Below are 60,948 nucleotides of genomic sequence, written 5' to 3' on the forward strand. Positions count from 1 at the left end.
TCCCCCCAGGCCCCATAAGCCACTAATCTGTCTTTCTGTCTCTGTGAATTTACCTATTCTGTATATTTCATATAAATGGAATCATACCACACCATTTTGTGTCTGGCTTCTTTCATTTAGCATGATGTTTTCAAGGTTCATTCATGTTGTGGCATATATCAGGACTTTCTTCCTTTCTATGTCTGAATAAAGTCATTTTGCTGGATATAGAATTGTTGATGGACAGGTTTTTTTCTTTCAGCATTTAGAATATGTCTTCCCACTGCCTTCTGGCCTCCATGGTTTCTGATGAGAAATAACCTGTTAATTTTATTGAGGATCTCTTGTACAGGATGAGACATTTCTCTCTTGCTGCTTTCAAGATTCTCTTTGTCTTTGCCTTTCAATGCTTTGATTATTATGCATCTAAGTGTGGATCTTTTTGAGTTTATCCTACTTGGAATTTGTTGAGCTTCTGGATGTGCAACTTAACACTTTCACCAAATTTTGGAAGTTTTGGTCCATTGTTTCTTCAAATATTCTTTCTGCCCCTTTCCATCCCTCCTTTCCTTCTGACACCCCCCTTATGCCTATGTTTGTATGCTTAATGATGTTCCACAAGTCTCTGAGGCTCTGTGAATCTTTCTTCATTCTTTTTTTTTCTGTTCCTCGGACTGGATCATCTCAGTGGACCCATCTTCAATTTTTGCTGATTCTTTCTTCTGCCTGCTCAAATCTGCTATTGGACTCGCTAGTGAAATTTTCGTTCCAGTTATTGTACTTTTCAACTCCAGAATTTCTATATGGTTCCTTTTTATAATTTCTGTCTCTTTATTGATATTCTCTATTTGGTGAGGTATCGTTTTCATACTTTTCTTTAGTTCTTCAGATAAGATTTCCTTTATCTTGTTGAACATATTAAAACCAGCTGATTTAAAGTCTTTGTCTAGCAAGTCCAACATGTGGGCTTTCTCGGACACAGTTTCTATTTTTTGCTTTTTTTCCTGTGCGTGGGTAATACTTCCTTGTTTCTTTGTATGTCTTATAATTTTTTTGTTGAAAACTAGACATTTCAAATAATATAATATGGCAACTATAGAAATCAGATTCTCCTTCCTCCTAAAGGTTTGTTGTTGCTACTGTTTGTTGTAGTTGGGTTTTTTTGTTTATTGAGTGACTTTTCTGAACTAATTCTGTAAAATCTATATTCTCTGTCATGTATGGCCACTAAAATTTCTACTTAGTTAGCTTAGTGGTTACTTAATGATTGGACAGAGATTTCCTTGAATGCCTGAAACTAAAAGTCTCTCCATCTTTGCCACGAGTCTCTGTGTGTTTCGACGCTACTTTAACGCTCAGCTGGGAAGTTTGCAACTCTGCCTTAGCCTTCACTTTCTGCTTTCATAAAGCCTCCAAGTCAGCCAGAAGTGAGAGCTTAGCACCTTCTCAGATCTTTCCTAGGCATACACACAGCCCTACGCATGCACGTGGCCTTCCAGATTCCCAGGAATATGTCAGGACTTTTCAAAACCCCTAAGGACATCTATTCCCTAACTTTTCCTTTTAAGACTTTTGGTTAGGCTATTTATTTTCCCCAACTGTTATCCATTGCCTCAGGCAGCTGTGATGTTAAAACATTTGACAAGTGCTCCCTGGGGAGAGGCTTTTTAAGGGCTCCAGCTCTGTTCCTGTCCCTCCAGTAAGAGGAATGTAAGCTGTTATTTTTCAAGACTACTTCTGAGTTGGAGAGTGGAGGGTGGGACTAGGGTAAGTTAAAATTCCACTGATCTTGCTGTTCTATATTGAAATTCAGCCATTTTTCTTGACTAAATGCTGCCTGAATTACTGTCAGCTTTTGGTTGATTTCCAGGTTTCTAAAAATGTCGATTCTGACAAATTTTGCAGTTTTTAAGTTGCTTCTATGGAAAAGCAAAAGTTTTCTGCAATTTTTGCTGACGTTCATTTTTTTTTTTCTTTCTTTCTTTCTTTTTTTAAATGCTTAAACTGTCTTTGATTTGCCCAGTGGAAGCCTTTCATGCCGGCTTCTGTGTTCTTTCGACATGTGCCCGTTAGTTTTTGCTGATGAGTTTCCCTTCCTGTTCATTTGCAACTCCAGGAACTTCCTGGGTGAAATCTGAAACTGGCATCCATACACAGAGGGCAAGAAGAGAAGGAAGAAAGAGGCAGACCACTCCAGGTGGCAGGGTTAATAAGCAAGGGAACTTACTTATGAGGCTTGTCTTGGGCAGCTGCAAGATGCGTAGACCTCCGCCCCTGCCTGCCAGAATCTTAAAAGTTCTTATAGAGGCCTTAGCTAGGTTCAGTCATGCACACCGTCCAGATAGTCTTAACAACACATTGCTCTCTCAAGGCTTCATCCTTGAAAACGGCTCCCACTGTGGGAATGGTGGGCATAACGTACATTCTAAGGATAGGGGAGGGAGTGAGGAGCCTCCAATTGCCCGGGTCCAGCTCATAGGTCAACTGGTGGTCACAGCCTCTCAATGACCTGCTCCAACACTTTTGTTCTGGTCCAACTAGATGTTCCAGGCTTTCCCTGTCCTAACTCTGGAATCTGTCATTTTTCCAAAGAGCCCTAGTTGCTTTTGTGTGTGTGTGTGTGAGGAAGATTAGCCCTGAGCTAACATCCACTGCCAATCCTCCTCTTTTTGCTGAGGAAGACTGGCCCTGGGCTAACATCCGTGCCCATCATCCTCTACTTTATATGTGGGACGCTGCCACAGCATGGCTTGATAAGCGGTGTGTAGGTCCGCACCTGGGATCTGAACCCACGAACTCCAGGCCACCAAAGCAGAGCGAGCAGACTTAACCGCTATGCCACCAGGGCTGGCCCCACCCCCAGTTGCTTTTAAGTGGAGAATGGCATTCAGAAACCAAGACATGGGGGTTAAGTGTGCTCATTATTATTGGGGTATCACTGGTCCCAAGACCTCTCAATAGACAAATGGGAACACACATACACACACACATTTATTTGTCTATATATTTTGAAAACCATGAATTCATACCAACACATCCAATTAAATATAACAGGATTCATTATAGTTTTCTCCCCCTTCATCTTTGTAATGCTCTTCTCTGATGGTAGGAAACCCAGTTCCCATTATCCTGAATATATTTATTTATTTCATCAATCCCTATCCGTATGACCAATCTCCTTTTTCCACCACCATTCCCTACCCTGGGCAACGCCCTCCTCACTGTACTTGGATACTGACTACTCTCACCAGCCAGACAGACCCCCGTGTTGTCCTTCTTACCTCATTTGGGCTCTGACATCCCATACCAGGCCACCCCTCCACATGGATGCTCTCCTCACCAGGTTTAGGCACCAACGCTCTAGTGGCCACCATTTTGAACCCTTACTCTTGTCATCCGGGAACTGGCTGATTCACTCCGCCCCCTAAACATTTCTCCATCCATGCAAGCCCACCCATCCCAAAGCTGTTGTCTGCCTGGCCCCTAGTGTGTAGCTGCTGCTGCTCTTGGATCACTTGTGAAGGGCTCATTTTATCCCTGAAATCCAGCTCATCAAGGCTTCCCTGCCTCCACCACTCTTAACTAGCCCTATTGAAAAGTATAGGTTTTTCTGGTTGTCACCACGGAAGTGAGGGTCTTTTGGCTTCTTCTACATTCTAACCAGAAGTAGAAATTCTAGCAGCATTTCTTGAGCACTTAGTTTTTGCTAAATTCTTTTTAGACTTGACCTCAGTTAATCCCCGTAACACAGCTGTTATTGTTCCCATTTTGCCTATGAGCAAACAGAGGCTCAGAGATTTTCTCTCCTGCCCACAGTCCATCAGCTTATAAACGCCAGAGCTGCCGTTCGAACCATGAAAGCCCATCAATTTCATTCACCTCTGTGCCCCCAATTCAAACCAGCTCAAAAGAAAGGGAACGGGGTTGATAATGTTTCCTCTCTTAATTGAAAAGTCCGAGAGAGAGAGGAGAGGGCCAGATTCAGGCTTGAAATTTGTGTATCTGTCCATCATCTGTCTCCCCCAGAAGGTAACCTTCTAGACCAAAGGTTGGCAAACATTTTCTGAAAAGGGCCAGATGGCAAATTTTTTTTTGGCCGTGTGGGCCATACAGTCTCTGCTGCAGCTGCATAACTCTGCCACTATAACGCAAAAGCACCACAGACAATATGTCAGTGAATGGGCAGGGCTGTGTTTCACTACCTTATCTATAAAAATAGCCAGGGCCAGCTGTTCAGAGGGAAGACGTCGAGTCTATTTTCTTCACTGCTACATTCCCAATGTCAAGAACAATGCCTGGCACACAGGCACTCCATCAATGTTAAATGAATGACTAAGTGAATTGTTGTTGCTTGTATGTTCTTGGTGGAGAAGTGGCGACATCACCAGCGTGCCTGGTGCTGTTGGAATGGTTGGACAGAGCGTGGGAGATCCAACCCAAGAACACGTTCAAGGTCTTTTGGAGGAGTTTTTGTTCCTTAAGGAAAGGGGGAGGGAAATGACTTTTATTAGGCAACTCTTTGGAACCAAGAGTCCTGTTCTTTCTCATGACAGACCTGTGACGTAGGTTTGTGCCACAGATTGAATGTTTGTGTCCCCCCAAAATCCCTAGGTTGAAACCTAATCCCAAATACGATGGTGTTTGGAGGTGGGGCATTTGGGAAGTGATTAGGTCATGAATGGCATTAGTGCCCTTATAAAAGAGGCCCCAGAGAGCTCCCTTGCCCCTTCCACCGTGTGAGGACGCAACAAGAAGATGGCCGTCTATGAACCTGGAAGCAGACTTTCACCAGACATGGAATCTGCCAGCGCCTTGATCTTGGACTTTCCAGCCTCCAGAACTGTGCAAAGTACATGTTGGTTTTTTAAGCCACCTGGTCTATGGTATTCTGTTACAGCACCCCGAATGGGATAAGACAGCCTGTGTCCCCATTTCACATATGGGGAAAACTGAGGCCCAGAGAGTCGAGGAGACATGATCATGGCCACCCAGCTCGAGGCAGAGCTGGGGTCCAAAGCCAGATCTGCGCGGTTTGGCATGCTCTCCGTGCCTGGCTGGACTTCCTGAGGAAGTGGTGGCTTTCCCATCTCTGGAGACACATCAGCAGAGCTGGAAATTCAACCCCTCAGGAAGGCCAAACAAAATACTCTCTCTTGGGTGGGCTATTCCTACCATGTACATTATTAACACTTCTGCGTGGTGTTCAATGTCTCGTGATCAGACCCCGGACTAGCCGTCCAGTTTTCCCTGCTGGGGCTCTAGAGTCCTGCTGAAAAACTTTCAGTTCCTCCAGGAAGTCACATTCGCTTTCACTTCCTGATCTTTTACGCTGATCCTTCTAGGAGTGAAAACACTCCTTCTTCCACACCCATGTGCTCTCTGCTCCAACACATCTTTCTTCAGAATGTAACCTTTCCCCTAGAAGGTAACCTCCTTCTGGAAGCTCTTGAGGGTACACCTTCTACATCACCAAGCAGTTCCCCAATTCTTCACTGGATGTGCTACAAATTGAACTCAATTCTGACATTATCAACCCGGAGATAGTGTCTGGTCTGCTAAAAAATAGGATTCAACTGAGTAAATTTTAAAGATCTTACTGGCTTTATTCAATGATTCATGAAATCGGGCAGCATCCAATCTAGCAGATAGACAGGAGCTCTGAAGAGCTGTACAAGGCAAGAGATTTAACAGGCAGAAGGGAGCAGGAACAAGGAAGTTATACTAGGCAAACAAGCGGGTTGGTTATTACAAGGTTATCTTCCCTGTAGGGGTTGGCAGGGGTCTACCAGGGAGATCACCTAACTAGTGCTGATCAAGAGACTTCTGATTGGCTGGTTTAAGATTCCACTCCCGAAACTGTAATTAAGTTAAGTCTTGGTTTGGTGACACGGGGCTTAGTATAAGTGACTCCATTTGGAGTCTGTCTGATCCCACAAGTTAAGGGCTCAGTCCCACAAGGCTCTCCCCCTACTTCAGACACCAATTGCAAGTCCAGGCCACCCATACTTCTGACCAACCTGCAATAAATCGGGGGTTCCCACAACCCTCTCCTCAGGTCCAATAATATTAGAATGACTCACAAAATTTAGGGAAACATTTGCTGGTTTATTATAAAGGACACAAATGAGCAGCCAGATGAAGAGGTGCACAGGACGAGGTCCAGAAGGGTATCGGATACAGAAGCTTCGGTCCCCTGTGGAAGTGGGGTGCACCACCCTCTCACATGTGGACGTCTCACCAGCCAGGAAGCTCAGCAAATCTCATTGTTCAAGAGTTTTTACAGAGCTTAATCTCCAGCCCCACAAGTTCCAACCCTCGTCTTTCTGGTGACCAGACCCATCCTGAGGTTATAGAGAGGCCCCACCCTAAGTCATCTCCTTAGCATAAAGTCAAGTGTGATCAAAAGGGGCTCTTTACGAATGACAAAAGGCACTCTTATTCCTCAGGAGATTAGAAGGGTTTTAGAAGCTCTGTGCCAGGAACTGGGGACAAAGATCCATTTTTTCCTTATTTTATCACAGAAGCCAACCTAGACTCCCCCCACGCTGGGTCGGGTGCCTCCTGTGGGCCCTTCCAACCTCTACTTCACATACCATACAGAAATCCCTGCTTTCAGATCTGTCTCCCCCTCTAGACTGTTAGTTCCACACATGGAGACTGTGTCTTTGGCTTGAAGTAGGTATTCAGTAAAAATCTAGTGAACAAATGAAGTGGGTGAGCAAATGATCACTCCACTACCCAGTCCAAATTCTACACCACACATAGACGCACACAGCTGCCAGTCCTACCTTCTCACTCATATTCTCATCTGTCTCTTCCACTGACAAATCTCATCATCTTTTAATACCACCTCCTCCAGGAAGCCTTCCTTCTCTACCCACTTGGAGCCCCTCCCCAAACTAGTTGGGCTGCACAGACTGTCACACCCTGTAAGCTTTGATCTGACAGCAGGAGGTTTTCCCTAAAGATCTGCCCCAGGTCAGAACCCACTTACCTCCCTGATTCTCAGATGAGCGCCACCTGCTGTGTTAGACGCCTCCGTCTCCTCTTCTTTGAAATGTGGGCCAAGCTGGGCTGGCCTCTCAGAAACTTGCCAGGAAGGGAATTCCAGAACCTCAGCTGACATCCACAGACCAGGAGGAGACCACTGTGGGCTGTGGGCAGAAATCAGCAGCAAATGGGCAGCCTGCTGGGTTTCTTGCCAGGCTGAACAGCATCACCCAGTGTTCAAAGCGGCTTCAACACAGATTTACGGAACAGACACAACATCTTGCTGCCTCCCTGCCTTTGCTTCGGTTGGGCCCTCTGTCTGGTCTTCCTCCATCTCTCCAACACTTTATGTGTCCTTGAGAGTGATGACACAACCCTCCAGGCTTGCTCATTTTCCTCACCTTGAGCCTCAGCCTCTCCTGGGCACTGCTGCCCTCAAGAGCCCCGGGAAGGAGGGCCTGTCCCACCACAGTGTTCTGCCCCGCAGTCAAATCCGCTCCAGGGTCAGCTATGGTGCAGCCCCAAAGTCTCCATTCTTGGTGATGCAAATGAGCTGTGCCTCGTGTCTTGGAATAGGGAAACTTCTAGGAATGTAGACATGTGTCTCCCATCTTGGGGAAAAAACCTCCTCAGTCCTCTAGGTGTCACCATGCTTCTTGGGAAAGGGTTGTCCTCTCTCCTGCCTTCACCTCCTTCCTCTTACCTTCTCTTGGCTGCCCTACCTTGCACCACTCCCCAAAAATGATCAATGCCAGTCTCTACCTTCCTCTTGAGTAAATCAACAGACCCATTTTCGTCTTGGTCCCACCCACACTTTGAGTGGCCACTCCCTCCCTCCTGCTTGAAACCCCACTCTGCCAGGTCTTCCCTGATGGTTCTCCTCCTTCCTCCCTGGCTGCTCCTGCGCCATCTCCTTCACAGGCTCTTTATCTTCTGCCTGACCTTGAAATGTGCCTGTCACTCACGAGTCTTTGCAATCCAAATCCCCTTCTGCTGTTGGGAGGACAAGGAAGGAATGCTGCCAGGGATAGACTGGTTGTCCAGTTTCTCCAGGATTGCAGCCAGTCTGAGGCTGAAACAGGGCAGCAAAGTCAGAGTGAGGCGCCAAGGCTAGAACTGAGTGAGAATCCACCTGAGGTCCAAGATGCCAAATGTGAAAGTCCACCTGGTCATAGAAACCAAATGGCCACGAGCTGGGGTATAAGGAGAGCAGGGTGAGGCTATAAACCGTCTTGGCCTGGTGCTGTTTTAGGTACTAGATCTTTAATTACCTTTCTTTCCAATGTCTCCTATGATGCTTAGTCTGTTCAGGTTTCCAATTCTTTTGGGGTCCCTTTGCATAGCTTGTATCACTCCGTGATTTATTTCTGAATTGTTCATTCATTTGTTTGTTCCAGCTCTGGCTCCCCCCACATAGAAGTTATCTATTACTGCATAACCAATTGCCACAAACGGAATGGATTAAAACAGCACACATTATTATCCCAAGTTTTTGTGGGTCATAAATCTAGATGGGACTTAGGGGATCCTTTGCCTAGCCTCTCTCATGAGGCTGCAATCAAGGGGATGGCTGGGACTCGGGTTTCATCTGGTGGCTCAACAGGGGAAGGATTCACTTCCAAGGTGGCTCACAGAGTTTTTGGCTAGATTCAGTTCCTCTTGGGCTGTTGGACTCAGACCCTCAGTTCCTAGCTGGCTGTTGGCCAAAGGATGCCTTCAGGTTTTTTTGCCACGTGAGTTTCTCCATTATGGCAACTTGCTTCATCAAAGTCAGCAAGGGAGAAAGTCTTCGGGAGAGACAGAATTCAGAATCTTTTGTAATCTGATCACAGAAGTGACATTTCTTCAATGATGAGGTATTCTATTGGTTAGAAGCAAATTATTCATTGGTAGAGGATTATACAAGGTCCTAAATACCAGGAAGTGGGGACCATTGGAGACCATTTTAGAAACTGCCTACCATACCCTACCTAGATATAAATTCTATTAGCGCAGGGACACTATTGTTCATGTTAACTGTCATTTCTCCAGTGTTTTGAAGAGTGAATGGCATACAGTAGATGTTCAATTAATATTTGTAAAATGAAAGACTGCATGGAGTAAGCCATATTGTCTAAGAGTGGAATAGCTAGGGATCGCTTCACTTCAACATTTCTTTTATTCTGTCCAGGGGTTCTGTTCATGGGTTGTCAAGGAGACTAGTCAAGGAGCAGTGGGATAGGTAGAGTTGTCATGCAGATAAAACCAGGGGTGATGGAGAGTGGGGTGAACATAGACAGGGAGGTGTCACTGGATTACAGAGGCCATGGGTCTGCTCACTTGCATCACCTCATAGGGCTCCAGGGAGTGATCAGCTGATATTAGGCTTCATGAGTGCTATATATCTGCCAAGATGTATCAATTAGCTATTGCTGCATAACAAACTGCCCCCCAAATTAATGATTCATAATGAAAGCAATTTATTTAGTTCACAATTGTGTGATTCAGAAATTCAGGTCAGGCTCAGTTGGAAAGTTCTGCTGAGCACAGCTGGGTTCATTCATGCATCTGGGCAGCTGTTGGGTTGGCTAAGTCTGTCTACTCTTGGATGATGTGGCATTTAAAAACTTAACTGGAAATATTTTGACAATGCTCCCATCAAGAGATGAGGTCTATATCCCCTTGAATCTGAGCAAGCTTGGACTGCTTCGACCAATAGAGTACAGTGGAAGCACTATTATATGACCTCCAATGCTAGAATCATAAAAGACCATGCAAGCTTCTGCCTTGTTTGCTGGAAGACTCACTTCCAGAAACTTGAGACACCATGGAAGAAATCCAACCACGCTGAGGCTGCCATGCTGGAGATGTCATGTGGAGGGACCACATGGAGACTCTGAGACTACGGAGAGATCCCCCCATGAGGCTTCAATCATTTGAGTCATCCCAGCCCAGGAACCAGACATGTGAATGAAGACACCCCCAGATAATCCCAACACCCAGCTACTCTAGGTACCCCAGAATAGAAAACTGGAACAGACGACCTCACTCATAGCTAAAATTTGACTGGCTGGTGGTTGGGGGCACAGGGTGACTGAGTCATGTGCTGCTCATCACCCAGGCTAGCTCGAGCTAAATGGCAGAGTAGGCAGCTCTCATCAACCCCCAACAGAAACATCAAAAAACAAGCAGAAACTGACATAACCAAATTTCTCAAAACTCTGGAAAACAAAGGTTTACAGCAACCAAGCAAACACTGAGTATAAAAAATATTTTTTAACTTAAAAAGGCAACTTCAGAATGGTAGGGAAGCTTTGTTATTTTTACTTGCCCTTGTTCCACCTTCCCCCAGTGTGGTAGTGGTCTCAAAAAGGTAAGCCTACGTTCCCACTGTGAGACCTTGGTCACTGGTTCTGGAGGGAGCACAGCAGACTTTATTCAAAAATTATAGTGTATGTCTGCTCTAACTTGTTTGGGAGCCACCTGAAGGACTGACACAAGGCACTCATCTCTGTTTTTCCTTACTTGGAACTCAGGCTGAAAAAGCAGTGGGCACTGCTCAAAAACCCTGCAAGCTGAACTAACAACCTATAGGCGTCTGGGGCAAAGATTTATTCAAAATATACAATAGACTGCCTAAGGCTCAGGATCAAAAGCTGGAAGAATGTTTTTGGAAAATCAGGACATTCAGAAGTACCTATGTATACAGTGGCATTAAGAAAGAGAGGTGCATGCCCAGGGCAAAATATGCTTAAAAAAGTCCTGAGAAGACCCTAAGCTTTACCTCAGGCTGATCCCTAGTCTCACTACAAACTGGCTAAGTGCTGAAGGAGGGCTATGGCACAGAGCCAATTTGCAGAGACTGAGAGAGCTGGGACTTGTTTGTTTTGTTTGCTTGTTTGTTTGTTTTAGCTCCTGGTGTTCAAGAATATGTCTTTCAAAACACTACCTGAACACAAGCTAAGGAACAGAGATTTCAGTGACCACACACATGAAGGAATACAGTCTTTGCCAAAAATAGTTTGGGAAAGTCACTGACCAAATGCACTACTACCACCTTCCACAATCCAAAACGAACAACAACAAGAACAACAACCACAAAACCCAGCAAACCCTGGGGCACAGGAAGAATCTGATATCCAATTACCACATTATAAATATTCATATGTCCAGTTTTCAACAAAAAAAGTCATAAGGCATACAAAGAAACAGGAAAGTGTGGCCCATTCAAAGGGAAAAACAAATTGACAGAAACCATCACTGAGGAAGTCCAAATATTAGACTCACTAAACAAAGACTTTAAAACAACTATCTTAAATATGCTCAAAGAGCTAAATTAAAATATGAACAAAGATCTAAAGGAAACCACGAAAATGATGTATGAATAAAATGAGAATATCAATAAAGAGATAGAAATTATAGAAAAGGGACCAGACAGAAATTCTTGAGTTGAAAAGTACAATAACTGAAATTAAAATTCACTAGCAATGTTCAACAGCTTATTTGAGCAGGCAGAAGAAAGAATCAGAGAGCTTGAAGATAGAGCAATTGAAATAATCAAATCTGAGATGCTGAAAGAACAAAGAATAAAGAAAAGTAAACAGAGCCTAAGAGACCTTTGAGATACCATCAAGTGGGCCAATATACACATTATAGAAGTCCTAGAAGGAGAAAAGACAGAGACAGAAGTAGAAAGACCACTTGAAAAAATAATGGCTGAAAACACCAAATTTGGTGAAATACATGAATCTACAAATCCAAGAAGCTCAACGAACTCCAAATAAGATAAACTCAAAGAGACACACAATCATACTGTCAAAAGAAGACAAAGTGAAAATCTTGAGAACAACAAGAGAAGTAACTCATCATTTCCAAATGATATTCAATAATATTAAGAGCCGATTTCTTATCAGAAACCGTGGAGACCAGAAGAGAATGCGATAACATATTTAAAGTGCTGAAAGAGAAAAACTGTCAACCAAGAATTTTATATCTGGCAAAACTGTCCTTCAAAGATGAGGAAGCAATTAAGACATTCCCAGATAAACAAATGCTGAGAGAGTTCATGACCACTAGACCTGCTCTGCCAGCAGTCTGAAGACAGTCCTTTAGGTTGATATGAAAGGGCACTAGACAGTAAGTCAAAGTTATATAAAGAAATAAAAACCTATAGTGAAGGTAAATTCATGGGAAAATATAAACTCAGTATTATTGTATTTTTTGGGTTGTAACTCCACTTTTTATTTCCTACAGGATTTGACAGACAACGCCTTAAAAATTACAAATACATGTTATTGGGCTTACAATATATAAAGAGGTAATTTGTGACAACAACATAAGAGGTAGGGGAGGATGGACCTGTATATGACCAGAGTTTTTCTAAGGTATTGAAGTTAAGTTGGTATAAATTTGAATCAGATTGTTTGAATTCCCAAAGGAAATGAGAAGGGAATCAAAACAGGTCACTGAAAAAAAATCAACTAAACACGAAAGAAAGCAGTAATGGAGGAAATGAGGACCAAAAAGAAGTTTAAGACATATAGAAAACAAATAGCAAATAAGAGTGAGGCCTTCTTTATCAATAATTTCTTTACATTTAAATGCTCCAATCAAAAGGCAGAGATTGGCAGAATGGATTAAAAAAAAATGTGATCTATGTTCTCTTTACAAAAAGACTCGTTTTAGATCCAAAGACACAAATAGGTTGAAAGTAAAATGATAGAAGGTATTACATGCATATAGTAACCAAAAGAGCTGGAATGCCAATACTAATATCAGACAAAATAGACTTTAAGTCAAAAACTGCTACAAGAGAAAAGAACGACATTATATATTGATAAAAGGGTCACTTCATCAAGAGGATATAACAATTATAAACATATATACACCAAACAACAGAGCGCCAAAATATATGAAGCAAACATCAATGGAACTGAAGGGAGAAATAGACAGTTCTACAATAACAGTTGGAGACTTCAGTTGTACCACTTTCAATAGCGGATAGAACATCTAGACAGAAGATCAATATGGAAATAGAGCATTTGAATAACACTATCAACCAACTATACATAACAGACATATATAGAACATTCCACCCGATTAAAACAGAATACACATTATTCTCAAGTGCACATGGAACATTCTCCAAGATAGATCATACATTAGGCCACTAAATAAGCCTCAATAAATTTTTTAAAAACTGGAATTGTATAAAGTAATCTTTTCTGACCACAATGGAATAAAGCTAAAAATCAGTAAAAGAAGGAAAACCAGAAAATTTATAAATATATAGAAATTAAACAACACATTCTTAAACAAGCAATGGGTTAAGGAAGAAATCACAAGGAAAATTAGGAAATACTAGAGATGAATGAAAAGGAAAACAAAACACACTAAAACTTATGGGATGCAGCAAAGGCAACACACAGAGGGAAATATGGCTACCTTAAAAAAAGGAGATCTCAGGGTCCGGCCCAGTGGCACAAGCAGTTAAGTGCGTGCACTCCACTGCAGCAGCCCGGGGTTTGCTGGTTCGGATCCCGGGCGCGCACCGACACACCGCTTGGCAAGCCACACTGTGGCGGCGTCCCATATAAAGTGGAGGAAGATGAGCACGGATGTTAGCCCAGGGCCAGTCTTCATCAGCAAAAAGAGGAGGATTGGCAGATGTTAGCTCAGGGCCGATCTTCCTCACAAAAAAAAAAAAAAAAGGAGATCTCAAATCAGTGACCTAACTTTACATCTTCAGGATTTAGAAAAAGGAGAGCAGGGCCAGCCCCATGGCTTAGCGGCTAAGTGCATGCGCTCCGCTGCTGGCGGCCCGGGTTCGGATCCCAGGTGCACACTGATGCACCGTTTCTCCGGCCATGCTGAGGCCGCGTCCCACGTACAGCAACTAGAAGGATGTGCAGCTATGACATAAAATTATCTACTGGGGCTTTGTGGGAAATAAATAAATAAAATTATAGAAAAAGGAGAGCAAACTACACCAAAACCTAGCAGAAGTAAGAAAATAATTAAGATTAGAGCCAAGAACAGAAACAGAGAATAGAAAAACAATAAAGAAAATCAATGAAACTGAGAGTTTGTTCTTTGAAAATATCAATGAAGTTGACAAACTTTTAGCCAGGTTGACTAAGAAAAAAATAGAAAAGACTCAAATAACTAAAATCAGAAATGAAAGAAGAGACATTACTACTAATTTTACAGAAATAATAAGAATTATAAGAGAGTACTATGAACAATTGTACATCGAGAAATTGGATAATCTAGATGAAATGGACAAATTCCTAGAAACATACAACCTACCAGGACTGAATGATGAATAATAGAAAATCTGAACAGATCTATAACTAGTAAAGAGATCGAATCTACCAACAAAAACCTCCCTTCAAAGAAAAGCCCAACACCAGAGATCTTTACAAGTGAATACTGCCAAACATTTAAAGAAGTAACACCAATACTTCTCAAACTCTTCCCAAAAATTGAAGAGGAGAGAACACTTCCAAACTCATTTTATGAGGTCAGCATTATCCCAATACCAAATCAGACAAAACACTACAAGAAAAGAAAACTACAGACCAATATCCCTGATGAACATAAATGCAAAAATCCTCAACAGAATACTACAAACAGAATTCAACTGTACATTGAAAGGATTATGCACCATGACCAAGTGGGATTTATTCCAGGAATTCAAGGATGGTTCGATATACGAAAATCAATCAATGTAATACACCACATTAACAGAATGAAGGAAAAAAAAACACATGCTCGTCTTAATTCATGGAGAAAAAGCCTTTGACAAAATTCAACACCCTTTCATGATAAAAACACTCAACAAACTAGAAGTAGAAGGAAGATACCGCAACATAATAAAGGCTGTATATGAAAAGCCCCTAGGTAACACCATACTTGCAATAGACTGAATGTTTGTGTCCCCCCAAAATTCATACATTGACACCTAATCCCCAATGTGATGGCATTTGGAGGTGGGGACTTGAGAGGTAATTAGGTTATGAGGGCACAGCCCACGTGAATGAGATTAGTGCCCTAGACTCCAAGGGGCTTCCATGTCCTTTCCACTGTGTGAGGACACAGTGATAAGATGGTCAGCTATGAAGCAGGAAGTGGGCCCTCATCAGACACCAAATCTGTTGGAGCCTTAAATCTTGGACTTCCCAGCTCTCAGAACTGTGAGAAATAAATTTCTGTCATTTATAAACCACCCTGTCTATGGTATTTTGTTATAAAAACCAAAATAGGAGTGAGGGGAGGGCAGAAGGGGTAACTGGGCACATGTGTATGGTAACGGATAAAAACTAGACTGTTGGTGGTGAACACGATGCAATCTATACGGAAACTGAAATATAATAATGTACATCTGAAGTTTACACAATGTTAAAAACCAACATGACTTCAATAAAAAAAAGAGTTCTCACCACACACACAAAAATTGTAACTATGTGAGGTGATGGATGTCTTAAGCAATCTTATTGTGGTAATCATTTAGCAATATATAGGTATATCCAATTATCATGATGTACACCTTAAACTTACACAATGTTGCGTTAAAAGATAAACTGAGGCATATTAAACTTTTAAAAGCTAAAAAAAAAAGTCCAAATGGACTAAGACAATACTTAATGGTGAGAGACTGAAAGATTTCCCCCTAAGATCAACCACAAGAAAAGTGCCCACTTTCACCACTGCCATTGGGCATTGCACTGGAAGTTCTAGCCAGACCAATTAGACATGAAAAATAAATAAATGGCATCCAAATTGGAAAGGAAAAAGTAAAACTATCTCTGTTCACAGGAGACATGATCCTATATCTTAGAAACCCCTTAAAAATCCACAAGAATGCTACTAGAACTAATAAAATAATTCAGGAAAGTTGCAGGACACAAAATCGACACAATAAAATCAACGGCATTTCAAAATATCTGCAATAAGCAATCTAAAAGGTAATTAAGAAAGCAAGTCCATTTATGACGGCATATAAAAGAATAAAATTTAGCCTTGGGAATAAATTTAACCATGGAGGTAAAAAAAATTGTGCAAAACTACAAAATATTGCTGAAAGAAATTAAAGAATACCCAATAGGTGGAAATACACCATGTGTTCACGGATGGGAGGACTTAATATTCTTAAGATGTCAATACTACTCAAAGCTATCAACACATTCAACACAATCCCTATCAAAATTCCAACAGCTTTTTTGTGCATAAATAGAAAAGCTGATCCTCAAATTCATATGGAATTTCAAGAGGCCTCAAAAAGTCAAAACAATCTTGAAAAAGCAAAACAAAGTTGGAGGACTCATACTTTCTGATTTCATAACTTAATACAAAGTTACAGTAATCAAAACAGCATGGTTCTGGCATAAGGATAGATGTGTCACCAATGGAATAGAATTGAAAGTCCAGAAATAAACCCATACATCTATGGCCAGTAGATTTTTCACAATGATGCCAAGTCCACTCAGTGGGGAAAAATAGTGTCTTCAACAAATGGTGCTGAAACAACTGAATTTCCACATGCAAAAGAATGAGATTGGACCCCTACTTTCCACCATATATATAAATTAACTCAAAGTGGATCAACAACCTGAATATAAGAGCTAAGACCACAAAACTCTCAGAAGAAAACATAGGGATAGGGGTCAGCCCGGTGGCGCAAGTGGTTAAGTGAGCGTGTTCCGCTGCGGTGGCCCGGGGTTCACCGGTTCGGATCAAGGGCACGCACCGACTCACTGCTTTGCAGGCCATGCTCTGGCGGCGTCCCATATAAAGTGGAGGAAGAGGGCACAGATGTTAGCCCAGGGCCAGTCTTCCTCAGCAAAAAAAGAAGAGGATTGGCAGATGTTAGCACAGGGCTGATCTCCTCACAAAAAAAAAAAGAAAGAAAAAGAAAAGAAAACATAGGAATAAATCTTTATAACACTGGATTTAGCAACAGATTCTTTTTTTTTTATTATTATTTTTTTTTGTGGTGGGGAAGGTTGGCCCTGAGCTAACATCTGTTGCCTATCTTCTTCTGTTTTGTATGTGGGACACTACCACAGCATGGCTTGATGAGCAGTGTGTAGTCTGCACCCGGGATCCGACCCCAGGCCACTGAAGCGGAGTGCATAAACTTAATCACTAAGCCACCAGGCCAGCCCCTAGCAATAGATTCTTAGATATGACATCAAAAGCACAGGCAACCAAAGAAAAAAGAATAAATCGAACTTCATTGAAAGTTAAAGCCTTTCTGCATCAAAGGACATTATCAAGAAAGTGAAAAGACAACCTACTAAATGAGAGAAAATATTTGCAAATCATATATCTCATGTGGGTTTACTATCCATAATATATAAAGAACTCTTGCAATTCAACAACAACCAAAAGACATACAACTCAGTTTAAAAATGAGCAAAAGACTTGAATAGACATTTCTCCAAAGATGATATATGAATGACAATAAGCACATGAAAAGATGCTCAACATTATTAGTCATTAAGTAAATGCAAATCAAAACCACAATAAAATAACACTTCACATCTACTAGGATAGCTATAATTTTTTAAAATAAAAGATAACAAGTATTGGCAAGGATGTGGAGAAATTGGAACCCTCATGCATTGCTGGTGGGAATTTAAAATGATGCAGCCACTATAGAAAACACTTTGTTGGTTCCTCAAAAAGCTAAACATAGAATTACCACATGACCCAGCAATGCTACTCTTAGGTGTCTACCAAAAGAATTGAAAGCAGGGACTCAGACAGATACTTGTACATCTGTGTTCATAGCAGCCTTATTCACAATAGCCAAAAGGTGGAAGCAACTTAAGTGTTCATCAACAGATGAATGGATAAACAAAATATAGTTGATACACAAAGGAATATTATTCAGCCATAAAAAGGAGTGAAGTTTTGATACAACATGGATGAACCTGAAAACATTTGCTAAGTAAAATAAGCCAGACATGAAAGTACAGATATTGTGTGAATCCACTTAGATGAGGTACCTAGAATACACAAATTCATAGAGACAGAAAGTTGAATAGAGGTTCCCAGGAGCTGGGAGAGGGGAAAGAGGAATCATTGTTTAGTAGGGATAGAAGTTCTATTTGGGGATGATGAAAACGTTTTGGAAATAGTGATGATTGCACAACATTGTGAATATACTCAATGCCACAGAATTGTACACTTAAAAATAGCAAGTGTTATGTTAAATATATTTTACCAAAATTAAAAATTCCCCCCCCCAAAAAAAAAAAAACAGAAACTGCAATGCCTCATAAAGTCTAGGCTCAGAACTAGCCCAATATGATTTCTTTTTTTTTTTTTATTGAGGTAGCATTGATTTATAACATGATGTAAATTTCAGGTATACATCATTGTATTTCAATTTCTGTGTAGATTACATCATGTTCACCACCCAAAGACTAATTACAATCCATTACCACACACATGTGTCTAATCATCCCTTTCGCCCTCCTCCCTCTGCCCTTCCCCTCTGGTAACCACCAATCCAATCTCTGTCTCTATGTGTTTGTTTGTTGTTGTTTTTATCTTCTACTTATGAGTGAGATCATATGGTATTTGACCTTCTCCCTCTGACTTATTTCGCTTAGCATAATACCCTCAAGGTCCATCCATGTTGTCACAACTGGCTGGATTTCATCGTTTCTTATGGCTAGTAGTATTCCATTGTGTATATACCACATCTTCTTTCTTCATTGCTCCCTTGATGGGCACTTAGGTTGCTTCCAAGTCTTGGCTATTGTGAATAACGCTGCAATGAACACAGGGGTGCATGTATCTTTACGCATTGGTGTTTTCATGTTCTTTGGATAAATACCCAGCAGTGGAATAGCTGGATCATATGGTAGTTCTATCCTTAATTTTTTGAGGAATCTCCATACTGTTTTCCATAGTGGCTGCACCAGTTTGCACTCCCACAAGCAGTGTATGCGAGTTCCCTTCTCTCCACATCCTCTCCAACACTTGTTGTTTCCTGTGCTGTTAATTATAGCCATTCTGACGGGCATCAGGTGATACCTCATTGTAGTTTTGCTTTGCATTTTCCTGATAGTTAATGATGTTGAACATCTTTTCATGTGCCTGTTGGCCATCTGTGTATCTTCTTTGGAGAAATGTCTCCAACAGGATTTCTGATACATTCTGTTGGTTAGAACAAGTGACAAAGCGAGCTCGAATTCAAGTGATGGGGAGATAGATTCTGCCTCTTCATGGGAGGATCTACAAATATTGTGGCCTTTTTTGCTTTCTTTGAGACAAAGTATGAGGTCCAAGCTCACATTAATCAATATTCATAACAAACTTTGTGTCCAAAGTTTATCCCAGAAAAAAATTTTGATTGTGCTAAAACTTATCAGCTAAATATTGAGAGAAGTGTCTTTCAATAAATTTAAATGTAAAATTTGACTCCAAAGAAATGATAACCACACACACAAAAAAAATCACAGTGGTAGAATCAACAGTTGGTAAAAACTGAACAAAAAGAGCCCAATTGATGAATCAAATGTTTACTGCAAAAATCACACGGAAAAAAAATGTTCCTGATGAAAATGATTTCAATCAGGTAAAAATGAACATTGAAAAAATTTTAGGAACCGTTTAGTTGCACGCAATAGAAAAGCAATCCAGGAATCTAATTGGCTAAATGCAGTTTATGATTCAAAAGTCTTTTCCAACAGAAATGTGTTGGATTTTTTCTTCCACTGTGCTTATAAAAATGGAATCAAAGTGTCCCCAGAATAAAACCATCCTTTGTGTGGAGATGGCAGGGAGAGAAGGAGAGGGTGAAATGTCGTGCGGATCTTACTTGTCTTTGGTTTTATTTCCCAGACACCAGATGCCGCTTATCTCCCAGGCAAGGGCCCAACTAACTAGTTATGACCTCTTTCTGGGGGGCCCTGGACCCCACCCAGGCTTCTGCCTCTGCAGACTCCTCTGTCTCCCACATCCTGGCTACCAGTCCAGATTTTTCTGTTCTTCAGAAGCCGTAGCTCACACCAAACTGTTCTTTCCTGAGGGGATCACTTGTGGGGAGAACCTCTGGAAACCAGAGTGAACCCCGAGATTTTGGCCCTTATGAAGACTCCTCAGGCCCCATGCTTAGGGATCACGGGTGGCCAGCTCAAGGATTGTCCCTTGCTGGTTACTTGGCCCTCACTGTGTCCTGGCGTCCCTCTCGCCCTCCTGACTTAGCACCCCGCACCCCATCTCTAACCACGTCCACGGGGGTCCACAGCCCCTCCCAGGCCCACCCAGTAAAAAGGTGACAGTGTCCATGAGTTTCACTTCAGCTTCATACTCTGCAAATCCAAAGTCATCTTGTGACTTTGTCAGGAGTATGAAATGCCCTGCACATAAGCTGGCTTTAAAAGGAGAGAGGTAAAGATCTGTTCTTTAAAAAAAAAAAAATGAGGCGGGGGGATATGAGCATATGAGGGAGAAGGAATGCATTATACTTATTTTTACCACCCGAGTTTTTAGAAACATGTTTCGGGGCTTTTCTTTACAGTTCCAGAATTTTAATTGATGCAATGTAGAGAGTAAGAGAGAAGGAGAGAGGGAAGCCATATAGAGACAGAGAGAGAGTACAGACAGCAGGAGAGGGTGTAGACAGATTCAGAGTGTAGACAGGGGCAGAGAGAGAATAGATAGAGGCAGAAAGAGTGTAGACGGGGCAAAATATAGATGGAACAGAGTGTAGACAGAGGCAGAGAGAGATGGACAGGGGCAGGGAGTGAAGGGATGTCAGTCATTGCCTCCAAAACCAGACAGAACCCTCTACTATTTAGAAGGTTGAGCTCTCAGACCTTAGAAGGTTCTGACATGCCCCACTCTAAGTCCCAGCCCTCCCGTTCCCATTTCTGTCTCTCCCTTTTTCCACCCCCCCCCCCCCCGTTCTGAACTCACGACTCCACCCTCTCTTCTGTGACAGGGTCCTTCCTTGCCTCACCCCCTCCAGATCCCTGCATCTTGAGGTGGAAACGTGTCCTTTTTGCTGTCTTGCCCCTGTCAGTCACTGTTCCTACATGCCCCTCCCCAGCCTGAGTGACTCCCACCCCTCTCTTGCCTGTTAAAAGACTCCTGGACCCACCATTCATTTATTTATTCATTCGTTCATCAAACATTTATAAGCAGTTTCCCTGTGCTGGACCCCTGCTCAGCAATGCTGGGGACCCCGGGGAGACCTGAGTTAGGCCCTGCATCACCCCTTACCCCGGCCTAGACTAGGGTAGGGGATGGGCCTGTGTCTTCGGAGTGACTCCCACCCCCAAAAGCCCCGCCCCCAGCACAGAGTCGGGCTCAAAGGAGATGCGGTCCCATCACCTCCTCCTCCGCCTTAGAGATTTCCGTCTACGGCCCTTCTCAGACCCAACTCATTAGCATCTCCCTCATCTGGCCCCGCCCCGTCGTTGGTTTAGGCCACGCCTCTCTCTCAACCCCTCCCCTGTTTCATTCAATCCAGGCCTCAAGCCCCACAGCCCGGAGGCCAACCTCACACCAATATCACAACCCCATTGGCCAGAGAGCGTCACTTCACCGCCCTCCTTCAATGTCATTGGCTGCCTAGGTGTCAATCTTCTTTATAGAGTCCCAACAGTTGCCATGGCCAAGGTGTGAGGGGCCGATAATAATGGACGTCTCAGGACGCCTAGTTATTGGGCAGAAAGCCCGGCTCTGGGCGGGGCTTAGTGCCAAACGCTTGGCTGCCTCTGTCTAGGGTTCCTCAGGGCCTCAGCCTTCCCTCAAGGACACGCCCCTCTTTCCTCTTATTGGCCCTGCTAGGTGTTGATCAACAGGACTCCTCATTCCGATAGGCAAAACTACCCGTCCTTCACTGCTTCCCTAATTTCAATTCGCTTCTCTCCTCAGAGGAGGCAACCTTTAGACCGTAGCCAGGGCCCTCCTTACGGAGTGGCCACGGATTGGCTAGACACCCCGTCACTCCTGACCAGTGGGCGGAGCCACGGTGCCTGGGGGCGGCGAATTGGCTGACTGGGCCTCGGGGGTGGGGCAGCGGCTCCTGTCAGCGGGTGAAATGGCAGCGGCGGAGCCGGCAGCGGCCGCGGTCCCGGGGGGCGGCTGAGGGGGCCGGGCCGGGGCTGCGGGGCGAGCGGCGCGGCGGGGATCCGGCGGCGCGGCCCTAGACGGCGAGGCTCGGCACGGCGATGGCGGCGCGCTCGGCGCAGGTAGGGAGGCGGCGCGGGCCGGGCCTCCCGGGCGCCTTCCCAGGCCGGCGGCTCCGCGCTGCGGCCCGCGGGGGCCGGGCGACAGCGGGACTCGCGCCGCCCGGCCCCGGAACCCGCGCTGGGCGCCCCTGGCACCCCTAGCACGGACCCTGGCCGTCAGCTTCGGGCCCCGGTCCCTGTCCACCCCCGATACCGACCCCCCAGGGCCCCTCCCGGACCCCGGGCACCCCACCCCCACTCCGCCCCCTCCCGGAAGGCCCCCAAACCCGCGACCCCAGTCCACCTCCCTCACTGACCCTCGGAACCCCTCCCCGGACCCTCCAGGGCTCCCCAGGCCCCACCTCGCAGTCCCGCCCCCACATCGCCCCCCACCCCACGGGCCCAAGTCCCCCTCATCCCACCCTCTTGTCCCAACCCCTAGGACCCCTCCCATCTGCGGACCCCCTGCCACTCTGTCCCCTCACTTTCCATCCCGTTTCTGGGCCCAGACCTGCCCCCGCCCCGGAGGAGACCCGCCTCAGAGCCCTACCCCTCCTTCCTGACCCCACAGGACCCCTCCCCCGGCCCCTGCAAATCAGGATTCCAGCCTGTAGGTCTCATCTCAGCCTGCTGGCCCATCTCCCACCCCCGCAGCCCCATGCCCAAGGGCACCCCTAAAAATCCCTCCTCAGGGTCCTCCCAGCACCCTCCAGGAGCTCTACACACATTCCTGATCCTGACTCGACTTGATCCCCCCTTCCTGAAAATCCACCCTCCCGCCCTGCTCAGGACCCCCAACAGATGTTCTGAAGCCCCCTCCCCACTCAGAGACACACGTCTTTCTGAGAGCCCCACACACACACACACACGCACACACACATCTAGGAGCCACCAGTTCTCACACAGAGATACCCTTGAGCCCCAACACCTCATACTGATGGACACCCTGGGCGCCCCACACAGACATTCAGGAGCCCCTGACATGCATGCACACACACACATGCACACACACGCACACACACACGCACGTCAGACACTTGGATCCTCAACACACACTGAGAAACTTCGGACCTCCAATACGGACCCAGGCATTCGGGACTCCCCCCCATTCACACACAGACACCCACACTGTCACACAGGAGTCCTCAGCACTTCCACACACCTCCCTGGATCCCACCTGCCCGGGTCGTCCTGGAGCCCCCAACAGCTCCCAGCCCAGACAGAATCTTGGAGCCGTGAGCTGCCTGCCCTGCCACACCAGCCTCCTGAGCTGGCGTCCCCACTGGGGCCCTGGAGGGTGGCGGAGTGACCCAGAATCTCCCAGCGCCCCTGTGGACACCTGCCCCAGGCCTCTTCCCCTTTCTCCAACTCTCTCTGCTTTGCCCTTCTTCGGAGGGAAGGATGCTCCCTCTCTCCCCTACACTGAGGTGTCCCAACAGGAACCACTGCCTGGCCCCTGATTTATGCCACCCCCTGGCGGAGGGGTGGGGGATCAGACTCTCCTGGCCCCAGTCCTGAAGTCTGATTGGACTGGTAGGACCAGCCTCCGATCCCATCACGCCCGCTGGCCTCAGATGGCAGGGCCAGCACTGCTGCCCAGAGGCAGCCCCGACGCCCCGCCTGATTTCTTTCACCCACGACCAGTGTGTTTTGGCAAAATGCAGCGGCTTCCTTCTCTCCTGGCATTTGAGCCCCAGTGGGGCTGGGTTGGGGCCTGCCCGAAGCAGACAGCTCTTTGTTAAGGAGTCTTTGCAGAAGGGAAAAATGTGCTGAAGAGGCTTGGGTGGAACACGACTGAGTAGTCACCTCGGGTTTTGCGCTCAGCTGGGCCGAGATGGAGCTAGACGACCCGTGTCCCTGCGTCTTTCCGGGATGCCTGGACTCTTCCTGGCCGTCCTGCCGCCCCACAGCCCTCACCCCCGGGCCAACCTGTGGGTTCCCCTGGGCTTCTGTGCTCGACTGCTGGGGGTTTAGAAGGAACTGCAGGTGCCTTGGCCGTGGCACAGGGACGAGGCGAGATGGAGAGGAGAGCAGATCACAGAACTGACGGGGTGGTGTGGCCAGGACCGCAGGGAGCAAGGAGGAGCCGGGGTCCTGCCCGTGCGGAATCTAGATCAGTCCAGCCCCAGCACTGCTTGTCTGGGCTCCTTCGGGTGGCATCAGCTTGCCTGGAAAACCCCAGAGAAACAAGTAGATATTCACCACTAGATTCTGGACAGCCCTGGGAAAAAGATGGCACATCTTGGCTCGAGGCCTCAACTTCTCCATCCGGAAAATGGGCGGATATATCCTTAGAACAGTATTTTGTACTGCAGGAGAGCCAGTGAGTTTAGGATGTGGCCCTGAATGTCCTGTGGGCACCATGTGGAAGGAGTCAGTGGGGTCCAGGAGGGGTCCAGGAGGCCAGTCACCCATCTACCGGTGCTAGAAGAATCACTGTCCGCCCTGGTCCCTGGGTTGTAATTAGTCGATGTCTCACTGGATAATGGCCGTCTCTCTGTGGCCGAGCTGCCCCACAGGAAGCCGGCTTGAATCAGAGCTGAGAGATGGTCTGTTGTGGGGTTGGTGGCCACACAGGGACCTCCCGGGGGCACAGAGGGCAGAAGGGGGCCTGCTTGCTGCAATGCCCACACCCCGCGTAGACTGTGATGCTGGGTAAGGAGAGGTTTGTTCTGCCCACTTGCTGAAGGGGGGCGTGGATGAAAACTCCTGAAGGTCACGAGGCACACTGGAAACAAACTCCACGGCCTCCCGAGAGGGGACTGTGTGCCGACACAGTGGGGTCGGAAGGCTCCCCAGGAGAGACTGTGAACCCCTTAGGAAAACACGAGAAGGCTCCTGGGGAGGGCTTGTGAATGACATCAGTACGCTTTTACCCTAGACTGGGGTCCTGGTCGGTGTCTGTGCTTTGCTAGGTGCAGTGGGTAAGAAGCAACATGATCTCAATTTCCTCGTACAGAATATAGATGCTGATTGTTCTGGGTGACCGCATACCAGGAACTGAGTCAGGTGCTGGGGTATGAAGGCATGGCAGACGTCTTCCCTGCCCTGCATCTAAAGACCCTCCTGACGTCATGAGACAAGAGCTGAAACCAGTATCTCACACTGATGGTGCCCCGTGCTAGGCCCTGTGCCAAGCACCATTTACATAATATCTCATTTAATCCTCCAAGCAACCTGGAGGATTCCAGCACTGTGCCCTTAGCATCACGTCCTGCCGTCCTGCCGTCCTGCCGCCTGCTGTGTGGAAGCACGAGACAGAATTATGTAGAACGTACCTCAGGAGCACAGGAAAGGGCCTGGCGCATCCCCGGGGCGTCAGGGAAGGCGGGGGGAGAGAGGAGCTCACCGGGCAGGCCTGGCGGGGAAGGGCGTTCCAGGCAGCCGAGGTGCTTGAACAAAGGCCCAGGAAGCTGCAGCGAGCCTGGTGCCTTCACGCCTTGTTTGGTGGGCTTCCTTGTAGAGGCCTTCATGGCCCAAATGCGACAACGGGGCGCACGCTGTGGGATGCGCCCTGGTATAGGGGATCCATAGTTGGAGGAACTCGGGAAGGCAGGAAACCCACGCTGCCCAGGGAAGTCCACAGCACGTGTGCTCTAGAAGGAGGCAGTGGAAGGAGGGAGGTTAGTTAGGAGACGTAAGCCGAGGGGGCCAGGGAAGAGATTTACCCTTCCCGGGAGATTGGGAGGGCCCTGTTGGTATGAGTCGCCTGCACCTTTGTTTCATTTCTCAGCATACCAGGATGTGTTTGTGAGCTTGTTCATTGAGGTCTGTCCCCCACACCAGCCCGCAAGTCCCCTGAGGGCAGGGTGCACGTCTGTCTGTCCACGGTTGAGTCCCAGGAGACTTAGGGCCCCTAACAGATGCGCAGTAAATACTTGATTGGGGTTTTAGGAGCTCACAGTCTTCCCTACTCACCCACTTCTGAAAGAGGGCCTGGACCTCTTCCTCGGAGGGAGGTTGATCTGTCTGTCTTGGAGGGCTCCCACAGGCCGGCGGACCCACCTCACCCCTGCCCCCGGCCCCACGAGCCTTTCCAGCTGGCTCTGGCAGCAGAAAAGATAGCATCTTGGCCTTGAAGGGCCAAGGGCCTTTGCAAATGCCGCTTCTCTTACTCATCCGGCCCTGGAAGACTTATGAGGGCTTTAAGTTCTTTCCTTTATCCTTCCCAGGGACACCAAAATATAGAGAGATGAGGGATTTGCCAGGAATGAACCTGTTACGGGGGCGGAAAGTAAGCTGGTGACGATACAGGGTAGTAAGCTTTTTTGTTTTTGATCAGAAGGGATTCCACAGTTTATAGTGGTCCACCCCTCAGATTTTAGCCTGAAGCTATTTGCTGCTGCTGCTGCTATCATTACCAATAATGATGATTATAGTTTTGCTGTGGTTAATCTTTAAAGAGGGTCACCCCATAATGGGTGGTCCTGCTGCGGGGTGGTTTGTTTATTCCTTCCACAAATATTGGGTGCCTGGTGGTGTGCTAAACACTGGGGATCCAAGAGTGGGCTAGGCAGCCCCTGCCCTCATGGAACTTTCCATCCAGCAGGACATAAATATTATGGGACAGCTCCTGTACTAAGCATTTGACAAGTTTAGCTCAGGTATTCCTCCCATCCTCCCAACAAAACCTGTGAGGCGGGTGCTATCATTAGCCCTGTTCTCAGACGAAGAAACTGAGGCAAAGTACATGGTACCCAAGATCACAGAGATGGAAAGTGGTGGAGGGATTTGAAGCCAGGCTACTGGCACAGAAGTCTTCACGGGAGGCCAAGTGATCTGGGATCAGTTATGCACCCACACAGCCCTGGAAGAAGGCACATGGGTGTGGGGACGTCCAGAGTGGCTAGAACAAGGGACAAGAGGAGAGCAGCCAGTGACCTCTGGATCCCAGCTGCCGTCCTGGTTATCCAAGGGTCAGCTCGCCCATCAGTTGCCCACCGCTCACCAAAGAAAAGGACCCCCAACACCAGCACAGGCCGTTTCCCCGGGAGCTGGAGCCAGGGTGGGCAAGGGGGGCCACGGGGCATCGTTCACGGCTTCAGACTCAGAAATGATGCTGTGTCCCCATAACCATTAGAGGCGGAGTATCAGGCAGGAGGGGCGTTAGGGAGCCAGAATTAAAGGAAATTTGAGGTCTTGATTCCTGCCTTTGAAAATGCCGGGCTCAGAAAGATGGCGCTTACACTCTCGCTCGCTCTCCCCGTTGACAAATAATGACTGCAATTTACTGAGTGCCTACGACATGCTGCGTTTTACGTATGTTATTTCTAAAGTCAACGAATGCAGAGAGAGTGATAGCACAGCGGATCGATTAGGGCAAAGGCTCTGGGGTCAGAAATCCAAGTTCAAATCGTTCTGCCCCCACAGCCTAGTTGAGGGACCCCACAAGTGACCCTCTGCTCGTATGGCACCTCTCGTGTGTTAGAGCTGTCCTTTGCTTTTCTGTCCACACTGGTACAGAATCTTTTTTAAATTTTCAAAATTCAAAGTAGACTTTGATTTTTAGAACAGTTTTAGATTGACAGAAAAATCGAGAAGCTAGTACTGAGAATTCCTGCAGACCCCACACCCACTTTCCCCGCTTGGTAACATCTTAGGTTAGGACGCTACGTTTGTTATAATTAATGGACCAATATTGATACATTATTATTAACTATATTCTACACTTTATTCATATTTCCTTAGTTTTTCCCTAATAGCCTTTTTCTGTCCCAGGATCCCATCCAGATCCCATGTGACATTTCATCGTCACGTCCCCTTAGGCTCCTCTGGGCTGGGACAGTGTCTTAGGCTTCTCTTGTTTTTGATGACCTTGGCAGTTTTGAGGAGGACTGGGCAGGAATTTTCTAAAATGTCACCTCATCTGGATTTGTCACATGGTTTTCTCACAGTCAGACTGGGGTGGCGTGTTTGGGGGAGAAAGACACAGAGGTGAAATGCCCTTCTCGTCTCATCATATCAAGGGCACACACTCTCAATGGGACTTATCACTGGATGGTGACCTTGATTCTCTAGCTGAGCAGCACAGAAATTTTTGTCTTCGTTCATCCAGCAGATGTTTATTGAGGACCTACTAAGTGCCACATGCTGCGTTGGGGGCTTGGAGTAGAAAATTAAGAAGACAGGCCCTTGCCCTCAGAACATTCATGACCCAGTAGGGCAGGCTGGCGTGTGTAGAAATAATTGCCATAGAACGTGTCTTGGGCTGGGGTGCAGGGGGTAGATATTTTCAGGGAGAGACGAGAGAGAAGTGAGCCAGGACACTGGAGGTGAGGGGTCGAGAGGAACGACTTTGCAGAAAAAAAGACTCAAACCAGGTCTTGGACAATGCCTTTCCAGTCAAAGGGAACAGCACGTGCAAAGACACAGGCAGGGAGAGGCAGGTGCTCCCAGAGGGCTGAGTGTGGAGGGGCAGGGATGCGGGAGGAGGCGAGGCTGGCAGGGCTGTGGGCACCATGCAAAGACAATTGGGCTGCATCTCGCAGTAGGGAGCCGCTAAAGGGTTTTGGGCAAGCACCAGGAGGGGAGCAGCAGGCCCACTGAGCGGGTGGGTGGAGGGTGGCGCCGTGGACCCAGGTAGGCCCGCCTGCAGCAGGAGGAGGGGCCGGCTTTACTCAGCAGAGGGTTGAGTTTGAGAAGCATCTCTACACCAGGAACCAGGAGGATCTTCCTAAAATGCAAGCCCTGCCTTAGCCCGCAGGCCCTGCGGGGGTCTGGCCCCTCCAGAACTCTCCAGTCTCTTCTGGAGTCACACCCCTCCCCGCTGCTTCTGCACCATGGTTATTCTGCCAGCCCAGCCCAGCCCTTATCATCTTTTTTTTTTAAATCTATTTTGTTCTTTTGAGGAAGATTGGCCCTGAGCTAACATCTGTTGCCAATCTTCCTCCTTTTTTCCTTTTTTCTCCCCAAAGCCCCAGTAGATAGTTGTATGTCATAGTTGTACATCCTTCTAGTTGCTTTATGTGGGACGCCGCCTTGGCACGGCTTGACGAGCAGTGAGTAGGTCGGCGCCCAGGATCCGAACCGGTGAACCCCGGGCCGCCGAAGCAGAGCGCACGAACTTAACCACTATGCCACTGGGCCAGCGCCCCTTATCGTCTTTTTAACTGAGGCATCATTCACATAACATAAAATTCACCCTTTTAAAGTGGACAGTTCGGGGCCGGCCCCGTGGCTTAGCGGTTAAGTGCGCGCTCCACTACTGGCGGCCGAGGTTTGGATCCCGAGCACGCACCGACGCACCACTTCTCTGGCCATGCTGAGGCGGCATCCCACATACAGCAACTAGAGGGATGTGCAACTATGACATACAACTATCTACTGGGGCTTTGGGGGGAAAAAAAGTGAACACTTCAATGGGTTTTAGTATATTCACAAAGTTGTACAACCATCATCATTGTCTAATTCCAGCACATTTCATTACCCCCAAAAGAAATCCCATAAGCAGTTTTTCCCCATTCCTCCCATCCCTCAGGCCCCAGCCCCTGCCTACCACTAATTGACTTTCTGTCCCTGTAGATTTCCGTATTCTGGACATTTCATATACATGGAATCAGATCACTTGTGGTCTTCTGTATCTGGCTTCTTTCACTTTGCTTAATGTCTTCAAGGTTCATCCATGTTGTAGCATGTTATCAGAGCTTCCTTCATTTTTATGGCTGAATAATATTCCACTGTACGGATGGACCACATTGTGTTTATCCATTCATCTGTCAAAGGGCATCTGGGTTGTGTCCACTTTTTGGCCCTTGTGAATAATGCTGCTGTGAAGAGTTGTGTACAACTGTTCGCATGGACATATGTCTTCCATTCTCTTGGGTAGGTACCTAGGAGCGGAATTGCTGGGTCATATGATAACTCCATGTCTAAGTTTTTGAGGAACTCCCTGATTGTTTTCCACCCTCCCTTTTATTCCAAGCATTTTTCTCAATCTGTAATCGAAAGTTTGGATGACCATTTCTTGGTCTCTACCCCTGATATGCTCCAGGCGGGCAGAGGCTGTGTCTGTCTTTGCCCACCAGCCTTCAGCCGTCAGCACATTGCCTGGCACCTGGTAAACATCCAATTGATATCGTTGGGCAGGCAGGTGGGTTCAATTCCTCAAAAATCTCTCGACTCTTACGTTGTATGAGGTTCAGTGGTGATTCCTCCCTGGGGGTGGGGGTGTCTGATGGAGATGTTCGGAAGCCAGTTAGCAGTCTTGGCCGGTGCTCCAGAGAAAGGAAAAGCTGAGGATGAAGGTGTCGTAATCACCGACATGTATTTGGTCATTTAAGCTCTGAGAGTGAGATCACCAAGGATGTGGGGGGACAAGGGCCCAGGCAGGGTCTGTGGGGGAAGAGGCACCGTGCGGGACATTGAGAAGCCCTGGGCAGAGAGGCAAGAGGAGAGCCAGGAGTCTGGTCTCTTGGAAACTGGATGGGAGAGGCTTCAAGAAGGAGGAAGCATGTCTGTATCTGTAGGCCCCCGAGAGAGAGACGCCAGGCATCTGGACCTGTCTGCCCCCACACCCCCCGCCCCTAGCTCACTGGCACAGTCTCTTACCAGCCCCCTGGCTTGGCTCACCTTCCTGAGCTGTGGGCCTCCCTGTGGGGACACGGAGGATAGTGGTGCCAGCCGGCCCATTGCCCACCCTGCAGGGGCCAGGACCCCTTTCGTGTGGCTGAGGTGGGGCAGCAGCAAAGGGCATTGAAGTTGGGGACATTGAGAGGCTGGGACCCCCTATCTAGAGGGCCTGTGCGTGGATCTCAGAGGCCGGTGGCCTCTTAGCACTCAAGGGGACCTGCCTTGTCTCTGTGTCTCTGTGCCTGTCCAGCAAGGGCAGGGTGGCTGAGTGCCCTCGTTCCACTCCATGTGCCCATGCCTAGGACAGCGCCTGGCCCTCAGATGGTAAGCGCCAGGGAAGGAATGGTTGAGCCCGTAAGAGTCATGGCACTTTGGAGAGGGAGGCAAGGCCACTCACAGAGCTAGGATGGCAGCAAGCCAGTGTCCGCCCCAAGTCTACTCGGTTCCAAGGGTGGCGAGATCTCGTCAGTGCAGGAAGTGTGTGTGCGTGTGCACATGCCAGAGTGTGCATGGGTGTGAGATTGTGTGTGAGTGTGTGTATGGGTGTGAGATTGTGTGTGAGTGTGAATGTGAGTGTGTGTCTGTGTGTGCATCCGTGTGTGTGTGCGCGCGTGCCTGCACGTGTGCATCAGGAGGATGGCTTCCAGGGCCAGGCAGTGTTTGGAGAGTCTGAGGATGAGTCAAGAGAAAGTTCCTAGGGGACCAGAAGGTTCTGCCTCTCAGACTGCAAATTTCAGCCCTGTGTATTGAATCAATTTTCTTTCCTGTATGAAATACACATTAATATGTGATAAATAGCTGAGCAAACTCCACGAGTGGATGGCCCCTGGCTTGTTTTGTTTTAAATCAGAAACCCAGAGCTGAGCCATTCCCTTGGGCTCTTTGAGGCGGGGGTGCCCAACGTGCTCATGGGCTTGGGCCCCCTGGGCTCAGCAAGGAGAGAGTGGTCCCAGGCCACCATCACGGCCACATGTGGTCCCTTCCTCTGAGGCCCCCACTGCTCCCCAAATCCAGCTGTGCTTATGAGGCCCCATCCTCACGTCCACCACCTCCTCCCCATCTCTTAACTCTGAAGTTAGGAAATCCATGCTGCCTTCCCAGCCCCTCCCTGCCCAGAGAGATCCTCCCAGATCAGCACTTCTCGTCCACAGCCCATCTCTGCCCTGGTGGCCGCAGACTTGCCTCTGCAGGAGGCCTGGGAGTGGCCCCCACTGTCCCTCTCTCAGGAATGATTAACTCCTGACTTGGCGGTACACGGTGGCTTGGTCTTGGGAGGCGGGGGTCCCTGGGCAGCTGGGCAATGGGAGAGAAGGTCTTCCGGTTCTGCTGGGGGCTGCCACCTAGAGTTTGTACCACTCCCCAAAAGCCAGAGGCTTCAGTGCCCAACAGACTAGGGGAGCCCTGTGGGCCAGAGGCAGAGCCAGTGGCCCTGGAGAGTCAGAGTTCTGGGCCCCCATGGGGTGAAAGAGAATGGTGCCCCTCCCCGTGACAGGGCAGCACGGGGGAAGGAGGGCTGCAATCAAGGGCCTGGCCAGGGTCAAGTCCAGCCGACCCGAGGGCCCTCAGGTGTGGGCTGGGGGCTGAGCTGGGGCTGCGAGATGCCCAGTGACCTGAGGGCACCAGACAGGTGTGAAATGGTCTGCTGGCATCCTGTCACTGTCCCCCTGCTGCCTAGGGGACCAGATGCCCCCTCTCCAGAGACCAGGTGAGGGCCCCTCTGTGGGCTGAGCTGTCAGAGCCAGGTCAGGTGGGGCCCAAGGGCACTTGGTGGACTCCTGGTACAGAACGTGCATGGGAGTGGGGGGCAGGGAGGAGCAGCCCAAAGTGGCAGGGGGTGTCAGGATTTTCTTCCTGTCTGTGTGGCCCCAGGGCTCCCTATCTTCTTAGACCCCTGGCGCTAGCCTGGGCTGACCAGGAACAGAGCAGGAGGAACACCACCCCCAGCCCTTAGGGGCCTCCCCTCCCCTAGCCATTCCCGACCCCGAGAACCTCCCACCAGGTGAAGCCAACCCCCACATCGGGCATAGCAGGACCCCGGAGCCCGGGCTCCCGGCCAGACCTGGGCCTTGGCCCAACAGAGACAACGATGGCCGACGTTTGTGGAGCCATCACTAAGTGTCGGGCACTGTCCTCATGCGTTAGGGGCGGTAGCATGCTCAGTTCTCACAGCCACCCTCTGAGATAGGTCCTATAGGATCTTCAGCCTATGGAGGCTCAGAGAAGTCCAGTGACTGGCCCAAGGTCACACAGCTGGTCAAGGTCCATTTGAGTCTGGAGCCTTCACTTTCACGTGGTGCTGAGTTGCCTCTCATGAGACTGGCACGAGGTGAGACGCCAGTGTCCTCAAAGCCCCCTGGAGGGTAGGGCCAGACCATCCCCAGGAAGAACAGAAGAGCTGGGCCCGGCACCTGCCCAGCACACAGCAGGCCAGAATCAGGATTGCTGCGGCTCCCGCCCTGCGTCCACCAGGGCACAGATTCCCAGCACTTGACGCGCCCCTGGCTTCCCAGCCCAAGGAGAGTTGACTCTTCCGGCCATTGGCAGCACCAGACAATTAACAGGAGAGAATAATTGCTTCTGGCTGTGCCAGCAGCCCACTCTGGTTGATGAGACGAGGAAGGTCAGATGCGGAGGCAGGGCTCCTAGGGCAGGCCACAGCCAGGGACGGGGACCGAGGCTGTCAGGAAGGGCCGCCAAAGCAGGGTGCCCCCAAGGTCCCAGCAGGAGCCCCAAGTGACAGGAGCCTCAGCCCCAGGCCCTGCTGAAGACTCAGGAGTGTCGAGTTGAGACTTGGCCTTCATGCCCGGGGACAGCAGGACAGCTTGGCCCTGGCCGTGGTCCTCCTGTCTCTGTCTGAACATCTGGACTACACAGGCAGGGATCCCGGTAGCCAGCGTCTGAAGTAGGAGGCGGTGCAGCCATCAGCTGGGCTGGGGTATGTGGGGACGAGGGGTGCAGCGAGTGGACAGACCGGAGATGGAAGCCCGGTGTGAGGAAATGTCCCCAGGGTGACAGGACGGGGTGGATACCCCACCCCGTGCTGACCACACGTGTCTCTGGCCCCCAGACAGATCTGTGACCCAGCCCCACCCAGCTGATGAGCCTGCCCACCATGGCAAGCCCCACTCTGAGCCCTGACTCCTCGTCCCAGGAGGCCCTGTCGGCCCCCACCTGCTCCCCGACCTCGGACTCCGAGAACCTCAGCCCCGATGAGCTGGAGCTGCTGGCCAAACTCGAAGAGCAGAACCGGTGAGCTGGGGCCCAGGAGATGGCGAGGGGCCTCAGGGGTGCAGCTGGGCCCTAAACAGAAGTTCCTGGGTACCCCTCACACTCAGAGCTGGTCCCGGCCCTGGGCAAAGTCACAGCTCCCACCAGAGGCTGGATGAGGGACGTCTCCCGTCATCCTCCCCACCCTGGGTGGACAGACGGTCCCCCATTCAGATGAGGAGACCGAGGTTTCAAGAGGCTGAGTGAATCTGGGGATCTGGCCATCGCCTATCCAGCCTCTGTGGAGGGAAGAAACTAAACCTCTGACCCTGGGGTCGGGCCTTCTCACCTTCCTCCCCAGCCCTCCTCCTGTTTTAAAGTGTAGGTTTATGATTATTCAGGTGTGGCGAGGCAAACAGATCAGGAGATGACTACCATTGAAAAGACAGGTTGTTACTCACAGATCCCAAGAGGAGGAGGCACAGCACACCATGCAGGGCCACACGGGGAAGCACCAGGGTGGGTCAGGGGGCAGAGGGAGGGAGACCATGGACAGAAGCCTTTATTGTGGTTTCCCTGGGAAGGAAAGGGCAAGGCAGGGGAAGCAGGCTTGGGTTTGGCTAGTTTGAACAATTCCAGCAGGCTCTGGGGCATAGGGGCTGGCCCTAGTTGTCTGGCACCTGGCCCCGGGGGATGATCGGGGCAGGGGAGAGTGGCCCCGAGTGTGAGAGCCCCTCCCATAAAGGAGGGGGTTGGAGTGTGGGCTCTGGATTGGCTGGTTTGCGAGTCCTTCGCTACTTCTAGGAATCCGCTGGCCTGGAGGGGCGGTCCCTCCAGGGTCAGTGAGGCCCCAGCTGTCGAAGCATCAGAAACACATGGTTAATTTAGCCCCTCCCTAGCTGGGTGCCCCCAGCTGGCAGCTCACCCTCTCTGTGCCTCATCTGTAAAGGGTCGATTTTAACACAGCCTGCCCCGCAGGGTGGCACAACACGAAATGAGCTCATCCACGTGGTTCTCAGGCCAGTGCTGGGCACAGGATGGGACACACAAATGGCAGCCTCTCCAGGGGCCCAGGGACACGGAGCATGGCTCAGAGAGGCCAAGGTCACTCAGCAAGTGGCACACAGCAAGAACAACTTGGACCTAAGCCCTGGTGGCCTCTGGGACCCCCAGGAGGAGGGGCACTGGAGTCCAGGGACTGGGGCGGGAGGGGCCCACAGCCCGGCCCGCCTCCACCTGCCCTCCCTGCCCAGGCTCCTGGAGGCCGACTCCAAGTCCATGCGCTCCATGAACGGCTCCCGGCGCAACAGCGGCTCCTCGCTGGTGTCCAGCTCCTCGGCCTCCTCCAACCTGAGCCACCTGGAGGAGGACACGTGGATCCTGTGGGGCCGGATTGCCAACGAGTGGGACGAGTGGCGGCGCAGGAAAGAGAAACTGCTCAAGGTGGCGGGGGTGGGGGGGGCAGGAGGGGGGTGGGCGGGGGAGGGGGACAGGCAGGGGCAGACAGTGGACAGATGGCCTGGTCATTTGACCAGTGGGCAGCAGCACCAGGGTCTGCCAGGGGTCCTGGCATGGGCAAAGGGGCAGAAGTGGGGATGTGCAGGCACTTTCGGGCGCCTTGGGGAGCGCAGGGTGGGGCTGGCTGGGCAAGTGGCTGTCGCGCTGGCGTCTCATATACCCATGTGTTTCCTGCCTGGCTGTGTTCCACGATGGATTAGGGGCAGCACATTAAGCAGTGCGGACTCTGTCGAGCTCTGGGCCATGGGCGAGACGTGGGCATGCCCCATGTCAGGGGCTGGACTGGGTGGCCGTGGGGGGCTGCACTGGGCCGGGGTCCAGCCCAGCCTCCCGCTCCCCGCCCCACTCCGTCGCCAGGAGCTGATCCGCAAGGGCATCCCGCACCACTTCCGGGCCATCGTGTGGCAGCTCCTGTGCAGTGCCACGGACATGCCAGTCAAGAACCAGTACTCGGAGCTGCTCAAGATGTCCTCGCCGTGCGAGAAGCTGATCCGCAGGGACATCGCCCGCACCTACCCAGAGCACGAGTTCTTCAAGGGCCAAGACAGCCTGGGCCAGGAGGTCCTCTTCAACGTCATGAAGGTGAGGCCCACAAAGAGGCACGTCCCACGCCAGCCCACGGGCCCCTGGCCTGACACGCGTGCCTTCCCTTGCAGGCGTACTCCCTGGTGGACCGGGAGGTGGGCTACTGCCAGGGCAGCGCCTTCATCGTGGGCCTGCTCCTCATGCAGGTGGGTGGCCTGGGGCCAGCTCGCAGCAGGGGCAGCCCATCCCCAGGAGGTGGACAATAGCAGAGTATTCCCTCCATCCAGTGTCCTCCTAGGGTCAGAGCCTCCCTCTCCATTCACTTGTGACCTCTGACAGTCCCCAGGCCAAGCCCTCAGTGTGGGCACAGAGGGGCTGGCCACCTGTCCTGTCCGCAGTACCATCCAGGGGCTGGAGGTGCAGGCCGTCCTGCTCGGTCGCCTCCCAGAGTTGGACGGGGCACACAGGCAAGGGGCTTAGGTCAGCCCGTGTGCTGTTGATGGGGCTGGGGTTCCCTCCAGAGAATCCAGCAGGCTTAGGAGGGGGAGAAAGGAGACGGCTGGGAGGGGTACGGAGGGTGTCTCCACCGTGGGCTCTGGAGGTGGCCAGACCTGGGGTTCGAGTCCCACCTCCACGGTTTCCTGCCAGGCAGCCTTCAGTGGGTGACTTCAGCCTCACGAGGTTTCCCATCAGTGAAGCATGGGTGACTATATTTACCCGGGGTTTATGGTGAGGGTCCAGCAGCTCGGCGCAGTCCTGTGCGGTCAACACAGACAGAGCAGGAACAGGCGAAGCGCACACACTGGGGCCATAGGAAGAACAGCAAGTGCCCCCTCCCACCCTGCCACCCTCACAGTCCCCCGTCCCCCCAGATGCCCGAGGAGGAGGCCTTCTGCGTGTTTGTGCGGCTCATGCAGGAGTACCGCCTGCGGGAGCTCTTCAAGCCCAGCATGGCCGAGCTGGGGCTCTGCATCTACCAGTTCGAGTACATGCTGCAGGTGAGCGTGGCCGGCGCCCTCCACTCCTGTCTGCCGGCCCACACCCTCGGGCGCTCACCTAGGCCTCCCCACGGGTCTCTGTGACTGAAAATTCCAGGGCTGAGAAATCACGTCCAGACGGCCCGGTCAGAAAGGGGTCCTGTCCCCATGGGGCCCCGGGGCACGGCCCCGAGGGATGTTTCCAGGGATGGGTCAGGGGCCAGCCACTTATGGTGGGGGATCCTGAGAGCATGGGGATTCCAAAGCCACTAGAGGGGAGGGGGGGTCGGGCTGGCTCTCAGCAGACACACCCACGGCCCCCTCCCTGTCTGCTGCGGGGTGTGTGTGGCGGAAGGAGGGAAAGTGTTGTCTGCCTGCCTCTGCTGATTACCGGAGAGCCGGAGAGCCGCAGACTTCTCTGTTTATAAATAGCAGCCCCCGCAGGGCCCGCTCCTGGCTGGCAGACAGAGCACGCACATGCAGGCGCACACACACACGCACACACACTCACACAAGCTTGCTCCGAAAGCTGGGCGCAGGTGGGACTGGGTGACTGTGCGCAGCAGCGGGCAGGGAGACAGGAGGTGGGAGCCTTGACCCTCCGAGGACCAGCCCTGAGACACACCTGGATGTGAAAACCTCAATCCTGAGGCCTGGAGGACGGGGTGCTGTCGCCGAGGGGGACCTGGGGGTGCCGGCACGCAAGTGGCCCAGGCCCACAGAGAAGCAGCGACCCCACCCCAGGCTGGAGAGTGGAGAGCTCCTACAGCGAAGTAGGCAGATGGCACCAGAGAGCCCCCATCTGGGAGGAGGCTGGGGAAGGCAGGGGGGCCAGCCCGAGAGCATCTCTCAGTGAAGGACATCAAGGGGGTCCTAACGCCTTCTCCAGCCTCAGTTTCCCCAGTTTCTGTCACTTTTCGGCAGTCCAAAGTTTAGGCCAATCAGACCAGCATCCGCTGAGCACTGCCGGTCACAGTTCATCGTGCGGGGGCTGTGGGTGGACACGCAGCTGGCAAGGTGCAGAATATGGGGTGAGCGGTGATGGGCTCCCACTGAGCCCCACCTCTCACTTTGTGGGTGACCTTGAGGGGTTATATAACCCCCCACCTGAGCCTCAGAAGCTCCCCCTTGGGGTGGTTGTGAGGGTCCCGTGAGCAGCTGTCCCAGCACCTGCCCAGAGGGCACACCCCACACCCTCCTGCCACTCCTGTCACCCCTGCCTGTGTCCCCACCTCGTGCTACTCAGAGGGTGCTTCAACTTCACCCAAACATAGTGCCGAGGGTGCACAGAGAAAGGGAGCCGAGGCTGCCCAGGGCAGATCAGGGAAGGCTCCCTGGAGGCGGGGGCACCGAGGCCCGGCACTTGCAGGTGGAGGGAGCCTGTGGGCCAGAGCGGACAGCTATGCCCTGCGCCCTCCTCACGTGCAGACCTCCTCCCCTGCCCGCAGGAGCAGCTCCCGGACCTGAATGCCCACTTCCGCTCCCAGAGCTTCCACACTTCCATGTACGCCTCATCCTGGTTCCTCACGCTCTTCTTGACCACCTTCCCACTGCCTGTCGCCACGCGCGTCTTCGACATCTTCATGTATGAGGTGAGGACCCCGTGCACCCCTTCCTCTCCCACACGCCCCACACTGGAAATGAATCCCAACCAGGCCGGGGACGGGCCGGGGCTCGGGGAGGGGTCAGGGGGCTCCCTGGAGACTCACTGCCACCGCCGCCTTTGCAGGGCCTGGAGATCGTGTTCCGGGTGGGCGTGGCCCTGCTGCAGGTGAACCAGATGGAGCTGATGCAGCTGGACATGGAGGCCATGTCCCAGGTGGGCCCAGGCGGAGGGACCGCCCCCCCACACCAGGGGCACCTGGGCCGGGGAGCCCTCCCGAGAGATGCGGTGGCCTGGAGTCCCCGAGCACCCTGATCCTTCCCCATCCCCGCTGTCCCCTGAGGCCTCCCTGGAGGACCAGGGCGGGCCCCGGGGAGCCCCCAGCCTCTGCTGGACACAGGCCAGGGCCAGCAGCCTGGCAGCAGCAAGAGAGGGCGGCCGAGCCCTGGGAGGTCCCATCCCCTCTCTCCTGCCTCCAGCTCCGGGTTCCCCAAAGCCTAAAGTGGCTGAACTCCTCTCCCTGCATACAGTGACACTAGCCAAACCACGAGGCCTTGGGTGTGGTTTCGGCCCCAGCCACCAGGCCAGGCGAGGGCACAGGAGGGAGTGAGGGGTCTGGGGCGGCCTCTCCCCTACCACCCCGCCCCGGCTGCCCCGCCTGCTGGAGGAGAGGCCGGCCTGCTTCTCGCCGCCATGTCCCCATCATGCAGGCCCCTGCCCCCTCCCAGCGTCCTCCAGCTGGTGCTTCAGGGAAGAATGCACAAAGGCCACGGTTGTGTCCACAAACACAGGCGTCCATTGTCCACAGCTGCCAGAGGGGGCCAGCTGGGCTGGGAGCGGGAGCCAGCCTGGCCCCGAACCGCAGCAAGCTGTGTCCACTGGGGGCTTGCACTTAACCCTTCGTGGAGCCCCGGGGGGCCCCGGGCGAGCAGGCAGACCCCTGAGGGGTCTTCCATCTGGGTTGCTCCCAGCCACGGATTCCTCCACCTCCTCAGGCTCTTCTCACTGCCCCAGGGCAGCGGCACGCCTCCCCCTTCCTCCACGAAGGTCCCCTGTGCTCGGGCCCCACCCCACCCAGCCTTTGCCCTCAGTAGCTCCCACAGCCTGCTTTTCCCCTGCAAACTGAAGTCCTGGCTGCAGGCGGCTCCTTCTCTCTGATTCCTGCTCCTCGCTCTGCTGGCTCATTCCACACACACAGCAGGCCGGGCCCTGCGCTGGGGACATGGTGACGCCCCAGGCAGAGTGGCTCCCGCCGTCCCCCATGGAGCGCCCAGGCCCTCCTCCAGGGAAGCAGGGCGCAGAGGGGGCTCTGGCGGCCCCCCAGGAGTCAGGGCGCACGTGTCGGTGACCGCCCGTGTCCCCACAGTACTTCCAGCGGGTGATCCCCCATCAGTTCGACAGCTGCCCAGACAAGCTGATCCTCAAGGCATACCAGGTCAAGTACAACCCCAAGAAGATGAAGAGGTCAGTGCCGGGTGGCCGGGGTGCTGGCGGAGAGGGGGTCCCTGAGGGTGGGGCGGTGACCGCTGGCCCCCCTCTGCAGGCTGGAGAAGGAGTACGCAGCCATGAAGAGCAAAGAGATGGAGGAACAGATCGAGATCAAAGTGAGCCCCCCGGGAGGTGGGACGGGGACGGGATGCCCTTGGGAGAGCCCGTCGCCACTCGCAAGGCAGGCGGCCCCAAGGAGGAGGCCTGCCCGGCACACGCGGCACACTGGCCTGTCCTGAGGCTCTGACAGGTCCTCCCTCCGCCCACCTGCCCCTGTACTCACCGCCCAGCCGGCCCCACCATGGGAACAAGGCGGACAGGTCCCTGCCCTTGGGGGGCTCCCACTGTAGTGGGGAGACAGTGAACCCATTGGGATAGAGTATGGACTCGAGAAAGCTCTCTGGATAAAATGTGCAGGGGAGGGGACGGAGCTGACCGGGAAGATTGCTGCAGGCTCAGGGAGTCGAGGGCAAAAGGCCTGAGGGGCTGGAGGAATACCAGGAAGGCCGCCCTCGAGAGTGGGAGCCCCGAGGTCAGGGCGAAGGAGGAGAGCTGAGGCAGGCAGGGAGGGGCCAGATGCCAGGGCCTGGAGGCCTGGGCGCAGCGCCCACCCATGGCCCCTGGGTCCCCTGGTGCCTGGCCTGCTGACCCACTAGGTTTGGGTTGTACGATTCTGTCACCGACTCCAATATGTGGGGTTCCTCTCCACACCACTAAGCAATACTCCGACACCAGCTGGGTGTCCTACAGTTCAACTCAATTCTGACTCCGGCTACCTGGAGAGAGCGTCAGATCCTACAGGTTAAGGGCTCGGTCCCACAAGACTAGACCCCACACTTCAGATGCCAGTCGCAAGTCCAGGATGTCACCTGTGCTTCTGACCCACCAGCTATAGATCAGAGGTTCCCACCGCCCCCTCCTTGGGTTCGATTATTTTGCTAGAGCGGCTCAGAGCTCAGAGAAACAGTTCACTTACTGGATCATCAGTTTATTACAAAAGGATGTAACTCAGGAGCAGCCAGATGGAAGAGACACAGAGGGCGAGGTCTGGGGAAGGACGGGGAGCTTCCACACTCTCCCCGTGATCGCCACCCTCCCGCACCCCCACTGCCCCCCAACCCGGAAGCTCTCCGAACCCACCCTTTTGGGTTTTTGTGGGGGTTTCATTACACAGGCGTGATTGATGAAATCACTGGCCATTGGCAATTGGTTCGGCCCTTTCCCCTCCCGGAAGGTCCAGGAATGGGGCTGAAAGTTCCAACCCTCTAATCACAGGGTTGGGTCCCCTGGCCACCAGCGTCCCTCCTTAGGTGACCCAGGGGCTTTCTAAAGGTCATTTCATTAATATAACAAAAGACACCTTTATCGCTCTTACAACTTAGGAAATTCCTAGGGTTTTAGGGGCTCCATGCCAGCACTGGGGAGGGGCAGAACGAAATATGTATTTCTTATTATAAACCACAAAATCACGGGGGGTTTCCTGAGTATGCAGAGCTCCTGAACCCAGACTTGCCTCCCTTTCCTTCCCTTTGCTTTCATCCCTCCACACATGGTTTTAGTTATTCAGTCAACAAGCATTTATTGAGCACCTACTGTGTGCCAGAGTCACAGCAGATACTGAGGGCTCCCCAGTCCAGTGGGGGTGGGAAGACAGACATGAACACAAACCCGAACCCCGAACGGACAGAGCCTGGCTCTGTCCTCTACAGGGGCAGAGTCCCACAATGGCTGGGACTGGAGTCCTACAGACCAGGGTTCAAATCCCAGCTCTCCCATGACCCAGCTGAGTGATCTGGGAAGGTGAATTCACCTCTCTGAGCCTCAGTGACCTCTTCTGCAAAATGGGGATGACTCTTGTTCTGCTGTTCAAATTATCATTATTATTATTATTACCACCACCATCATCATTATCCCCACCTCCTCTAGAAAGGCAGAGACCCAGATTAGAATCCAGGTCACTGGCCGCCCATACCTGAGGGGGCAAAAGGGCATCATTGTCCTGGCCGCGTTTGTAGGTTTTCCAGAAATGGTTTTGTGTCCTGAATGTTTCAGCATCTCCCTTTCTCAGGAATGGCAGCTTGACTGATGCACCAGTCCAAACGTGTATGTGTGTCTTGCTCATGCACAGACAAGGGACGGCTCCCATCTGGTGACCACAAGGGCCCAGCAGTAGGCAGGGACACAGCAGAACCTCGGACCATACGCCCAGCCTAGAAATTTCCCACAAGAGGAGCCTGAGTGCCCCAGAGGCCTTACAGGATTCAGGCAGATGCCTTCTCCCTTGGCCCTGCCCTTTGGTCTTTCACCTTTAGCCTATTTTAAACTGTACCTGGGATTTGTTTTAATCAGGTCTGGTAAGGTGACAGACACAGAGACAACTGCCTTTATTATTATTTTTTGTGTGTGTGTGTGAGGAAGATCGGCCCTGAGCTAACATCTGCTGATCCTCCTGTTTTTGCTGAGGAAGACCGGCCCTGGGCTAACATCTGTGCCCATCTTCCTCTACTTTATATGGGACGCCGCTGCAGCGTGGCTCTCCTTTTAAAGGCAGTTGTCGGGAGCCAGCCCGGTGGCACAAGTGGTTAAGTGCACGCGCTCCACTGCGGTGGCCCGGGGTTCACCAGTTCGGATCCCGGGCACGCACTGATGCACCATTTGATAAGCCATGCTGTGGCGGCGTCCATATAAAGTAGAGGAAGATGGGCACGGGTGTTAGCCCAGGGCCACTCTTCCTCAAGAATACAAAAGAGGGGGGGGGATTGGCATTGGATGTTAGCTCAGGGCTAGTCCTCCTCACCAAAAAAAAAAAAAAAAGGAGAGTTTATTACTCAGAGTTCCCAAGAGGAGGGGGCATGCCCACCATGCAGGGCCACACGGGGAAGCACCAGGCCCAGTCAGAAGGCAGAGGGAGCGAGAGGAAAGCAGGGCAGGAGCCTCATTGTGGTTTACATGGGAAGGAAGTGGCAAGGCAGCATAGGCAAATTTGAACACGTTTTTTTGAGTAATTTCAGGGGCTCTGGGCTAGAGGGGTGGTCCCTAGTTGTCCTGGGACAACTTAGGCCAGAAGAAGACTGGCATGGTGTGAGAATTTGATACAGGAGGTGGCGAGGGGTGTGGGCTCTAGACTGGCCAGTTTGCATGTGACAGGTGCGCTCACAGGCAGGTTGTCTACTCTCTCTAGGAATTAGCTAGAACCTCAGGGGCCATCTCTCCAGGATGTCAAAGCATCAAAAATATAGAAAATTAAAAAAAAAAAAAAGCCTGGGGCCAGCCCAGTGGCACAGCGGTTAAGTATGCACGCCCCGCTTCGGCGACCCCAGGTTCGCAGGTTCGGATCCCGGGCGCGCACCGATGCACCACTTGTCAGGCCATGCTGTGGCGGCGTCCCATATAAAGTGGAGGAAGATGAGCATGGATGTTAGCCCAGGGCCAACCTTCCTCAGCAAAAAAAGAGGAGGATTGGCAGATGTTATCTCAGGGCCAATCTTCCTCACACACACACACACAAAAGCCTGATTAGTGCATAGCCGCTCATAGTTCTTGTTCACTCTTTCTGTCTCATTTTCCGTCTGGAGTGGGCAAGAGAGGTGAGTTGTGGGTTGGAGACGTCAGCTCCTCCAAGGATGGCTGTGCTTGTGCAACAGTGGGTTCAGGCCAGAAAGCAGACAGAGCAACCCAGGGGTGAGAGGTCAGGACTCTGGTTCTAGATCACGATGAGGAACAGAGGCCTGTGCTGGGAGGCTCCGGCAAGACCCTGCCCGGCTCCAACTCCGTTTCCCCACCCACGACATGACTCAGTGACCATCAATCAAGTCTGCGATTCTCTCTGACCACAGTCGCTACCTGGGAGTGTTCTGGGTATTTCCATCACCTCTCTCCCCGGAAGAAACCAGGCAATGTTCTGTGTGATCCACAGGGAGGCAGGACCCTCACTCATCTGCTGATGGGAACTCTTTGTGTAGCTACTTCTGAAGGGTACGTAGGTAGGGACTAGATACAAGGCATCTGCTTCCCAGAAGGCTGTGGGGGAACCTGAAACCACAAATATCTAACCAAAATCCATCAGTGCAGGACGGAAGGCGAAAGCCAGAGAGACCATCTCCAGAATCCGGCCAGGGGAAATGACAACTGCTGGGTATAAGCTGGCTGGCGGTGGGTCACAGAAACATAGTTGTTGAGTCGAAGGAACCCCCTGTGTCCCACGAGACCCCCCCCCAGACCCAAACTCTGAGGGGAGTTTGTCCCCTGAGAATGTAACCCCGGGGCTCCGGGCAAAGCAGTGAGGGGCAGGGACGATCTGAGAGCAGCTTCCCCCAAAGGCAGAGGCCTTTGCCCTGTGGTAGGTGTCACACTGGCCCCTGAAAGGCCCAGGTGTGGGGCAGAAACAGAGTCCCACGGAGGGGATGGGTTGACCGTCTGCCCGCCCCACACACACACAGTGCCTGTCCATAAAAGCTCGCACATCATTATCACTGAACCAAGGTTTGTTTAAAAAAAAAAACTAATGGGCCATTCTGAATGGGAATTGGCCCTGATTTCTGGAATTACTGACCCAGAATGGAAAACGCTAGCTCTGTCCTGCCTGGAGGTGGCCCGGCCCCTAAGGGGACAGATCTCTGTGTATACAGGAGTTAGGGGCGGGCTCTGACATGCTCTCCCCTCTCCCCCGACAGAGGCTTCGAACCGAGAACCGGCTCCTGAAACAGCGGATTGAGACCCTGGAGAAGGTGAGGGGCGTGGCCACCAGCCCATCCACCAAACCCTCCAGGCCCAGCAGGACCCAGCAGCCAGAGGGCCAGCCAGCCCCCTGCCCTGGCCCTGCCCTGGATCAGCAGGCTCAGAGGAGCGTGGCGTAAATTCCACGGGCCCCCATGAGCCCCACTGAGATTTGAGCTGCCATATAAACGGGGGCCTTGGGGAAACTTGGCTTGGGGCTGGGTGTTGAGTTACAACCTAATGAACCACAAACGCCACAATCCATTTGTGTGCCCTTCCGGGCTGCCTGGGTGGGGGGAAGGAGGCAGAATGGCCTCTGTGACTTAGATGCCCCAGAATCAGGCCACAAGGCACTCCACCCTGTAATTTGGAAGCCTCACCCTCAAAAGACAGGAGACAGAGTAGAGGAGGAGGGGGCGGCCTTGTCCCGGCGCCTCAGTGGGCTGCCACGGCCTTGACCCCAGCCCCCCACCTGTTTTTAAAGATGGCTTAAAGGTGGGGGCCCCACCTCCTGCTCCTCCCTCGTTCTCACTTGCCCCTCCACTGCACAGGGAGCAGATCGTCCACATGAGTTTATTGTCCTTGCCCCAAAACCTTAATTCCTGTTCCGCCTCCAAGTCAAAACACACCCTCCCGCCCAGCGCTGCCACCCCCGTCCCTCGCCTTCCAGGGATGGCTCCTCCTCCCTCACTCGGGAGGCCCCAGCCTGGCCGGCCCTGGAGGGTCCACCACCCCAGAGGGTGCAGCCGTGGGCACCCCGCCTCCCCACTCGCACACAGACCCCTCTCCAGGACGGAGCTGGCTCTGGCTTTGGTCTTCCTCCGGGTCCTCTCCTGCTGGTTCTCTGGTTCTCCAGTCTCACTCCTGTCTCCCCTGCTTCTAGAGATAGTCCACTGCATTAGTGACAAGTGGTTCTTGTCTGTCTCTCCCCCTCTCCTGTCCCCGCGCCTTCCGCTCTGCCTCCTCCCCCTGTCGCTCGGACCCCTCGGCCGGGTAGGAGAGCGCTGCTCTGGCTGATAGGTTAATCCAGGTACTGTAGCTTTTCGTCTCCCTCTCCCACCTCCTTCCTGTCCCGCACACGACAGCCAGGAGCCACCTCTTCCCTGGCCGCGGCCATCCCGGGGGCGAGGGGGGCAGGCCGGGTGCTGTGCATGGGGGCGGCTGGGGACCGCTTCTCAGGGGAGAGAGGGGGGTGCGCATGTGGGTGCATCTGTGAGTGTGTCTGTGAATGTGTGTACACACATGTACAGAAAGCTTCCTCCCTCCAGGGAACACAGGTGGGGACCCAGGAGGGCTCAGGAACCCTGAGGGTGTATCAGCATTAGGCCCTGGTGTGTGCACTGCGCAGAACCTCCCCAGCACACACACAAATACACACACACACACACACAACACCCCTTCTGGTCCCTCAGCTCCTCTCTGCTCCTACCTGCAAGGCCTGCCATCTTCTCTCACTCACCTGCTTCTGCTGCTGCCTTATCTTGAATGGCTCTATCTGGAAGCTTCTGCCTGCCACCTGGTGGCTCCGAGCCTGGAATGGGGGGCCCAAATTGGGTGGGATGAGGGGGTGAGGCTGGTTTGGGGTCCTAGCCCCTGGCAGGTGGGCGCCCCAGGGTTCAGGACTGGAGAAGGCCCTGGGAGAGGTATATTCCACCTCCCAACCCCGCCCGGAAGAGCCAGCCCTGAGCCTCTGGGGCCTCGTCTGCCCCCAGACCCCCACCCTCACCAGCAGAGCCCTGGCTAAGAACTCATTTCTCCTCACCTGGGACAGAGGGAGACCGAAGCAGGGAGGGAAAGGAGCTGTCTGCAGCCCCGGCCTGGGGGCCCCATTCTCCGTTTAAGCCCCACAGAGCCTGGACCCCGGTGGGTCTGTTCTTTCGGCCTCCTCCGGTGTCCTGTACCTGCCTGCCCCCCACCCACGTCCCCGGGCCCCGTGGGGCGCCCCATCCCAGGCTCTGAGTGCGGGAGGCCTCATCCTCTCCCTTCCGCCCCGCCTCCGCCCCCTCTGGGCCTCCCCTGCGGTGGGCTCGAGGCGGGGCCTGGGCTGTGAGCAGAGGGTCACGGCACCGTGTCCTCGCTGTGCTCAGGGGCAGGTGACACGGGCGCAGGAGGCCGAGGAGAACTACGTCATCAAGCGGGAGCTGGCGGTGGTGCGGCAGCAGTGCAGCTCGGCGGCCGAGGACCTGCAGAAGGCGCAGAGCACCATCCGCCAGCTGCAGGAGCAGCAGGTACCAGGCCAGGTGGGCGGGGCCTCCGGGCTGGGCCACGCCCCTCGCCTGCCACCGGCGCGGATCATGCGCAACTGACTCGGGATCAGCCCTCCCTCGACTTCCGGGGGGGTGGGGGTTGGGGGGACGGGGGGGCAGGGGAGGAGAAACCCAGACCGACCGCAGATTCCCCCAGCCCCACGCTAGGGGTGGGGGGATCCTGTGTCCATTTCCCACCGCCCCGTGGGGTGTCAGGCCTGCTGCATTGAGACCAAGCAGTGGGCCTCCCTGGCCCCCAGCCCCGGCACGAGGGCCCCGGAACCAGGCTGTCCCTGCAGGGCCCCTCCCTCGGCTGATGGGGCTGTGATTCTTTGGGGGAGCCCTGGCGTCTCCCCAGGGCCTGAAGGACTTCGCGCTTCCCCGGGGGCCAGCCATGCAGGGTAGGAGCTAGGCCGAGGGACAGGGGAGGGGCCCGCCTCCTCGAGTGCTCTGGACGTTGCCGTCAGAAGAGGGTCTGGTCTGTGCCCACGGCTCTGAGCTGGCAGGGCGGGGGTGAGGGGGCACCCCACGTCTGTTGTGGGGTCGTGACCTCCTGATCAGCAGTGGGAGGGCCCCCAGGCTGGAGCACCACGGGAAGAGGCCGCTTCTCTGGGAGGGGACTTTAGGCCTTTTGTTCAGCCATACCCAGCAGGCTGCCTTCCTCACGTGAGGACCGGCCAGCCGCTGAGGCCCCCAAGCTCGCGCGCAGGCCTGAGCACATGCCCTGGAAGGGCAGGGAAAGATGCTCTAGGTTCCCCCACCCCCTGTGATCCGGTGCTGAACCCAGCAGCGCCGGGCAGGGAGGTGGGGGTCCCCGATGTGGAGACAGCACAGGGTGCTTAAGAAACAACGAGTGGGAAAAGGAAGGGTCATTCACTGAGGAAGACCCTCCCCCACCGAGCCAGGCCTGGAGACCTGGGCTCAGGCCTTGGCTGAGGGATTCGAGTTGATTCTTTGCTCCTGGGGCCAGGGAGGCAAAGCTTCATCATTTCTCGCCTGCATCCACCTCCTGCCCCCACCTGCGAGCTCGGTAGCCCCACCTCCATCTGAGGCAGCATAGCTGATGGGGAAACCGAGGCTGGGCTCATGCCACCCATGGCACAATGCCCCCTTTCTGGCCAGACAGACATCCACCTGCTACCCCTGAGCTCCAGCCTTTAAGGGATGCAGAGATGGAGGCAAGGAGGCCACGCAGGCAGAGGGAAGCCATGCGGTAGCTGGCTGGCCCTGAGTGCTGTCTCCGTCTCCACGAGAGGCTCCTGGAGGAGGCACAGCCTGGCAGGGCCCAGGCTCAGCACCCATCTGACACCCACGGACCTCAGAGGCCCACAGTGGTCACGGGCAGCGAGCAGGCCTGGGCAGCTGGGCAGGAAGGCAGTAAAGAGCAGGGCGGGGGTGGGGGGCTGGGGCCAGCTCGCAGAGAACCGCCCTGCCAGGCCCCGGGGGCAACAAGATGGGGACCTGGCTGTGGCCACAGGAGCTTCCCTCACCCACAAGCCAGGTCTCCGCTGTTGGGTCCAGGTGGCACCCATCACCCCTGGGCCCCCCACTGGGGACCTCTGAGAAGCCTTCTGGGCACTGCAAGAAAGTGAGTCCAGCCAACTCTTTCCCTATCCTTCCTGTTTGGAAATGGAGGCGGTAGAGAGGAGGGGCACAGAGAAGGAAGGGCAGGATGCCCTGAGCCCCACCCCCGCTCCCACTGTGTGGTTAGGCCACTGACCGCACAGCAGGAAGGGCGCCTCAGAGAACCCATCCTGCACCCCCACCCCAGCAATCGTGGGAACCAGTCATTGGCATCCCCCGGGGCATCCTGAGGCTGTGGAAGGTCCCCTTCAGAAGGTCCCTCTGGGTGGTGTTCCCAGGAAGGAGGCCAGGTTGGGCCGGCCACACCAGTGCCAGGACCCCCGGGCACAGAGCATCAGGGCCGCCATGGCATCCAGCTGTCCTCCAGGAGGGCAGAAGGCACAGGAGGGGGACCCAGGGTTCCTCCTTGCTCTCCTCTCCACCCCCAGCCTGAGCCCCCCTCCCAGCCCAGAAAGGCTGCCCACCTTCCTGCCACAGCCTCGGGCCGACGCAGCCCTCTGCCTGCCCCCAGGATAACCCGCGCCTCACCGAGGACTTCGTGGCCCACCTGGAGACCGAGCTGGAGCAGTCGCGGCTGCGGGAGACGGAGACGCTGGGGGCCCTGCGGGAGATGCAGGACAAGGTTCTAGACATGGAGAAGGTGCGGCTGGGCAGGCGGGCGGCTGTCGGGGAAACTCTGGGAAGGAGAGCTGGGGCTACTGGGCTCGCTTCGGGAGGGGCATCACCAGCACTAGCCCGAGAGAATGGGCGGCCAGGGGGACCCGTGGGACGTGTCCTGGAGTCAGATCCCCGCTGCCCGGAAGTCCCCGGGCACCTCCCTGGCCCCCTCGTCCCCTGCTTCCCCGCCATGGTCTCCACAGGAGGGTCTGGGCAGATGGGAAGTTGGGCCCCTCACCCCCAGACCCCCCCCAAACCCTGGAGGTACACACACACACACACACACAGGGCACACACGAAGCAGCACGACTCCACGAGGGGCACACTCGCCCTCATGACCAGGCACAGGGCCAGCAGTGCGGTGGCTTCCGTGGGCTTCCAGACAGCCCGACCCACCTGTGTCTCCCCCTGGCCCTGGGTTCCTGGATGGAGGGAGGGGACGGAAGGCCCAGCCCATCAGGGTTGCTCTGCCCCATGGAGACACCACCAAGGGGGCCGACTGGGGGCTGCCCTCTCCTGCCTGCAGCCCTGCAGGGAGCACCAGGCCTCCTGGGTCCCCCCCACCACCTGCTTTCAGTGCTGACTCAGTATTGCAACTCGCACGGAACCGCCAGAAGGGAGGTGCCCTGGCCACCAGAGGGCAGCAGGACCCACTCACACCACAGCGGGAGCCATTCCCCACCCCCTTGAGCCTTTGCTATTTTGGGTCCCCTCCCAGGTGGGGTGTCTGCCACAGCCTTGCATGGGGCCATCGGCCTCTCAGTCCCCATCAGCCAGCCCAGAGCTGGGCTTCCCTCCCTCCACATAGGAGGGCAACGTGCACCCAGTCATCCTGCCGCCCTCCCCCAACTCCCAGTCCCAAACAGGGGTCATGAGGACCTGGTGCAACAAGCTGGATTGTCGTCCAAGAGGCTGGACCACAAATCTCTCATCGCTGAGCCCTTGGGAGGCCAGGACAGGGCCTCGGCTCGCCCTCAGCCTGACCCCAGGGAGAGGGGCTGCCTGGGGGCCCAAATCCACGGTCTCTCAGCTCCTGCTGGGGCAGGGCCCGGGGCTGGTCACGGATCTGATTCCCAGGTGGATAAGTACCTGCCCCGGCCCAGCTGCCTGGTGTGATGGCAGTAACGTTTATGGAGGCCCCATGGTTGTGGGGCTTGCCCTGGGAGAGAGTGGGTGCTGTTATTACACCCATTTCTCAGACGAGCATCTCTGGTTTGCTCTGCTCTGGCCTGGTCCACGTTCCCTGTATTCTGGGGTCCAGGGTGCACCCTCTCCCAGCCGGGCTGCCCAAGGTGGAACTCCAAGGACACGTGGGGCTGGCGGGGGTCTCGGCCCTGCAGGAAGGGCCGCGAGGCTGCGCAGCTGCCCCAGGCGCTGAGCTCTTCTCGCCCCGCAGAGGAACAGCTCGCTGCCCGACGAGAACAACGTGGCGCGGCTGCAGGAGGAGCTGAAGGCGCTCAAGGTGCGGGAGGGCGAGGCCGTGGCCTCGGCGCGGGAGCTGAAGCTGCAGCTGCAGGAGCTCTCGGACACCTGGCAGGTGAGGGCCCAGCCCCGCGCGGCCCCGTGCGCCGGGCTCCCCGGGGGGGCTGACGCCGACCTCGCCCGCCAGGCCCACCTGTCCCGCGGCGGCCGCTGGAAGGAGTCCCCGCGGAAGCTGGTCCTGGGCGAGCTGCAGGACGAGCTGATGAGCGTGCGTCTGCGCGAGGCGCAGGCCCTGGCCGAGGGCCGCGAGCTGCGGCAGCGCGTGGTGGAACTCGAGACGCAGGTGGGCCGCGCCGTCTGCGGGAGGGCTGGGGGGCCGCGGCCTTGGCTCGGCCGTGACCCCGCGCGTCCGCCCGCCCTCCCTCCTCCCCCAGGACCACATCCACCGCAACCTGCTGAACCGCGTGGAGGCGGAGCGCGCGGCGCTGCAGGAGAAGCTGCAGTACCTGGCTGCGCAGAACAAGGGGCTGCAGACGCAGCTCAGCGAAAGCCGCCGCAAGCAGGCCGAGGCCGAGTGCAAGGTGCCCCCTGCCCCGCCTGCCCGCTGCCCTGGCCCCCCCTCGCCCCGCCACGCCGCCTGACCTGCCCTCTCCCCCCAAACCCCAGAGCAAGGAGGAGGTGATGGCCGTGCGCCTGCGGGAGGCGGACAGCATGGCGGCGGTGGCCGAGATGCGGCAGCGCATCGCCGAGCTGGAGATCCAGGTGAACGGCGAGGCCGGGGCCGCGCGCGGGCATTGGGGTGGGGTGGGGCCTGCCGTGACCCCGCGCGCCCTGGCCCGCCCGCAGAGGGAGGAGGGCCGCATCCAGGGCCAGCTGAACCACTCGGACTCGTCGCAGTACATCCGCGAGCTCAAGGACCAGATCGAGGAGCTGAAGGCCGAGGTGAGCGCGGGAGGGGCGGGAGAGCGGGGGAGGGGTGCCTGGCAGCCGATCGGCCCGTGGGAACGTCGCTGCCCGCCCCCAGCGCCCCGGTCCCCGCCCCAGGTGCGGCTGCTGAAGGGCCCGCCGCCCTTCGAGGACCCGCTGGCCTTCGACGGGCTCGGCCTGGCGCGGCACCTGGATGAGGACTCGCTGCCCTCGTCCGACGAGGAGCTGCTCGGCGTGGGCGTGGGCGCCGCGCTGCAGGACTCGCTCTACCCGCTGTCGCCGCGCGACGCGCGCTTCTTCCGCCGTCTCGAGCGGCCGGCCAAGGACAGCGAGGGCAGCTCGGACAGCGACGCCGACGAGCTGGCCGCGCCCTACAGCCAGGGCCTGGACAACTGAGTCCGTGCCCACGCGCCCGGAGGCAGGGGGCCGCCGCCCGCTCCTCCGCCGGCCCGCCGGCCGCGCCTATACTCCGGCCGGCCCCAAGGGCTAGGCCCAGGGCGGCAGGGCGCAGAGGGCAGGGCCGGATCTGAGGATCGGCAGGGTCCCCGGCAGGCCCACCCTCCCCAGCAGTGTTTACCCATCTTGGTGGCACTCCTCCGGGCCCAGTTCCCTGGAGGGTCCGCCCCTTTTAACAGCGAGGGCCCCGGACGACCCAGAGGGCCCAGGACTCGATGGCAGGAAGCCCCCTCCTCCCAGCAGGCCTCCTTCTGGGACAAGGGCGGCCCTGCCAGGAAGGGCCTGGGACCTAGGGAGGCCTGAGGAAGAAAGGGCAGCTCTGGGCTGGACGGAACCCCCCCGCAGTGCCCCTGGGGACCCTTGGCCGCCAGGGACAGATGGCCTGGCTGGGCTTTCCTGCCTGGTGCAGGTGTCATGGCCCCTGCAGCAGAAACCAAAGTCCCCCCTACTGTGCAGGGCCACCTGGGGTGCGTGGCCAGCGGGACCCAGCCCAGGCCTGGGCACTGTCTGTCCCTGCTGCTTGGGGGCCAGAGCAGCTGTGAGGATGTCATGAGACCCCTCTCCCCAGTGCCCCACATCTTCCTCCATGAGATGTCCCATCACCCTGTCTTGGCCAGTGATGGAGGGGCTCCCCCACCCAGGCTAGCCTCCTCTCCAGGGGGGGCCCAGCCTCCACTTCCCTCCTTCCCTGGGTCCCCAGCCCCACCCTCCAGCCAGGGCCAGGCCCCAATGGAGGAGCCTCCCTGTGGTGGCCCCGTGGTCTCTGTGGAGTCAGAGCCAAGAACGGTGCCAAAGTCCAGCGATACCCTAGACCCCTTGCCCCCAGGCCTCATGACCCTCGGGGCTGACCCTCTCGGTGCTCCTGGAGCCTCGAGCCATGTCACAAGCAGTCTCCCTGGCGCCTCCTGGGTGGGGACCCACGCTCAGTCCCCTTCCCTGGTCGCCCACTCCTCAGTGTTACAAAGCCTGGGGACCAGTGTGGGCATCTCGGGCTCTCCCATGTGCCCCCCACACTGCCCACCACCATTTTGCACACTGCCTGTTCACACTCCACATGTCGCCCAGGCGGGAAAGATGGAAAATAAAGTGTATTTACACAGTCACGGAAAGGGGACCCTGAGAGGCGCAGGCCTGGTGGGGGGGGATCGCAAGCAACCGTGGGGCCCCAGCCCCTTGTCCCAGGAAGCAGTGGGGAGGGGAGCTGGCTGTCCTTGCCCTGGGGAGCCTCCCACAGCCTAAGAATCAGGGGGAAAGGTCATAGAAGGCCAGCAGGGGCCAAAGAGGCCGCCAAGTTGGGATGCTCTATGGAGAAGAAAGAAGGGCGTTCGTTGGTTCAGTGTGAGCAGAAGTGTGGGGGTGGGAGAGACAGTATGGGGGACAAATCACAGTGGACCTTGGATGTTAGGCTCACAAATGGACCTCTATAGCGTGGCTCTGGAGATGGGGAGGGCGGGGAGGGGTGGGGGGAGCATGATTTCCTAGCTTGGGCCTCCTGGAGAGACCTGGAGGAATGCGGAGTCTCGGGGCTTCAGGAAGATGCAGGATATGGTAGTGATCATTCAGCACACACTTCCCGAGGCCTTCTGGGTGCTCCGCCTTGTGCCTGGCTCTGAGGGGTCCGCACTGTAGTGGAGGAGACAGACACCGGGGTGGGGGTCGGGGCTGAGCCTGCAGGCTAGTGTGGCAAGTGCCCAATAGACAAATGTGTAGGGAGATCAGGGAAGGCTTCCTGGAGGAGTTGGTGGGTGTCAGAGCCATCTCCAAGGGCAAAAGCAAAAAGGTGAGACAAGGCAGGGACCAGCACAAGGCACCTGATGGCTGTGAAGAAGAAACAGGAGAGAGTGGGCGTGGCCAGACCAGGAAGGGGCTTCTCCAGTCAGGAGCCAGAGTTTGTGCTTTGAACTGAGGGCAGTGGGGAGCCATGGTGGGCTTAAGTGAGGGGGCCACCATCACCTCCTGTGCCCATGGAGTAATTCCACCCCAGCTGGCTCCCCGGGATGGGGCAGGGTCCTGGAGGGACCATCTGAGGTTCTGCCCTGCTCCCTCTTGGTGGCTGGCCTTGAGGCCTCAGCTACCCAGTGTGTCAGGGATCAGCCCTTACCCTTGGGCTTGTCTCAGTGACTGGAAACAAGGAGACCTGGGTCCTCACCAGGTCCCAGTGAGGAAGGGAACCTCTGGAGTTTTCCACCGGACTCGCAGTTTGAGTGAGGGAGCATGCTTCGCCCCGACCCCCAACACTGGCCCCCAGGGGTGGAGGCAGCAGTGGCCACTGGGACGGGACTGATTTCTTCTCAGACCTTAGGCTGGGAGGTGGCCGCGTCTGGGCTGGGGTCAGGCAAGACTTGGTGATCTGTGTCTGACAGAAACCTGGCTACAGGGTGCACTATGGGGACTGGGTGTAGGGGCAGAGACAGTGCTGAGGGGTCCCACTCTGTCCTTTACCCTGCCCTGGGGAGTGTGGCCCCTGCCAGGCCTCCATCATTCTTGGTGTGAAGCAGGAGACCCTCGGAGAGCAAAGAATGGGGGGGCACTTTGGAAGAAAGGCCCCAGCTGGGGCTTGAGGGGTCCAGGGTCAAGGCGACTGGGCTGCAGGAGGAAGGGCAAGGAATTCTGATGAGGGAGACAAGTGAAGACATTGGTTGGCTCTGGTGAGGAGCCTGGGGGGGGGGACACCCTAAGTTGGGGGGAAAGGTGACGCCCATGGGTTGGGAGGCACAGAGGGGCATGGTGAGGACATCTGCAGAGGAGGGGGCAATGTAAAGACTCCCGAGTCTCCCACCCAGCCTTGGGAGAAGCTGCTCCTTCCCTGCAGGCCCCCCAAGGACAAGGAATCCTTGGCAAAGCCTGGCCCAGGAGGACCCTACGCCCCACACCGGGTCTTCCTGACGACCCCGGGCCCAGCTGCAGGCCTGCCTTCTGCGCTACAGCCTCCTCGATGAGCAGAGGGCAGTGCGCGCAGGGTTGGGAGGCCCCGGAGGGAACCCAGATCGCCATCGGTCTCAGGCCGCCCTTCCCTCCCGCACCTCAGGGCCTGCAAGGTAAGGGGGTTGCGCAGTGTGAGGAAGGACCTCAGGAAGGGTCCGCACCCTCGCTTCGGACCCAAGCAAGCCCTCCCCACGTGTCTTCCCCCTCCGCCTGGGAGCGCCGGCTCCCCTGGCCCAGTATAGCTTCTGTGGTTCATCCACGCTGTCCACGCACTGGCTCATCCATCCACTCGGTCACGCGGCCCCACCGGGGCCCCTCCTGCAGTCGCCCACGTTCACGCATGGGGACTCGGCAGCGCCCGGTGCCACCCCAGCCCCGCCTCACGCGCCCCTTATCCTCAGTGGAGAAGGTGCACCGCCAAGCGGTGGGCGGAAAGGCCTTCAGCCAGAGCTACAGCCTGCTCCGCACAGCTGCCAGCTCGGCTTGGGCCTTACCCCTCGCGCCGCCCCGCCCTCTGCTCGGCCCCGGGGAGGCCCCCAGCCCCGGTCCCCGGGGCAACAGCGAGGGCGCACAGACTGCAGTGTCCCGGCTTTATTGCAAACTCGGGCGCGCAGCAGAAGGTACACTGGACATGGGGCGGGGCCTAGGCCGGGGGACGGGGCTCGAGGGGAGGACCAAGGTCAAAACTGTGGGTGGGTCGCGAGCCTGGGCCAAAATTTTAGGGCTCTAGGGGGCTGAGACCGATCCACCTGGAGCCGAACTCCAAGAGGGGAAGGGGGTCTAAGACAGGCGTAACCGGAGGGGCGGGCCCTAAGGCAGGGGTGGATCTGGTGGGCGGGGCTAGGGTCTGGCTCAGTGAAAGGTCTCCACCTCCACCACGGTCCAGTCACCCTGCGGGGAAGCCACGTCGTCCGGGGAGAAGCTGGTGACCGAGGTGATGCTGGCGCGGGACTCGTCCAGGGGAGACAACAGTTCGGCCCAGCGGCCCAGTTCGGCGTCGCTGAGCGCCGTCCGGGTGCCCCCCGCGACGCCGCCACCCCCTGCGCCCCCTGGGCCACCGCCGCTGCCACCCGCGGCACCCTCGGCGGCCGCCAGCAGCAGCGTCCGGCTCAGCAGGTGCTGCACGACGCTCGCCTGCAGCGCCCCCAGCGGCAGCTCGCCCAGGCGCGCCGGCTTCGCGCCGCGGGAGGCCGCCCCCGCCCCCGCCCCCGCCCCCGCCGCCGGCTTCCCACCCCCCGCGCCAGGCCCCGGCCCCGCATCCAGCGCGCCTGGGGCGGGGGTCGCCGACTCGGGCCCTTCAGCCTCGTAGATGGTGCACAGGCCGTCAGCGGAGCCCGACCCGGCAGCAGGAGGCCAAGGCAGGGGCGCTCCTGGGGAGAGAAGAAGGGCCGAGGGAGCCCCCGCCCCTTCCCTTAGCTCCGCCCCCAGGCCAACTGCCCCGCCCCCGGGCCGCGAAGCCTCGCCCCCGACCCCGCCCTCCCGCCATCCCTGGACCTCGCCCCTCCCACAGCCCGGCGGGGTCCGGAGGGCTGCTGACCTTGTGCGCCGCGGACGGCCAGCGGCGGAGCGGGCCCTCGGCTCCAGGCGGCCGGGTGGCAGGCGGCGAGCTCCGCGTCGGCGGGCGGGGAGGCCGCGGCGCCGCCCTCGGGCCCGCTGTCGTAGCCGCGCAGCTCCTCGGGCGTGCTCGTGGCGCTGCTGCTGTGGCCCGCCAGGTCCGGGCCGCTCAGCGTACTGGACGGGCTGCGCGAGGGCGGCGGCGGTGGGCCCGGGGCCAGCGCCAGGGTCAGCCGTGGACCCGGCAGAGGGGCATCGGGACCCGGGGTCGGCGGGCGGCGAAAGGCCTGCAGAGGGGGTGAGGCCGGGGGAGAGGGCGGGGCCTGCAGAGGGGGCGCGGCCAGGGAAGGCGGAGCCTGCGGCGGGGGCGCGGCCAGGGGAGAGGGAGTGGCTTGCAGAGGGAGTGAGGCAGGAAGAGAGGGCGGGGCCTGCAGAGGGGGCAGGGCCAGGGAAGGTGGAGCCTGCGGAGGGGGCGTGGCCAGGGGAGAGGGAGGGGCCTGAAGAGGAGGTGCGGTAGGGGGAGAGGGAGGGGCCTGCAGAGGAGGCAAGGCCAGAGACGGTGAAGCACGCGGAGGGGGCGTGGCCAAGGGAGAGGGTGGGGCTTGCAGAGGAGGTGAGGCAGGGCGAGATGGAGGGGCCTGCAAAGGGGGCGAGGCCAGAGAAGATAGAGCCTGTGGAGGGGGCGTGGCCAGGGGTGAGGGAGGGTCTTGAAGACGGGGCGAGGCCACAGAAGGTTGGGTTTGCAGAGGGAGCATAGCCAGGAAAGAAGGGATGGCCTGCAGAGGGGGTGATCCTGGAGAAGGTGGAGCCTGCAGAGGGGACATGGCCTGAGGAGAGGGAGTGGCCTGCAGAGGTGGTAAGGTCAGGGAAGGTGGGGCCTGTATAGGGGGCAGGGACTGAGGAGAGAGAGGGGCCTGTAGAGGGGGCGTGGTCCTGGAAGGTGGAGTGTGTGGAAGGGGCGTGGCCAGCAGAGAGGGCGGGGCCTGTAGAGGGGGCAGGGTCAGAGGAGAGGGAGTGTCCTGTAGAGGGGACGTGAACAGGGGAGAGGGAGGGGCCTGCAGAGGCGGTGAGGCCAAGGCAGCCGGAGAGCCTAGAGGAGGAGGACCCTGCAGAGAGAGCGTCGTCAGAGGAGAGCGAGAAGCCTGCGGAGGGTCCTGTGTGGGAGATGTAGCCAGTGTATAGGGCGTGGCCTGAAGAGAGGGCGGAGACAGGGAAGGACCGGCCCGCGGAAGGGGCGTGGTCAGAGCGGAAAGGGCCTCCAGACGGGGTGTGGCTAGGGGGGAAGGCGGGTTCCGCAAAGATATTGCTTGAGACAGAGGGGTTTGTAGAGGGGGCGTGGCTGGTGGTAGAGGAGCCGCCAAAGGAGGTGTGGCCAAGGGAGAGGGGACAGTCAGAAGATGGGGCAAGGCCGGAGAAGCCTGGGTGGGGGGCATACTCTGCAGAGGGGGTGACACTGATGGAGAGAATGGAGCCAGAATGGTGGCGGTGGCCAAAGGAGAGGCGGATGCCTCGGGAAAGGATGTACCTAGATGTGCGGGTGGAGCTTGCAAAGGAGGTGTGGCCGGCGGAGAAGGGAGGGTCTGCAGAGAGGGTGGAGCAGAGGGAGAAGGCGGGGCTAGTGGAGGGGGCGTGGCCAAAGGGCAAGTGAGGACCTGGGAAGGGGGCGTGGTCGGTAGAGACAGAGGGAGCGTGTCCGGGAGAGGTGTGGCTGTGACATGGGGAGGCAGTGCGGGCTGTGCAGTCGCACGAGGCGGAGTGGGTGTAGCCAAAGGAGGAGAGAGGCCCTGCCCAGGGTCTGTGCCATTCTTTGGAGGTGTGGCCTGCGGGGGGCGCAGAGCCTGCAGCCCTTTGGACTTGAGCTGCGAGGGGTGCCCCAGAGCCCGGGGTGTTCCACCCAGCGAGGCCCCGGAGCGTGCTGGGGAGGACAGAGGGGTGGCGCTGGAGCCCAGGGGGCGCGAGGCTGGCCTCTGGAGGCCCCCACCAGCGTTGGGTCGCCTCCTGGCGGCGGGGCTCGGCTCCGCGGCGCTGCTCACTGATTTCCTGGGGGCCTCGGTCGGGGGTCGAGGCCGGGCACTTGGAGCTGCCCGGGGGACACCGCCCTCAGCGCCTGCAGCCCGGGACCGACGGGAGATGGCCGGGGAGGGGGCGCTTGGAGTGGGCCCAGAAGAGTCTGGGGACAAAACAGAAGGCCCAAGGGTTACCAATATTACTGAGCTGGTCCCCCTCACTGCCCAGGAACCCCACTCCTCCCCAGGTCACGCACCTCTCCGAGCCCCGGCGCTCAGGGCGCTCCTTCTGGGCGCTTCTGGGGCTTTTCCTCTGGCCACAGGTTCCTCAGCTGGGGGCCGGAGCCCCTTCTGCCCAAGAGGGCCTAGCCTGGGGACAGAAGGGGCCATGCTCAGGGCAGAGCCCCAGCTCCTTCTTTCACCTCCCAAGCCTACACTTTCCCATCTGTGAAATGGGGCATATGCCTTCTCTGTGGACCAATAATGGCTTTCACACAATGTGCGCCCAGCGATCTGCAGGTACTCCCACGCCCCAACTGATGTGTAAAATTAAAGGTTCCAGATAGTGACACTAACCCTGTCTGGGGAACCTGGGGGTGGCGGGGCGTGTTACCTGGCGGTCCCGCTGGCACGCCCCGGGCTAGAGACAGAGACCGGGCTGGAGGTCTTGGCAGGGGTCCGCTCCCCTCTCCCAGCCGCTGGGGCCCTGGAGGCTGCGGGGAGAAGGCCCAGTCAACGCGGTGCCCGGGAAAGGAGGGGGAGGCTGGAGCCTCAGAAGGAAAGGGGGGCAGGAAGATGGGGTCTGAATCGAGGAAAGAGGCTGGGGTACCTGGGCTCCGGGGTCCTGTCCCGGCGCTCCGCGCTGGTCCCACCCGGGGACCAGCCTCTTGGAGAGCGGCTCCCCGGATGCCCCCGGCTCGCTCCGCCAGGGGCCCTCGCCCCGCAGCTGCCGCTGCTCCCAGAACTCGGAGGGCCGCGCTGGTTACTGGAGGAGGGGGTCGAGGAGACCCTGGGGGCCTGGGGGTCGGAAGGCCAGGAGGGCGAGAAGCTGGCGTCCGCGCAGCGGCCCCTGCCCTGGCCTTGTCCCTCTTATCCATCCCGCACCTGAGGAGGAGACAGACCGATCAGCATCCCGGATTCGGGACCGCTACGCTGCCTGCAGGGACCTGGGTCCTGTCACCTCGCTGCCCCTTCCCCAGCGTCGCCACTCATGGGCGCCCAAACCTCGGCCTCGATCCACTTCCCTCCCACTCACCCCTACACCCTCTCACGAGCCCAGCTGCTCATGGTTGTCCCCCAGTCCCACCCCCACCGCCCGCCTCCAGGCCTTGCCTGGTCCAGCCCACCCCCCTCTCTCGCCTCTGCTTCCTTTCAGGACCCCAGATCCACGCCCCACGCCTCGCCCCCTCAGAGACCCAGACGACCAGCCTCGGGGACAAGGGGCGGCCACAGGCTCCGGATGAGGGGGACGGGAGCGCACGCCCGGGTCCCCTCGCCAGACCCGGCGCCCTCCCCGGACCTCCCGGAGGGATGCCGGCACCTGCCGGGAGGAGGAGCGGCCCCGGCTGCCCGCGAACGGGCTCAGGGAAACAAAGAGCCGCGTCCCGAGCCCGTCCCCCTCCCCCAGCCGGCCCCTGGTCCGCGCGGCCCCCTCCACCTGCTGGTGCGGCGCTCACCTCCGGCTCCGGCTCCCGCCGCTCCACACTGGGTCGCCCGGGGTGGGGCTGGGTGGCAGCTCCGCGGCGGCCGCGAGCGGCGGGAAGGCGAGGGGAGGGGGCTGCGGGCGGCGGCGCCGGGAGCCGGGTCCGCCCCTCGACCGCGGGCGGGGGAGACGGGGGCGCGCGCGCGCGATCCAGACCCGGGAGGCGGCGGGAGCGCGCTGGGAATTAGGGAACGCGCGTTGGAGGGAGGGGCGGCTTCTCCGCGGTCCCGCGAAGGCCTGTGTCCGCGGCTGCGCCTGAGGACCCCAGACATCCCACGAGAGGGGGTTCAGGGGGAATCCTTGGGGTCCCTGACCCTGCCTCCCCGCCTACCCGCACACACACACCTGCCCAGGCCCCCCATCCAGCCACCTGGCGACCAAGGCCTGCCTGGACGCGGATAGGCTGGGCCCTGGCAACCAGGGGGCGGGACCATCGCGCCCCGGGCCCAATCTACCAATCCGGCGGATCCGTGTCCTGGTCCCTGTCCCCGCCTTCGCGACCGCGGAAGCCGGGCCCCCCGGGGTCCCTGGGGCCTCCACCCATCTCATATCCGAAGGCTTTTCCCAGACCCCAGAAAACCCCCTACCTGACTGAAGGGAGAACTACTGGGAGAATGCAGCCCTGGGAATTTAGGGGTAGACCCCGGATTTGGGGGAACATAAGGGAAGGATGGGAGGGAGGGAGAGAAGTGAGCCAGCCTTCTGCAGGGTGGGGCACTGCCCCC

The 60,948-nt window shown here is 55.5% G+C and overlaps 2 protein-coding genes and 1 long non-coding RNA gene across 5 annotated transcripts; 1 reads left to right on the plus strand and 2 right to left on the minus strand.

Moving 5' to 3' along the window:
• The first annotated feature begins 22,039 nt into the window (after positions 1-22,039).
• Positions 22,040-53,139, plus strand: EVI5L (ecotropic viral integration site 5 like). Of its 3 annotated transcripts, none has more exons than XM_087425584.1 (19): positions 22,040-22,163; positions 33,778-33,959; positions 35,171-35,360; positions 35,793-36,017; positions 36,092-36,166; positions 36,833-36,958; positions 38,386-38,529; positions 38,667-38,756; positions 39,907-40,004; positions 40,084-40,144; positions 44,702-44,755; positions 46,832-46,984; positions 49,086-49,214; positions 50,628-50,768; positions 50,841-50,996; positions 51,088-51,234; positions 51,320-51,415; positions 51,500-51,595; positions 51,698-53,139. In XM_087425584.1, exons 2-19 carry the CDS (start codon positions 33,808-33,810, stop codon positions 51,974-51,976), a joined length of 2,412 nt encoding a protein of 803 aa, XP_087281710.1. In that variant the 5' UTR covers positions 22,040-22,163; positions 33,778-33,807; the 3' UTR covers positions 51,977-53,139. The 3 variants fall into 3 exon arrangements, with proteins under 3 accessions (XP_087281710.1, XP_087281711.1, XP_087281713.1); XM_087425585.1 differs by having other exon boundaries at positions 46,832-46,972; XM_087425587.1 differs by having other exon boundaries at positions 51,678-51,849.
• On the minus strand, positions 42,849-46,854 carry LOC147912175 (uncharacterized). Its single transcript, XR_015550282.1, has 3 exons — positions 46,507-46,854; positions 46,204-46,275; positions 42,849-45,623 (listed from the first exon to the last, which is right to left on the minus strand). It is a non-coding gene; the product is annotated as an uncharacterized LOC147912175 (long non-coding RNA).
• A 2,213-nt stretch (positions 53,140-55,352) lies between the features above and the next one.
• PRR36 (proline rich 36) lies at positions 55,353-60,532 on the minus strand. Its single transcript, XM_087425580.1, has 6 exons — positions 60,198-60,532; positions 59,351-59,625; positions 59,135-59,234; positions 58,779-58,891; positions 56,499-58,685; positions 55,353-56,331 (listed from the first exon to the last, which is right to left on the minus strand). The coding sequence occupies exons 2-6, from the start codon at positions 59,616-59,618 to the stop codon at positions 55,814-55,816; spliced, it is 3,186 nt and encodes a 1,061-aa protein (XP_087281706.1). The 5' UTR covers positions 59,619-59,625; positions 60,198-60,532; the 3' UTR covers positions 55,353-55,813.
• Positions 60,533-60,948: the final 416 nt, after the last annotated feature.

The sequence above is a fragment of the Ceratotherium simum genome, chromosome 39 (assembly GCF_057802395.1).
Source record: "Ceratotherium simum simum isolate JZ-2026a chromosome 39, ASM5780239v1, whole genome shotgun sequence".
Classification (NCBI taxonomy): domain Eukaryota; kingdom Metazoa; phylum Chordata; class Mammalia; order Perissodactyla; family Rhinocerotidae; genus Ceratotherium; species Ceratotherium simum.

Excerpts from the sequence above, each read along its gene's own strand:
- EVI5L (XM_087425584.1), top strand. The coding sequence starts at position 33,808 with ATGAGCCTGCCCACCATGGCAAGCCCCACTCTGAGCCCTGACTCCTCG. Across the intron at positions 40,145-44,701 it reads AGGAACAGATCGAGATCAAA|AGGCTTCGAACCGAGAACCG; the intron begins GTGAGCCCCCCG and ends CTCCCCCGACAG. Across the intron at positions 51,596-51,697 it reads TCGAGGAGCTGAAGGCCGAG|GTGCGGCTGCTGAAGGGCCC; the intron begins GTGAGCGCGGGA and ends TCCCCGCCCCAG.
- PRR36 (XM_087425580.1), bottom strand. The coding sequence starts at position 59,618 with ATGGATAAGAGGGACAAGGCCAGGGCAGGGGCCGCTGCGCGGACGCCA. Across the intron at positions 59,235-59,350 it reads GACAGGACCCCGGAGCCCAG|CCTCCAGGGCCCCAGCGGCT; the intron begins GTACCCCAGCCT and ends TTCTCCCCGCAG. Across the intron at positions 58,686-58,778 it reads GAGCGCCGGGGCTCGGAGAG|ACTCTTCTGGGCCCACTCCA; the intron begins GTGCGTGACCTG and ends TTTTGTCCCCAG.